At 33.6% G+C, this 72,089-nt stretch overlaps 2 protein-coding genes, 1 long non-coding RNA gene and 1 other non-coding gene across 6 annotated transcripts; 3 read left to right on the forward strand and 1 right to left on the reverse strand.

The window, feature by feature from the left end:
• Nucleotides 1–3,577: 3,577 nt before the first annotated feature.
• Nucleotides 3,578–20,129, forward strand: LOC145097907 (uncharacterized). 2 transcript variants are annotated; one of them, XR_013704525.1, is made up of 4 exons: nt 3,578–3,662; nt 3,751–3,810; nt 16,913–17,049; nt 19,918–20,129. It is a non-coding gene; the product is annotated as an uncharacterized LOC145097907 (long non-coding RNA). The 2 variants fall into 2 exon arrangements; XR_013704524.1 differs by lacking the exon at nt 3,578–3,662 and having other exon boundaries at nt 3,669–3,810.
• Nucleotides 4,364–20,882, reverse strand: LOC145097906 (A-kinase anchor-like protein). 2 transcript variants are annotated; one of them, XM_079035568.1, is made up of 25 exons: nt 20,728–20,882; nt 19,576–19,911; nt 19,003–19,389; nt 18,161–18,655; nt 17,338–18,018; nt 16,600–16,746; nt 15,541–16,275; nt 14,754–15,272; nt 13,466–14,242; nt 11,820–13,214; nt 9,906–11,219; nt 9,694–9,813; nt 9,488–9,607; nt 9,196–9,405; nt 8,876–9,067; nt 8,183–8,686; nt 7,943–8,086; nt 7,730–7,855; nt 7,576–7,644; nt 7,415–7,483; nt 7,055–7,297; nt 6,826–6,951; nt 6,486–6,740; nt 5,498–6,175; nt 4,364–5,385 (listed from the first exon to the last, which is right to left on the reverse strand). In XM_079035568.1, exons 1-25 carry the CDS (start codon nt 20,770–20,772, stop codon nt 4,678–4,680), a joined length of 10,395 nt encoding a protein of 3,464 aa, XP_078891694.1. In that variant the 5' UTR covers nt 20,773–20,882; the 3' UTR covers nt 4,364–4,677. The 2 variants fall into 2 exon arrangements, with proteins under 2 accessions (XP_078891694.1, XP_078891693.1); XM_079035567.1 differs by having other exon boundaries at nt 9,488–9,616.
• Nucleotides 20,883–65,309: 44,427 nt separating this feature from the next.
• Nucleotides 65,310–65,992, forward strand: LOC145100828 (cyclin-dependent protein kinase inhibitor SMR6-like). The gene has a single exon (XM_079037956.1). It carries the CDS (start codon nt 65,503–65,505, stop codon nt 65,824–65,826), a length of 324 nt encoding a protein of 107 aa, XP_078894082.1. The 5' UTR covers nt 65,310–65,502; the 3' UTR covers nt 65,827–65,992.
• A 2,584-nt stretch (nt 65,993–68,576) lies between these two features.
• Nucleotides 68,577–68,648, forward strand: TRNAQ-CUG (transfer RNA glutamine (anticodon CUG)). The gene has a single exon. It is a non-coding gene; the product is annotated as a tRNA-Gln (tRNA).
• The last annotated feature ends 3,441 nt before the right edge of the window (nt 68,649–72,089 follow it).

A 72,089-nucleotide genomic window follows, 5' to 3' on the forward strand; every position in this document is an offset into this window, starting at 1 on the left:
TGGGTCCGATTCGGGCCGGTTCCAGCCGGGTCGGTTCCTTTGCTCATCCCTATTGTCTGGGAAAGTGTATTCTGGAAAGATACTGTTTGGGAAATAAACCATGTTGTTTGATTGTACATCTGATTGATTGTGCCGAATGATGAAAAATGACTATATTACAATGTTGTTTTGTACCGTGATTGATGAAATTGCTAAATAATTATAAAAACATAAAAATTGTCACAAAAATCAAAATTGCACAATAATCATTTAAAAATCTAAATACAAATTGTCATACGAAATCAAAATTACACAAAACATATGTTAAAATCAAAATTTCAGATTGAATCTGTATATATGAAATGGTCCTCCTAAATCCTATGCTAAAAAATCAGAAGAAAAAAAATAAGATAAAACATATGAAGGTTCGAATTTGGTACTCTCCAACCAAAAGAAACAAATCAGAAAAAAAAGAATGAGATGGTTAGTTGTGGGGCGAAGCTAGTGGCTGCAACGATGCTCCGATAGGAGGAGACTGCACGACGATGAAGTAGGGAGCTTGGTGAGGAGGCGATAATGTCTGATAAAGAGCACCAAATAGAAGAAAGAAGAGGTGAGGTTTGGGGCGTAATTGTTTTTTCCGCCCATTCAGCCAGAAAGATATGGTTTTGAGGCTTTGTGGGAAAGACGCTGATATGTGCATTTTATGCACCTATTTTGCATGTTTATTTCCATCATTTCATAACATTTTACTTCATAATTCTTGTATTTAGTTAATTATTTGGGCAATTGCATATTTTTATTAAGAATGCCTGGTACTTCACTATTTTTGATTTATTTTGTAGGCATTATGGAACATGGAGCTTGGAGCATGGAGCCTGGAGCATGGAACTTGGAGCATGGAGCATGGAACTTGAAACATGGAGGATAAAGCTTTGGATCATGAAGAGAAGATGGACACGCCATGGCAGGAAGAAAATATGAAGACTTAACCTGAGTTCTTGTTGCATTATCATCATAGCAAAGGACTACGTTTGAAACACGATCGTGTCACACCGAGACAGGTCGTGTTTGTCCTTTCTCATCTTATACTCGAGCAACATCACTCGTGGCGAAGCTAGACCGTATAAGGACCCAACATTAAAGACTTTAGCAAAAAGCATGGGCCATGCTAAAAACACATGGTCAAGACACATGACCATGCCAAAAACATATGGGCAAAGGCATGGCCATGCAAAAAAAAAAAAAACGAATGGTCTTGTGGCAAGCACGTGAGCAGTTAATAAAACAAGGGAGGTCGCCACACCTTTCAGGGGGATGATTTTTGGAGCTTTATCTGGCGATTTTGGGAGATTTTTGGGAATTCTTGAAGGCTACTAATCAATGCAAACACTTTTAATTTCATTTTGTAAGCATTAAGCATTAAACATTTCATTGATTTGTTCTTAGCCATGTGTGGCTAAGAAACCTTAATTTCTAGTTCTTGTTCAAAACATGTTGATTGCTTGACTTGAAGTATATGATTTGATGTTTGATTTGTGACTCTGTTTTAGTGATTATGTATTTGATTAAACTAGAATCATTGAATTTGATTTGTGTTTGATTGGCCATTTTCATGAATTGAATTTTTGTGTAGTCAATTAACTTTTAGGGCACCTAATCGTTATATTAAGTTAATAAATGGTAACAAACAATAAGTTTTCTTATTGTAAAACATATATCACATGTTTTCACACTTCCGAGCGTATGAGAAAAAATAAACATTGTTGGGAAGCTTGTACAAAACTTAATGCAATTTTTCAATACAATATAAGAACGTGTTTAGGTTGAATTAGTAAAGCGAGGTCTAGTTAAAGAGCGTGTTTTGGTTAGATAATTTGGCAAGCGAGAGGTATTAGAGCGTTTTAATATTTTTCAGTACCAACTTAGAATAACAATCACAAATTACATCAATTCATAATCAAGTTTAACAACAACATTGAGAACTAGAACTAGAACCATTCAATCAAATTGTTTACAAGTTTATTTCATTTTCTGCATGTTTTTACAGTAGACTGTTATTTTATTATTTTACTCTTGCAAACAATACCCCCTTTTATGATTAAAGTATTTTGCGCAAAGAGCTATAGACTTTTATTCCATGTCTCCGTGGTTCAACCCTGCTTGCCTTGAACTACTTTTTGGTGCATTAAAGCAGTGTATTTGGAGTCCATTGTACCCTTATTATTTGTTGGGTTTGACATGCTTAACAAACGCATCTTACCAAGAAAGACTCATTTCTTAATGCAAATCAAATAGTCTTTCCGACCCCTTTAACTAAAAAAAATTATTTGGACCAGGAAAGATGACCATCAAACGGTGCTTGAGTATCCTTTGTTCTTTGCCTGTCCATCCTAACTTTTGCTCTTCCACCATACTTAGTCTTCTTACGAGTGTCATTACTCTTACTTTGAGCTTCACTTTCACTTTTCTCTTGCCACTTTGGTCCCCCTCTTTTTCCTTATCGCTTTCGCCTAAGGTCTCCTTAATCTATCTTGCATTTCTCATTGCAAGATCCAAATTAGTCGAAATACCATAGTTTAACTTGAAAGCCCATGTTAGTCCATGTTTGTAGCAATCAACTTTTGATTAATCATTTGGTGCCAATCTTCTTGCAAAACTCGATTGGTTTTAACTAAATATGTTTTCTAAATTTTATATTTGAAATTAAAAATGATAACTAATCTTTTTTTTGAAAACTGAAAGCGAAAAACAATCATCATAGATTGTTGAAGATGTAGTTGCTTCAAAATTTAATGAATTAATAAAATAATGTCATTGAAACAGAGAAACATTAGATGTATATGTAAAAAATAAAATATGAGAAATGCTAATATAAGTGACACTGAGTTACCGAGAGATGTTGAAAACTTAAAGTGTTAAATAATAAAATCGAATCAAAAGACTTATAGTCTAGCGGTATCAGAAGTTGGAAAATAAATTATTTCCCTTTCAAATCTTATTTGAAATACTGATGTAGTTTAAGATTATATAAGAATCCGTTAAAAATTGAAAAAGAACGTGGACATCCCATGATTTTATTGCAACGAAGTGTAGGCAACATGAGTGGTTATTCGCGACCAACCACAAATAAAAGGATGCAAAGCCGAATGGAAGGGACTTGCACACATCAACATTTATCCGCAAACATCTCAACAATTTTGAAAAAAATAGAGAAATGCACGCATGAGCATTTTCGCAAACACCTCTAAGATATTTTGTCAAAATTAATGAATTGAAAGGATTACAATTCTTTTTATTTTCTACCCATTTAGTCACTGTTTTTTTAATACATTGAATTAATAATCCTATAAATTTGTTAAAAATTATCATTTTAACTGGTATTTATGAGTTCATGCGGTTACCACTTGACGTAGCATATCATGGCGTTGCTCACTTGGATTTTTGGTTGACATGACTTGTAAACATTTAACCACTAATTTTTATTGTTCTTACACATTGACCAATAATCTTACAAATTAATTCAAAAGAATATCATTATACCAATATGTATTTATATGAGAAGATACGAAAATACATATTGGGAGTTACATTATATAAAAAAGTGGTGAAATGATATTTTTTGAAAAATAGAAATACGCCTTGGCTCGGAGGTAGAGGGGGAAACCAAACAAATTTTAGAGGTATACGATTTTTGGCGCTGAGATGATTCTTAAAAGTCCACACCAGGTTTCTCATACATAATTCTTGCGGATTTGGTTTCTGATGTAGGGCTGTCGGTCGTATTGAATTCGGTAGACAGAAATCTGGCATTCCCCTACCAATCTCTCTGTAAGTTTCCCCCGTACCTTCAGATTAAATACAGTCATTTCCATGTTCTAATGTTGATCTACTACATACCTACATAACTACATTTGATGAATCGAAATATTCGCACCAGAGCTTATGTATATGTGGAGTTAATATCTTAATTATCACGATTGTGTGTTTCGTGTGTGAATCCTCAAATCCAAATAGGAAATGATCCGTGAAAGTTTGAAAGGATATGATTCGTTGAGTTTCAGTTGGTTTCTCTAAATAATCAGCACTAGTCACTGAAATTTTTGCAATAGCAGTGTTAGATCATCATTCTACTGTCTGCTTTTATGTGCGTTATTATGTCTGTACTGAATTCCTGGAATCAAGTTTGAAAGGAATGTATGCTATTCAGCACGTTTGAAAGGGCATGCTGTACCCCTGACTGAATTCTTCTACCTCCATTGCACTTTTAGAGTCCGGTCTCGACCTTAAGTTTCAAAAATACTTCGAAGTAGATTTAAATTATTTGGCTAGGGAGAAAAATGTATGAGTATATTAATCTATACACAATAGTAAGATGGAATACTTTTTGTGAAAGAGAGATAGACTGTCATCACATAAGTTTTAAGGAAAATTCAATTTACAAAACACTAGTTTCACACATTTCACTCAAGCACACAATGTATATGCAAATTAATACTGCATTCATCTCACTCTTCTACATCTACTTAAAAAAAGGGACACGTCTAACAACTGCTTCCTCCTAGGCTTGATCCTTAATCGAAATCAAAGGCTTTTTCCCCACATTCATCAAGCATGTAATGCGCTGAGTTCCATTTGAACCATTTATCACGGTTGCTTTTTTTCTTTCTTGGAAAATTTACATACTGATATGTCTTGCTAGGTACTCACTTGATCTTTCTCTTTTGGTGATGGTGGTTTTGAAGGAGAAGACTTACCAGTTATTGCTTTCTTCACCTTGGCGATTGAATGCTTAACTTTTGACCCAACACCTGACAATATATTATGAGATTTCTTAGGAGTCTTGACTTCAATGTCTTTCGATGCTTCTACCATAACCGGAGCATCAATCATTTGGTTATCGTCTTCATCTTCTTCTTCATTCTCTTCATCTGTTTTTGTTCCCTTCTCACCAGTTTCTTCTTTGTCTACTTGCTGATCTTTTGTCAGAGCTGTCTCTCTCTCTTCAATCAAGTTTTCAGCCACGGCTGTTTGAGACTTTTCTTTTTCATTTCCCATTTTCTTCTCTTCTCCGAAAGCTTCACTGCTGCATTGTGATTCGGTTCCTGAAGATTTAGTGGCTTTTAAATCATCTGCCTCAGCAATCAATGGCTTTGTAGTTGGCTCCCCTAGCTCATTTGCCACATCTTTGTTTCCAGTTAAGAGCTTTCTCTCTATACTCTCATCTAGATGTGGTTTATTTGAGGACTGGTTATCCACAGTGCAAGCTGAACCTTCATATGTTTGTATTTCCGGCTGAATTTTACTTATTTTTATAAGGTCATCTGTTACATGTTTCTGTGAAATCTCCAAGTCCTCTGTAGTTGTAGTACCAGGAGTCACAGGTGCATCAAGTTCCAAGGGTTCCTGCAAAATGATTACCAGTTTATTAGTTGTGGGAATGGAAATATGGGAACAAAGGTTAACTGGGTTACAAAAGTGAATAAGGTGCATGAGAAGATTTTTAATTCTATCAAACCTTTTCAGTTGGAATTTCTCTCTCTATGTTTTCATCTACTTCTTTTTTCTGCACACTTTGAATATCAGAGCATTCTGCATTGTTCACGGCGTCAACAGTTATTGCTTCTGGTGTATAATCAAAGTCCTTCTCACGCTTTTGAACATCTATTACAGCAACTTCAGGTGTAATTTTCTCAATGGTAGTAGTAGTTTCTGGGTTATTTTTCTCTAGAAGCATCATGGGGGAAGCTTCCTGAACATTTCCTGGTAAACTTTCAGAAACTTTGCTACCCTCAGGGACTATTTCAGCAACATCGGATGCAATTTCAAAAACTTCAGTTGGCTTTTCTTCAGACTTGTGTATATCATCATAGCCTCTGCTGATGCTCTCCTCAGATCTAACTTCTATACCTTGCTCTGTAGGACTTGATATCGAATCAGAAGTGGTTTTCGTGAGGTCATCTGCTTGTGATTCGCTTAGTGTTTCTTTCTCCTTGTTTGCATCTTCTTCCAATGTCTTTTCTTCTGTCACCAAAATCTTTGGAAACTCTTCCTCTGTGAATTCTAGATTCCGATCCTTGTTGCTTATGTTGCTGTGGTCAACCTGTGTCTTATCTGTTTCTAGTACTAGTTCTTTTGTTTGGTCTTCAACAGTTGAAGATGCAAGTTCTTCAAGTGGTACAATGGACACAAGTTTCTGTTACATGAAAAAAACCACAAAAATCTACATGATCAGTAGGTGAAGGTTAAATTTCCATTTGCATGTAATAATCTAAATGCCATTTATAATGATAAAACTACATGAAATCAGGCTATGTTAACAATGTCTTATTAGCATAGGATCAGTATAGGGAGGCTTTAACCATGGGATAATCACAGTAATATTTTGTCAAGGGCTCATGGCCTAGTTTCTTTCAAGCTGGTTGTCATCCAGTGGTCTCAAATCGAATTAATAGAAGACAAAGTTAGGGTTATTTTTTTTTATCATCAGGGCTTAATCTTTTTACCTTCTCACTTAATGACCCATCCACAGGTGTTTGACACGTGTCATTTGTTACTTCTGGATGTTCTTCCTCCATCTCCATCTTGAGAGTTGTTTCAGGAGTTTGTATTTCAGATATAAGTTCATCATCCTTTTCTTTCTTCTCAAACTCAAGATCAGGGGCTTCTGCAGACTGTATATTTTCTAGTTCTGTTGGGCTTTCTGCTTTCACTTCTTTGACTTCATTGTTTCCAGCTGGTATCGGCTTTGAATATTCTATCTGTTAAAAGATATTTATCATTTTAATATCTGAATAAATGAAATCAATCTGATATTTTAGTATCCTTCTTGCTGTCTTTACTGACCTCATCATCTAGGTCCTTTTGATTTGATGTCGATGTCTTATCGAGTTCTGGAGGACATATATCTTCCTCAGAAACATGTTCATTGACTTCATTTTTTTCCTCTTCTTTTTCAGTCTCCACTACAACCTGCTCAATACATACAATGTTGTTATCATGTAAGCAGAAGTTTTGGAGTACCTGGTGAACAGTGAACAAAAAAAAACATAATCGAGTGCTACTTTTGACTTACCTCGTCAGTCAAGATGATATTCTTGATTGTCTCACTTTGATTTTTTGTGTTGTCAATCTGATTTTCAGGTGCAAGTGTAACATCCTCTTTTATATCTCTTTTCTCATCTGCTAAATCCTTTTCACTCGTATACTTAATGATGTTTTCAGAGGTGATGTCTGATTTTTTTGGTTCAGGATTTGTTTCCTTAACCTCGTCTTCTTCTATCACTGATTCAGATGTGGGTTTGATTACTTCAAGATCCTATTTTGCAACAAAAGAAGAAAAAATAAAATTTAGATAGTATGATTGATAAGGCCTCTTTCTTAGGATAACAGCTGCATAAAAGGAATGGTGATAGTTCTTTATTTGTGCACTAACCTCTTTAATGAAAACTGCATCACGAGATGATATTGAAAGGTGTTCTGCAACTTGCTTGCTTTCTGTTGTCTGTTTTCATTAGCGTAAAGTATATCAAGTTCATTATAAGAGAAATGCAAGAAAAAGAATGTGTTATTCAAAACTCTTGAAAATCTTCTAACCTCTTCACTTGAAATTTCATCAGTTCTAACCTCAGAGACCCCAACAGGTATTGGATCTGAATATGGTATCTACGTGAAAAAATGTCATGTTAAAACGTATACTCATACAGATATGAACATAATACAAATCTCATCTTTCTGTTAATAGACTCACCACATGTGCCGTTTCCTTTTGATCTTCTGAAGATTTCTCCTGAAGTTCTGTGGAATGACTATCTTCCTCAACAATCTGTTCTTTGAGGTCATCTGTTTCCTTTTCCTTTGGTATATTTAAAGGCACCTGTTCAATTTATATAACATTCCTGTAAGCAGATCCCTTTGATGACTTGATAGATAAGAAAGTCTGGTGGTATTATTTCTTGCTCACCTCTTCATTCAAGATAACATCCTTTGACATCTCACTGCAGTCTTCTGTGCTATTAAGCTGATTTTCTTGTGTAACATCCTCTTTCATATCTTCTTTTTCATACAATGAATCATCTGCACCAATTTTTGTTGTCTGTTCTGTTTTCTGCATCCATTAGTGTCAAAAGTATGTTAAGAAAACACAAAAAGAAATGCAATAAAAGGATGTGTGAACTGTAAAGACATTGTAATTCTATCTGACCTCATCACTTGAAATTTCTTTTGTTACAGTTTGTTTCTCTTCATCCACATATGTTGTTGTTGCTGATGTAAGACGATCTTCTTTCGGGTTTGAATCTTCTGACTTGGGCACCAATTCAGGGATTTTTACATCATAGACAGATTCAAGATCTAGTGGCAAAGTTTTAGGGGTTTCTTCTGTTAAAGTTACTAATGAACTTGAGGGTACAATATCTTCTTGAGGTTCAACTTCTGTTGTTTCATTTGAATCCGTAGATTTTTCATTTGATACTTCATCCAGACCATCATTCTGTTGAGCAACAGGTTCAATCTCCCTTGTTATTGCATCTTGAAAGCACTTTTCTTCTTTAGTTGTAGTGTCATTTGGATTCTGTATACTGTCATGGGATAAATATTCATCCTTTTTTGTGATTTCCTCTTCTATAGTTTCACTTATGATTTCAGTTGGGCCTGCCTGTATCTCCTCAACAATTTGTCCTTTAGGTTGACCAAGCTCCGACGACACCTGTTTAAAATATATATTTTTTAAACAATTTAATATAACAAACAATTGAATATCCAAGAAGGTTGAGCTATATCTGTTATAAAAGGAATTCTTTTGAATATTCTATCCGTTAAAAGATGATTTCCAACTTTGAATGAACAAATGAAAACATTTTGATGTTATAGTTCCCTTCTTCCCATGTCCACTGACCTCATCGGTTAATTCCTTTTCATCTGATGTTGTCTTTTCATCTGCTAAATCCTTTTCAGGCAAGATGACATTCTCCATGATGTTTTCAGCGGTGATGTCTGATTGTTCTGGTTGAGGCTTTGTTTCCTTAACCTGGTATTCTTCTATCACCATCTCAGACATGGGTTTGAGTTCTCCATGTAGTTCTAGATTCTATTTTGCAAAAAATAAACCAAAAGAATGCAGATAGTTTTACTTTCCATATGACAACATAAATGTTCATGATAGAGTGATTATATGTCAAGATGCATTAACATCAAAAATCTTGAAAATTTTCTAACCTCTGTACTTGAAGTTTCATTAGCTATAACTTCATGTTCTTTCTCTCCATTGTTTTCATCTGTATACTCGGTTGTTGCTGAGACAATGCTCTCTTCTTTCACTTTTGAGTCTTCTGAATCAGCAACTACTTCAGGGGTTTGTACATCACAAACAGATTCAAGAGCATGTTTGGGTGACTCATCAATTTCTGATGGATCTGAATACAATATCTGCTTAAAAAAAATTCATGTTAACACATATTCATACAGCATGAACAAAATACTATTCTCATCTTTCTTTTAATAGACTAACCACAGGTGCCTTTTGATCTTCTGTTGATTTCTCTTGTAGCTCTGTGGAATTACTATATTCCTCAACAATCTGTTCTTCGAGGTCATCTGTTCCCTTTTCCTTTTGTGTCTCTAAAGGTACCTGTTCAATCTATATAATATTCATGTAAGCAGACCCCTTTGATGACTTGATAGATAAGTAAGTGGTTATATATTTATCGTATTCACCTCTTTAGTCAAGATGACATCCTTTGATATCTCACTGCAGTCTTCGGTGCTATTAAGCTGATTTTCTTGTGTAACATCCTCTTTTTCATACAGTGATTTGTTTTCACCAATTTCTGTTGTCTGCATCCATTAGTGTCAAAGTATGTCAATAAAGCACATAAGAAATGCAAGAAAAAGATGATGTGAATTGTAGGGACGTTTTTCTGTCTGACCTCTGCACTTGAAACTTCTTTTGTTTCTGTTTCTTTTTCTTCATCCACATGCGTTGCTGTTGTAAGACACTCTTCTTTCATGTTTGAATCTTCTGACTCGAGCCCCACTCCAGGGATTTGTACCTCAGAAACAGTTTCAAGATCTTCAAGGAAGATCTCTTTAGTCATTTCTGTCTGCTCCTGCCTTTCATCAGTATTGACCACTGTGGTAGCATGTTGTCCGATTGTTGTTTCTTTTATATCCTCACTGGATGCATTTTGTGAGCTTGTAACATCATCTTCACCATCTTGGACTTCTTCTGACATTTTGAGGTCTTTTTCTTTTGCTTGATTTTCCTCTTTGCTCACTGTTTCATCCTCATTCAATTCAGATTCAACCTTCTCTAATCCTGTCACTTCATGGACTTCCTTAACCAGGGAGCTTTCAGACTTTTCTGTTTGACCATCATCATTGACTACATCCTCCTTTTTTTCTATGGTTTCGACACTAGATTTGATTTCTTCAGTGTCTTCCTCTATACTTTCTCTAGTTTCAAAAAACTCAGGTTCTTTACCTTCTTCTTGGTAGTTCTTTTTTTGCAAGTCTTCTTCTAATGCTGCAACCTGTGAGGTTGTTACATTGTCCTCACCTTGACCTTCTGCCGACATGTTGACCTGATCCTTTTCTTGATCTTCATCTTTAAAAGTTTCTATTGCTGTTATCCCTTCTTCAGATTCAACCTTTTCCGAACTAGTCTCATCACATACCTCTTTGACAGAGTGGATAGGAGGCGTTTCCATTTGACCATCATCATGCTCAATAGGCTCTTTGTTTTTTTCTTCAGTTTCTGTTTTCTCTTCTTGAGATTCCACTTGTGCTGATGTGAAAACATCAGTTGTGATGGCATGTGGCAACTCTCCTTGCTCCACTTTTTCTTTTGTTTTAACATTTGTGCTTATAAGTTCATTATCTTCCTCCATGCTTTCTCTAGTTTCAAAAAATACATCCTCAGAGGCTGCAACTGTATCCTGTGAGCATATAACTTCATCCTCACTTTGGTCTTTTTCTGGTATGTTGAGCTCTTGTTCCTTTTCTTGATATTCATCTTTGCTTAAAATTTCTATTTCTTTCTCATTCTGATACATATCGGAATTTATCCCTTCTTCAGATACAGTCTTCTTTAAGTCAGTCTCTTCACATACTTCCTGTTGCTCCTTTTCATCTGTTTCAACACTTGGTTTGATTTCTTCAGTATACATCTCTTGCTCAAAAATTATGCTGGCACTTTCTTCTATTTTATCTTTTGCTCCATTATCATCATACTGCTCGCTTGCCTATATGAAGAGTGTATTTTGAGTACATGGGCAGAATGGACAATACAGAACTTGGTAAGTCTAATGTATAGTCAAAGTTTGTAAAACAATCTGTGTAACAGCTTAGTTTATTGGTCTCTTTTTCAAAAGAAAATTATGAGCAGCATTTGCTCTAAAGTCTAAACTACTTTATAAAACGGGTTTCCCTTAGAATTTATCATTTTCATAAATATCCACAACTTGCTTTTCTTCTAGTTCTATACCCCTCCCCAATTGTACTGTTCAATTGAATAAATCAAGTTCTGTATTTGAAGTTACACTTAATATGCTCTATAAAATATGTATTTTATCTTGTTTAGGGCCCTTAAAATGGTCTAATATATATATATATATATATATATATATATATATATATATATATATATATATTTGTAAGAGATACTTGAACTACCGAGTTGAACAACTTATGCATTTGTTACTTTCTCAAACACATGAGATGAGAAATTTTGTAGCAGACAACATAATGTCTTGATAATTTTAGCATTGCAAGTTTAGTTGGAATGATGTACAAGTAAAACCTTTTGAAATAATTAGAGATTACTTAAGATGAACATAAATTACCTCTTGAGCATGAATTGATTTGTCTTCTATTTCTTCCTTGAGGATCTCTTTGGTCAATGCACTATCATCTTTGCTCTCCTCAAAATCAACCACTGTGGTAACATGTTGACCAATTGTTGACTCTTGTATATCCTCACACGTTGCATCTTCTGAACTTGTTACGGCATCCCCACCACCTTGGACTTCTTCTGGCATTTTGAGTTCATGTTCCTTTTCTTGATTTTCCTCTTTGCTCACTATCTCATTCTCATTCAATTCAGGTTCAGCCTTCTCTGATCCTGTCACTTCACACACCTCCTTAACCAATGGGCTTTCAAACTCATCATTGACTATAGCATCTTCCTCAATCTTTTCTTCATTTTCCATAGTTTCTTTTTTAGGTTCTATTTCTGTTGAGCTGCAAACATCAGTAGTAATGACATGCAGCAACCCTTGTTGCTCCATATTTTCTTTTGTTTCTATACTAGATTCGATTTCTTCAATGTTTTCCTCTACACTTTCTCTCGTTTCAACAACTTCAGGTTCTTTACCTTCTTCTTGGTAGTTCTTTTCTTGCAAGTCTTCTTCTAAGGCTGCAACCTGTGAGCTTGTTACATTATCCTCGCCTTGACCTTCTGTTGACATGTCAACCTGATCCTTTTCTTGTTCTTCATCCTTGAAAGTTTCAATAGCTTTTACCTCTTGTTCAGATTCAACCTTTTTTGAGCTAGTCTCATCGCATACCTCCTTGGTAGTCTCTTCATAAACCTCCTTAATAGACTCTTCATTCTTTTGTTCAGTTTCCGTGGTCTCTTCTTGAGATTCTGTTTGTGCTGATATGCAAGCTACCTCTTGAGCATCACTTGGTTTTTCCTCTGTTTCTTCCATAAGGATCTCTTTAGGCATTAAACCTATCGCTTGTCCCTCCTCTAAATAGGCCACTGTAGTGTCATGTTGACCAACTGTTGTTTCTTTTATATCCTCACACGTTGCATCTTTTGAACTTTTAGTTGTAACATCATCCCCTAAACCTTTTCCTGACACATAAACCTCTTGTTCCTTTTCTTCATCTTCAACTTTGTTCACTATTTCTTTCTCATTTGTTGTTTCTTTTACCTCTTCACTATATTCAACTTTCTCTGAACTGGTCTCTTCACATACTTCATTGACTGGGGAGCTGTCAACATTTTCCTTTTGACCATTATCACTCTGAATAGGCTCGTCACTTTTTACTTCATGTTCTTCACTTTCTACCTGAGATTTTGTTTGTGATGTGATGCAATTATCATGCAACAGTTCTTGCTGCTTGGTTTCAACACTTGGTTTGCTTTCTTTAGTATCTTCCTCTTGCTCAATCTCTGAACAACATTGAACAGTTTTGTTGTCGCTTTCATCAGGCTTTTGTTCTGTTTTGTCCTATTAGAGAAAAAGTATTCAGTTAGATATGATGATTTATATAAATAGGCTCAAAGTTTTTAAAAACAATCTCTGTGGTAGGTTTTTTTCATTGTTCTTTTTTAAGATAATTGTGAGTGACAGTTGTTCTTTATAACATTAACATGATTCTACATTGCTTAGTAATAAAACATTAAAAGTTTTAGTAGGAAAGATATACAAGTAAAACCTTTTGGATTGTTCAGAGTTAACATGGGATGAACACGAATTACCTCTTGAGCATCAATTGCACTCTGATTCGGCTCCTCGAACTCGATATCAGCCACTGGGGTAGCCTTTTGACCAATTATTGTTTCTTTTATATCCTCGCTGGATGCATTCTGTGAGCTTGTAACATCATCTCCACCACCTTGGACTTCTTTTGACATTTTAATCTCTTGTTCCTTTTCTTGATTTTCCTCATTGTTCACTATTTCATTCTCATTCAATTCAGATTCAGCCTTCTCTGAGCTTGTTGCTTCACATACTTCCTTCACCAAGGGGCTTTCAGACTTATCTGTTTGACCATCATCATTCACCAATGCCTCTTCATCAATCTTTATATCATCTTTTGTTTCGGCACTAGATTTGATTTCTTCAGTATCTTCCTCTAAATACTCTCTAGGTTTGACAAATTCGGGTTCCTTACCTTCATCATCATATTTTGTTTCTGGTAAGTCCTGTATAGAAGTTGCATCTTGTGAGAAAGTGACATCATCTTTTCCTTGGTCTTCTTCTGAAATGATGGACTCTTGTTCTTGTTCTTGTTCTTTTTCTTTTTCTTGATGTTCATCTTTGTCAGAAGGTTCTACCCCTTCAAATTTACCCTTCTCTAAGTGAGTTTCTTCACATACTTCAATCACATCTTCATCGTCTGTAATCTTTACCTGCTCCTTTTCATCTGTTTCCACACTTGGCTTGATTTCTTCAGCATTTTCATTTTTGTTGACACTTTCCTCGGGCTTTTGTTCTATTTTTTCATTTGCTCCACTCTCATCCTGCTCACTTGCCTATATGAACACAAGTATTTTGAGTACATGTGGAGAATAAAAGTAACACATCATGATAAGTCTAATGCATAGTCAAACTTTTAAAACAATCTTTGTGGCAGCTTCAAAAAAATTTGTGAGCCAAATTTGCTATAAACTACTTTATAGAATGGTTTTCTCTAAACATTTATCGTTTTATGAACTCTAACTCTTCTCAACAAATGAAACTAAACGTTTGGATGAGACAAGCATTTGACATTAAAATTATGTATGAAAATCATAATATTGTCTTATACTTTTATAAATTAAACATAAAACTAGTAAGAATTAGCCTTAACATTTAACAATACATTAGTATAATATGTGATTTTTAGTTCTCTTACACATGAGATAAGAAAATATGTAGCAGACAACAACATTTCCATATGTCATAATGATTATAGCATTTCAAATTCTAGTAAGACTGATCTACAATTAAAACTGTAAAACCTTTTAGGAATAGTTAGGTTTACTTAGAATGAACATGAATTACCTCTTGCACATCAGTTGATTTGTCCTCTGCTTCTTCCTTAAGGATCTCCTTAGGCGTTGAGTTTAGAGCCTGTTCCTCCTCTAAATAGGCCACTGTAGTAACATGCTCACCAGTTGTTGTTTCTTTTATATCCTCAAATGTTGCATCTTGTGAACTTGTAACATCATCCCCTAAACCTTTTCCTGACACATAAACCTCTTGTTCCTTTTCTTCATCTTCAACTTTGCTTGCTATTTCGTTTTCATTCAGATCGATATTAACACTGTCAGAAAGTTTTAACCCTTCTTCAGATTCAACCTTCTCCGAGACAGACTCTTCACATACTTCCTTCACCATGGTCTCTGTATTAGAACTATCAGAGTAGTTCACCTCTTCTTTATATTCGATTTTCTCTGAACTAGCCTCTTCAAATACTTCAACACTTGGTTTGGTTTCTTCAGTATCTTTCTCTTGCTCAATTTCTGAACCAGACTGTACAATTTTGTTGTCACTTTCCTCAGACTTTTGCTCTTTTTTGTCCTATTAGAGAAGAAATATTCAGTATATTATACGACAGAAAGAAAAGAAATGATGATTTATATAAATAGGCTTAAAGTTTTTAAAACAATCTTTGTGGTAGGTTTTTTTCATTGTTATTCTATAAAATAATGTGAGCGACAGTTGTACTTTATAACATGATTCTACATTGGTTAGTGATAAAAAAAACATTTCAAGTTTTAGTTGGAATGATGTACAAGTAAAACCTTTTGGATTGTTTAGGAGTTAACATGGGATGAACACGATTTACCTCTTGAGCATCAATCACACTCTGATTCTGCTCCTCGAACTCAATATTAGCCACTGGGTTAGCCTGTTGACCAATTATTGCTTCTTTTATATCCTCATTGGATGCATTCTGTGAGCTTGTAACATCATATCCACCACCTTGGACTTCTTCTGACATTTTAAGCTCTTGTTCCTTTTCTTGATTTTCCTCTTTGCTCACTATTTCGTTCTCATTCAATTCAGATTCAGCCTTCTCTGAGCTTGTCACTTCACATACTTCCTTCACCAAGGGGCTTTCAGACTTCTTTGTTTGATCATCATCATTCACTAATGCCTCTTCATCAATCTTTATATCATCTTTTGTATCAGCACTAGATTTGATTTCTTGAGTATCTTCCTCTATATTCTCTTTAGGTTTAACAAATACGGGTAAGACCTCTATAGAGGTTGCATCTTGTGAGCATGTGATATCATCTTTTCCTTGGTCTTCTTCTGAAATGATGGACTCTTGTTCTTTTTCTTTTTCTTGATCTTTATCATTGTCAGAAGGTTCTACCCCTTCAAATTTACCCTTCTCTAAGTGAGTTTCTTCACATACTTCAATCACATCTTCTTCATAGTCTGTAATCTTCACTTGCTCCTTTTCATCTATTTCCACACTTGGCTTGATTTCTTTGGTATCTTCAATTTTGTTGACAATTTCCTCGGGCTTTTGTTCTATTTTTTCGTTTGCTCCACTCTCATACTGCTCGCTTGCCTACATGAAAACAAGTATTTTGAGTACATGTGGAGAATGAAAGTAACATATCATGATAAGTCTAATGCATAGTCAAACTTTTAAAACAGTCTTTGTGGCAGCTTCAAAAAAAATTGTGAGCCAAAGTTGCTATCAACTACTTTATAGAATGGTTTTCTCTAAACATTTATCGTTTTATGAACACTTACTCTTCTCAACAAATGAAATTAAACCTTTGGAGGAGACAAACATATGACATTAAAACTATGTATGAAAATCATAATATTGTCTTATACTTTTATAGAATAAACATAGAAATAGTAAGAACTCTAACTCTTCACTTACTTGTTGCTCCGTTTCAACACTTGGTTTGATATCTTCAGTATCTTCCCCTTGCTCTGTTTCTGAAGAAGACTTTACACTTTTGTTGACAATTTCCTCAGGCTGTTGCTCACTTTTGTCCTCTGCCTCATTATCGCACTTCTCGCTTGCCTATTTGAGAAAATATTTTCAGCATACAGGAAGAATGAAAGAAAAGAAATGATGTTCTATACGAATAGGCTCAAAGTATTTGAAAACAATCTGTGTGATGTTTCATTGTTCTTTCTTTAAACAAATTGTTAATGGAAGTTCTTCTTTATAATGTGGTTTTTTCTAGGCATTATCATTTTCTGGAACATCATGTTAGATTGGTATGGCATGTGCTTCGGGCTCAACAATGGTGGAGGAGAAGAATATTTGACATTAAAACAGTGCATGAGGTTCATAAGATGAGTCTTATGGTTTAAGCATAGAGTAAGTAAGAAAAAGCAACAACATTTCCATATTTGTACATACTCTACAACTTAATATAAACTATGTCCAGAATTTGTGTATGTTATCTTGTTTAGGGCCTTTATAGGGCATAATGCATGCTTCTTAGTTTTTCTTTTTCATAAACATGAGATAAGAAATTATGTAGCAGACAACATTTCCATATTTCTTAAGAATATGGCATTTCAAATTTTAGTTGGATTGATTTACAAGTAAAACCTTTTTGGAATAGTTAGGGTTTCCTTATAACGACTAATGAACATGAGTTACCTCTTGAGCATCACTCGGTTTGTCCTCTGCTTCTTCCTTGAGGATCTCTTCAGGCATTGGACTTAGACTCTGTGCCTCCTCTAAATAAGCCACTTCGGTACTAGCATGTTCATCAATTGTTGTTTCTTTTATATCCTCACATGTTGCATCTTGTGGACTTGTAACATCATCCCCATCACCTTGTCCTTTTCCTGAAACGTAAACCTCTTGTTCCTTTTCTTCATATGCTATTTCATTCTCATTCAAAGCGATATTGGAACTGTCATAAAATTGTAACCCTTCTTCAAATTCAACCTTCTCTAAGATAGTCTCTTCACTAGTTCTGATTTCTTCAGTATCTTCCCCTATACTTTCTTTAGTTTTAACAACTTCAGGTTCGTTAACTTCACTGTGGTGTTCTCTTTCTTTTAAGCCTCCTTCATAAGTTGCATCATGTGAGCTTGTAACAGTATCATCACCTTGGTCTTTTTCTAATGTGTTGCCCTCTTGTTTCCTTTCTAGATCTTCATCTTTGCTTAAAATCGGTAGTGTTTTCTCGTTGATCTCTACATTAGAACTATCAGAATGTTTGACCTCTTCTTCATATTCAACTTTCTCCGAACTGGTCTCTTCATCTACAATTTTGTTGACATTTTCCTCAGACTTTTGTTCTCTTTCTTCCTTCACACACTCCTTGCTTGCCTATTCGGGAAGTTGGTTTTGTTTTTTCAGTATACAAGAATTATGAAAAAAAAAATAAATGATGATTTATAGGAATAGGCTCAAAGTTTATGAAGTTAAACCTTTTGGAATAGTTAGATTACTTAAAATGAACATGAATTACCTCTTGAGCATCACTTGATTTGTCCTCCTGTTCCTTTTCTTCATCTTCAACTTTGCTTGCCATTTCATTCTCTTTCAGGGCAATATTGTAACTGTCCGAAAGCTGTAACCCTTCTTCATATCCAGTTTTCTCTGAAACAGTCTCTTCACTTGCTTCTTTTACAATGGGGCTTTCAGACTTGATCTCTGTTAAAGAACTATCAGAATGCTTTACCTCTTCTTTATATTCAACTTTTTGTAAACCAGTTTCTTCACTCTGAATTGCTTCATCATTTTTTATTTCATGTTCTGCACTTATTACATGAGGCTCTGTTTGTGATGTGATGCAATCTTTAGGTATGACTTCTGTTTTCTCCTCTGTTTCAACACTTGGTTTGATTTCTTCAGTATCTTCCTTTTGCTCAATCTCTGAAGAAGTCTGTACAAATTTGTCGACACTTTCCTCATGCTCTTGTTCTCTTTCTTCCTTTGCTCCATTCTCACACTTCTCAATTGCCTATTCGGGAAAAAACTATTTTCAGTATACTGGAATGATGAAAGAAAAAGAAATGATTACGTATGTGAATAGTATTTGATTATATGGTTACATGAGAATCATAGTATGGTCTTATGGGATTAAGCATACAGGTAAAAATTCACAGCTTCGTAGATCTCTACATGTTCAATGTCAAAAAATCGAGCTGTATCTCTTCTTGTAGATGCTTTTATTATGCCTAGATTTTCCAACTATTATGGAGTTCAACAACTTATACACTTACTAATTTCCCATACACATACACATTATGATGTACAATTAAAACCTTTTGGAATGCTTAGAGATTACTTAGATTGGAGATGAATTACCTCTTGAGGATCAATTCTTTTGTCCTCTACTTCTTCTTCCTTGGAGATATCTTTAGGTGCTGCATTCAAAGTCTGCCCCTCTTCGACATAAGCCACTGTGGTAGCATGTTGAAAGGTCGTTTCTTCAACATCATCTTCTATATGCTCTTTAGTTTTAACAGCTTCAGCTTCATTACCTTCACCATGGTAGGTTTTTTCTTGTAAGCCTCCTTCAAATGTTGTGTCCTTTATACCATCATCACTTTCTATCTGAGGTTCTGTTTTCACTGTGATGCTATCCTTTTTCTCATCTGGTTCAACATTTGGCTTGATTTCTTCAGTATCTTCCTCTTTCTTAATTTCTGAACAAGACTCTACACTTCCCTCAGTTTTTTGCTCTCTTTGGTCCTATTCAAGAAAAATGTTTTCAGTATATGAATAGGCTTACTCAATGTTTGCATAAGTTGGGAAATTGTTGCATGATAATAAGCATTTATGGAACGAAACATGGTTTGAAACCATTTTATTGCATATATGCACAATTAACCCTAGTTAGAAATTTACTTAGGTAGAAGTAGAACATCAATTACTAACCTCTTGAGAATTAATAGATTTGTCCTCCTCTGTTTCTTCTTTAGAGGCAACAATCTGGACACTTTGATCATGAAATGGTTTGGCTTCTTCAATCTTTGTAGACTTTCTTTCTTCCTGATCTTCTGTAGTGACAGCCTTGCAACTTTCTGTTGTGCCTTCATCAGCACTGACAATGGGTACTGAGAGTGCTTGGAAAAAAGTTTCACTCTCAGTTTCCATTTGTTCTGTATTTACACTTTCTGCCACTTCAAGTTGCTTCACTTTGTTACCAGAAAATTCTGCAATTTTTTCTTCCAAAATTTCACTTGACAAACCGTAATCTTCCCTTTCATCTTTCTGCAGGAAAATCAATCGTTAAATACAGAGGTGTGTGCCTAATGGACTGAATCCGATGGAATTGGAACTCTAGATTCCATTCCATGGCATGTTGGACTGAATTCAGTTCCATCATTCCTTCAAATTTCATGTTTGACAGATTTTTTTTAGAGGAGGGTGGAAGGAATTCAATTTCGTTTTTCTTTTTTATAATAAAAGACCAAAATACCCTTGTATAATATTAATATGTTGTAATAATTAAGAGTAAGAAATCCAATTATATATTTTTACAATAAACAAAAAAGATTTAAAATTACTTAATTTTTATGATCGAATTACATTTCATTTCCTTCAAACAAAAAACACGAATGATTATGATTCCTTTAGATTCCTATTCCTTTGACTGATTCCATTCCTTCCAAAAACATTCTCGGAACCAATATTGTTGTTTTCGAAAACTTAGTTCTAATTTGTTAGTCCAACTTTTCAGTTTTCTTTTCCTTAACTCTTTTTTTTTTACTGGATTGCTTTATGAAATGCATACATGGTGATCTTACTATTGAAGCAATCAACACTTATGCGTACTTTGGTATCAGTCTTATGATGCCAAAAATAATTAAAACTTTAAAGTTTATTACTAAACGAATCTCTGATCTTTCTATGCAATTGATTCATACTCATGCAGACTTTTCAACTATGATCAGACTCCAACAGCATCAGGTAAATCAAATCCACAAATTATACCTCATAATACTAAAACTAAATCACAAATATTACTAGTGATTCACACATCATATAAAGCAAAAAGAAATAAGATATAAAGTTATGATCACTAACCTTTGAGGATAAAAAATCTGGAATATCAATTTCGGTTGCTGCCATTGATCATATACAGTCAAAGCAAAATCTCACAGTTTAATTCTGTGAGATAATGACTGAAATGTTTTGGTATGTTTTTATTTTGAGATATGCCTACAGCTTTCAAAACTTCATACTATATATATCTAAACCATATGGTCCCTTTGATTAAACCTCTTGAGAAAGTGGGTAGTAAATGACAAAAATGCCACTTGGACATTGCTTTTAGTACATTTTGTAGTAGGCCTGGTATCCCATGGTACTGAATGATATATCATAATTTATAATATCACATGCTCATCCAGCCTAATACACAGATTTTAATCCAAGCTGTTATATGCTTCTTGGAAATAATCACTAGTAGTACAAGGGTATTTTTGTCAATCTACACACGATACAAGTTAATGAAAACATAGACGTAGAAATAGAGTCGCTTTAGTGGTCCATGGTTGTTATCTTATCGGCTAGAAAGAATATTCATAGAATTATTGCGGGTGGAATTGGTATTGATCAGCTTTTTCATTGGTCAAAACAATTAAAGGTGTATATTTATGATAATATTTACGACTTTATTAACACCAATACAACTTATATTTTGATTGATTAAAATATTCAGGACTTTATTAACAACAAAAAACAGTTATTACATTATATTTTTCTACCGCTGTGAAAAACTTAAGAAAAGCGGTAGGGTGATGATGATTATGGTAGACATGAGTAAGGTGTGGTAATGGCCTTTAAAAAAAAGTCCATTTTCATGCTTTTTTATTATTATTTTTTTCATTATTATGTTGGTATATGGTATCATGAATTTGAAGAATACACAGGTGGTAGGTAATTGATTGGCATTTGATATTCATTATCAGACGTGGCAGATGCTTTTTCTGAGTCACGAAATTGAGATGTGAATTGGAAAATTAATTCGCTTTTAATAAATTTTTAACACAAAAGTACAACAATTTATTTTGATTTAATAAAAACAGTTAAATATCAATTAATATTTTATTCTTTCCCTTCTCACGTGCACATTTTTATCTTCAAAATCCTATTAGAAATCATGTAGATGAAACTAAAAACGTCATTATGGCTAATTAAGGTTTTTTCATACTGAGTATATATTACCGACCAGTTTATAACCCGTGATAACCACGGTTATAAAATTAATTAAACTTTCATATTAAAAAATCAAAATTATTAATCAATTATTTTAAATAAATTTTTACTTAAGAGATATTTTTTTATTATATAAAATTATAATCGTTGATTTAAATAAATACGTGAAGTTATATCATTTTATAATTTATATTAATTTTATTTTATTTTTTAATCTAATGTTATTAATTTAATATAATTAAAGGAAGAAATTTTAAAATTTGAAATTTAAAATGAAGAATCAATTATTAATTTAATAAAATTAGAGTGAGAAATTTAAAATTTGAAATTTAAAATGAATAATTAATAGGTTGACGAGTGGCATGATAAATGATATATAACATTAATGAAGGGTTCTAATTGCACGACACTTGTCAATATGAGATTAAACCTATTCTTTTATTAGAATAGAGAGATTTATCATAACAAAAAGTCAAAGTTATAATAATGTTTTTTTTTAATCCCAAAACTGGATTCAGTTAACATCCTCATTAGGCTTATATAAAAATCTACATAGAATTTCAAGGTATGAACTAGGAAATCCCAAAATTATTCTCTTGAAAGAGGACGACTAATTCACATAAATGATAAAACCCGTTATGTTTATATAATATTTTAAGCCAAATTGTTATCATCTGTAAGTGTTTTAGATGAGTGAATTTTTGAAATAGAAAAGAAAGTGACAATGGCCACTTGCAGTTTTGATCAAAATGAGAATAATGAGATCATAAGACTCAATAATGTAAGGCATGTAGCAACACATGGTTGCATACGTAGACATGGCCTAAAGTTGAATTGTCTTTATTTGCCGTCCCTTATGTGAGTTGGACGGTCCACATGGCCCCACACATCGATGACATGTCCGCCACCATATCCTTTCAACGATTGTGACACGTTACTTAACAGTGTCAAACATTCTATTGTGCCATGTTATCCCCTTAAAATATAGATTTGAATGGGTAAAAGTTATATTTTTTAACAGCAAAATGAGCAAATATGTCTTCCTTTGAGAGGGTGTTTGGATAGGAAAAAAAATGGTGTTTATTGTTTATTGTTTATTCTCATCACAATAAGCTAAGCTTAAGTGTTTGAATAAAATCCTTAAAAATCAGCTTATTGTGTTTGGAATAAGCTAAATAAACTAATTTTGATAAGCATCTTTTCTCTTGCTTATTGCTTATTCCAATTACAAATAAGCTAATAAGCTAATCCAAACACCCTTAAATATGAATTGTTAACAAGTCTTATTGGTCCTGCCCATAGTAGGAGGATAAATGTTTAGACTTTTTAGTGTAGGTTAAGAGCATTCATAACGTTAAGCTTTTTGGTTACACTTATAACTTTTTTTTTCCTTGTTATCATCTCAACATTGACTTGACAATCTAAAACTTTACAATAAAATTTCATTATAACAAAAGGTTTTAACAATTTATTTATGAATCTCATCGGTTTTAATTTATATTATTTATTTCTTTTAGTCGATATGTTTAGAAAATAATTTGATTTAAATATATTCTCTTCTATAGATTTATATTCTTCTTATAGTAACTTTATGGTTTTAATTTTATCCTGTTTAAAATTATATTATAATTCATATTTTAGATGTGAAATTTAACTTATTTAAATATTTTATATTAGATTTCATAGTTTAGAGTATTGTTTTAAAGAGCTTGATTTAGGATCTTGCAAGAAATTCCGTTTTGAAAAAGCTCTTACAATATTGTTTTTTTTGTCAAAATGCATAAAAACACTAAGTTTACATGAAATTTCGATTTGACATTTTGTTATTTTTTTACAATTAAGACACTAAGTTTTTACAAAAAAAGGAGTTTTGACATTGTATTTTCCAATTTGTTTAAATATTGACCATTTGACCTCGAGTTGTCGATTGATGTGACATGATGATGTGTTAGTTTTTGATGACATGGTACTGACATGTGTCACATTTAATGCTCATTTAATGATATTTTAGTATACTAAAATGACACATGTCATCATTTAATCGAGTAGGAGGATTTGTAGGAATAAAAGTATGATATTTAATTTCTCTTTTTGGTGGAAAAATTATATATTCTTCTACTTTTTGTTCCTACAAATCTTCCTACCCAATTAAATGATGACATGTGTTACATTTAATGATATTTTAGTATACTAAAATGACACATGTTATCATTTAATTGGGTAGAAGGATTTGTAGGAACAAACGTAGGAGGATTTTTAATTTCTCTTTTTGGTGGAGAAATTAAATATTCTCCTACTTTGTTGTTCCTACAAATCTTCTTATCCAATTAAATGTTGACATGTGTCACATTTAATGCTCATGCTTATTTAATGATATTTTAGTATACTAATAAGCATGAGCATTAAATGTGACACATGTCATCATTTAATTGGGTAGGAGGATTTGTAGGAACAAAAATAGGATGATATTTAATTTCTCTTTTTGGTGGCATCAGTTTATTGGTGTCGATTGAAAAATAAAATAAAATGTAATGACTTAATTGAAAAAAAAAACACAGTGTCAAAATCAAAATTTTTTAAAAACTTAATGTCTTGTGCACTTTGTCCTTGTTATAACATAATAATCATATGACTTATTAGAGGTTTGAGACCCTTTGTGGGCAAACTTTTAGAGCAAAACACCATAACAAAATTTGTGTCTACACTAGTTTACATTCCAATCTCCCACATCGTTGATGCTAATGTAGGATGCCTTAAAATTAGTGGGCAAAATGAATTCAATGCATTATAAAAATATTTTTGTGCGTCTACCATTAAACTTCTAAGAACTCGGTGTGTTGTGGATGCCTTAAATTTAGTGGACGAAATGAAAGATTATATGGAAATAAGTGTTGTTTTGAGCTGTGGATTTTGTAAGAAGTCGGATACTAAGACAAATAGTTCTAGTGACCACCATTTAAGGCTACAAAGTCTATGCATTAATTATCATTATTTTGTAATGAACGAATAATCAGAATTTTTTATTTTGAAAAGAATGCAATTACCAAACCCTGACAATCGATGGATAACAAACTAGAAGAACTCATTTATAACTACAAGTGTGTCTATGGGGAAAGTCAGTCCAACCTTTTGTACACAACGACGAAAATTTGAAATAAAACACCATCAACATCAAATAGAACCATTTTGGCAAATTAAATGTTGTAGAAAAATTAATGCTACCCATATTTAACTTGAAGATTAAACCCTGACAAAGAGGGATATTAAAACATAAAACTGGGTGAATAGCTCATGAGCAATGACATAGTTAGGCTCTGTTGTGATTAGAGCAATCTGACTAGAGGCTTGGCAATTGCATCACCAAACATAGATGGAATAAGGTAGATAGAGTATTTACAGTAGGCCTGTCGAAAAAACCCTAAACCCTTTCTACCCACCCGACCCGTTCCGAATTCGGGTAGAACGGGTAATGAGTATGAACATTCGGGTAATAGGTTAACCCGATAATAATATAGGTCGGGTTTTAGGTATGAATATTTATTTTCGGGTATACCCGAATACCCGAATTTGTTTTTTAAATAATATCAAATATACAATGTAGTCACATACGCACACTTCAAATAAAACAAAACCCTTCGTTTCCTTCTTATGAACGACACCTCGACAGTCGACGCAAACTTGCAAAGGGAATACGACGCTGAAGCTGAAGTCCTGAACCGTCATCACAATTCTTAGTTTCTCACTATCGCACAGAATGGAATTAAAAAAGTACATAACATATTATAATGATTTGTATTGTTATTATATATATACTTGTTAATTGTATGGAGTATTTTCCTACCCGATTCTTTACTAAACCAACCAACATGTAAAAATAAAAAAATAAAGAAAAAAAATTATCAATAAGTGTCATTTAAGAAATTTTCGGGTATACATGATAATTACCCGACCCGATCTCAAACCCGAATACCCGAAAACCCGAATTACAATATAGGTCGGGTATCGGGTATTATTTTCTTAAGGAAATACCCGTTCTACCCGAAACCCGAAAATTTTACCTGTTCGACACCCCTAATTTACAGGCTTCACATGAGATCAAAGGGTCATAGCCAATTAAAATAAGGAATTTATTGAAAAAAATCCAGGAGATGCAGACTAGAATGCATACTAATAACAACAAGATTATGGCATTATGTGTAGACGTTGATTTTCTTATGTTGTGTTGCTCCAAAAGTTTGCCCACAGAGAGTCTTCAACCCTCTAACAAATTGCACAAAAGAAATTAAATTTTTATAAAAATTCAATATTAACAATGCTTTTTTCCAATTAAGTCGCTACATCTATTTTATTTTCAATGTTTGACCCCTAGAAAATAATGTCACCAAAGACCGACATGTCACGTTAGTTGGCAATTATATTGACTGGTCAAATGGTCAACATTGAAATTTTTTGGAAAGTGTAGTGTTAAAATTATTCTTTTGTAAAAACTTAATGTGTTAATTGTAAAAATAAATAATAATAATAACACAATGTCAAATTCAAAATTTTGTGTAGATTTGGTGTCTTTTATGCATTTTGCCATTTTGGTAGTGATTTTAGTGTTATCCACCATTTGGTGTAATTGAAATTAATATGAATGTCAAATTAATGACGATTTAATACAAATTAGGAGGTGCATAATACATACTTGTATATAAGTAGAGTTTGATCACAAACACAATTAAAAATAGGAGTCAAGGACCAACGCTCCTTGCGGGTTCAAAGGGATAGACAAAGCACTTGTCGGGGATCCCGATGGCTCAACTTAAGTTGCCTAACAACTTAGATTGGAGTTTAGTTGACGAAACATACAACTTTGTTGAAGTCCTATTGTGGACAAAGACATAGATTTATGAATAGGATTAGAAAGTGTGTCCAATAGTTCATAAGAAAAAAAGGTTATATATGATAGGGTTGTTCATAATTCAGATATAACCAAGTTGTCAAATTGGAAAATTTGGTTTGGATATTCGGATTGGTTTTCAACAAAACCGAATTATATTTTGGATTTCAAATTGGTTTTGGTTTATAAAATAAGAACAAAATAGTCCAAAAGAACTGAATAACAATCTGTTATTTATTTATTTTTAATATATTTTTATAATTATTTATTAATTTCATAATTTATTTGTAACGTCCCATTCCCAACATTTTTTTTTCATTTTTATTAAGGTAAAATTCCTAATTTATTAATCCATTATTTAAGAAAACCATTTATTAAAATCAGAGTATTGTAGGAAACACGAAATCTTCAAAGTTGTTGATGAGTGTGTACAGTCCCGTCTTTGCTTTCTTGCATACCTGAAATAATAAACAACCGGGTAAGCATAAAACTTAGTGAATTCCCCTCAAAATACCACCACATGACATAATAACAAACAACATGCATACAGAGACTTTAACCTGATTAGAACGTCACACCTGTCTACAACCCATCTGGACCGTTCTCTAGGCTTTCGGTCTGTTTGGTATGCCTCTCAGGCCTGTAGTCTATTTGGGACGCCTAGACTCTTTTGGCCTTTAATCTATACTGGTCCGCCTCAACCCAAACCGCTCCTCCCGATCCTTTGTGCCTTTGGCTTATAGCCGGCCCGCACAGGGTATCTTGGCCTACAACACAAAGCAGGACCGTCTCAACCCAAACCAAACACAACATGTTGACATATAACAATTAGGATCAAATAGGCACATAATACAGGCAAACAACAAGCATACAACTCACTACCTCCTACTAGTCCTTTCACCACATATAGTTCTGCTACCAGCTAACCTCTATAGAATGTGTAACCATAAGTAACCAGATGTAAGATAGCCACCCGAACAGGTAATCCTGCTCTAGAGCCACAACGAAACAAGGAACATGCAAAATAACCTAGACCAAGAGTTCTTAGACTCTCCTACATGACCACAGACAATCCTTAAGGGCACTCCATAGATGATAACTAGCAAATACATATAACATATAGTTCTACAGATTATTACAGCAAAACAACATACTCAAGAGACAAATCTAACAGATCACTACAGCACAACAGCATACTCGATACCAGAACACAATTCTAATAGACCGCTACAACATAACAACATACTCAATACCAGAACATAGATCTAATAGATCACTATAGCATACCCGCATACTAAATATCAACAATCCAAGGAATGCATGGTCGTATATACTCAGCGGTGAGATAGTCACCGAGACAGATGATCCTACTCCAGAACCACAACCAAACAAGGAACATGTAAGAGAGCTTAGATCAAGAGTTCTCGGTTTATCCTACATGACTATATACAATTCCTAAGGCATCCTTCTACTAACAGATAACCAAATCTATTGGGTCGGCATTGGTGCCTTCGACCCACGGGTACAGTGAGGCGAAACTCACCTCGATATGCGCATAAGTAACCACAATGGTAACGAAGAACTCTACAATCAACTCACTTCTAATCACCTACATGAAGATACTCAAGTCAATACCCGATCACAGGTCATAGTCACTTGCAACAGTGACTACCTCACATAAAATGACAATTAGGGTTAAGTAAGAACACTTAACCCATTAAGAACCTAATCACCTAAGGGTAGGACTGATTAACGTCCGGCTTAGTTATTCTCGGGCGAAATAATAACCCAATCAACGGCCCAATTACGCGCCCGATTATTGTCCAAAACAGAGCTCCCCGATTCTAGGGTTTTTCACATAAAATGATAACTAGGGTTAGTATTCCACACTTAACCCTATAAGGACTTAATCCATTAAGTTCAATATTGCATTAAGTTAATTGTAGGGGCATTATTAAGTATTACTTAAAGTTTAGTTAACAGGTTTAACGCGGGTCCCGACCAACTCCAAACTAGGGTTTTCTTGACATTAGGGTTTTCTAAACCCTAATTAGGGTTTCCAACTCCAAACTCATGCCACTCGGGTTAAAGTTAATTGTTTAGGTAATTAAATGTTTAAAATTTTGGCCACCGCCCAATGCCACCTTGGGCAATGGTGGTCGGCGGTGGTCCGAGGCGGCAACCACCCACACACAGCGGCGACGACGGTTTCAAGTGATAAATCCAAAAATCCAAGCACACATAAAAAATTCCTACATCACACACGCACACACACTAGCGCCAAAAAAACAAGGAAGATGCCCAATACAACCTCCAAGATGGTGGCAGACGGCGATAAAAGGTGCCAGGCACCACCTCACGGTGGTGGTGGCTGATTTTCTTTGATTTTCCGGCCAAGGACTATACATACAACATCACACCATAACATACACACACAGTCACCTCACACGGTGGTTGGTGCTGGCAGAAAAGGGCATCAAGGGCGGCAACCACCATGGTTGGCTGCCATGGTGGTCCTCCTCACTAATCCGGCCAACAAAACACCACACACACGTATCCATCATGTTACAACAACACACACACACACACCCAACTTGCGAAACACGAACACAACCACCATTCACGGTGGCATGTGGTAGACGGAGCAATCGGCAACAACACATGACAGTCGCTCGGAGCGGCGACAACAACGAGTGATAACAGAAAGAGACGAAGATGAGAAAAGGTGCACGACCCCTACCAGAAACAGCAGCAACGACAACCACGACTTTGTTTCTTCCGATCGTCCACTGCCACAACGTCCAAACGGCGGTATCGTAGATCTTCGAAATCGTCGGTAGCAGCATTGGCGACTTACCACGACGGCAAAGGAGTTGGCGGCGGTTATAGGTGAGCGGGTGATAAGGTGGCGGCTGAAGAAGTGAAGTAGGGTTAGGGTTTTGAGGCTTTGTTTCAAGTGAAGGAACAAGAGGAGGGTGGCGGGCCTTAACCCGTCTCCAATTCAAACTTCATACCATTTATGACACTTCCGGCCCCTCCCTTCTTTATTCTTTTCAATCAAAGTCCATATTTTACTCTTTAGTCCCTATTTCCAAAAATTTGTTCAATACAAGTCCATAAGTTGCAATTTGACCCTCAATAGCAGAAAATATAACTTTTAACACCCCAAGGTGTACACCTGCTAATTTAATACGACTTTAGGGTTAAAATATAATATAAAAACATCTCGGAGTTTTAGGGTTTATAATTTTATCTATTTTATTTATTTACTTATTTAATTTTATTTATTTTATTTAAAACTGAATGTTACATTAGTTTTTCAAATAACTTCAAAAAGGTCCACCTAATAAAAACCTTATTATTCATTTTCTTCTCAAAAAACTTATTTATAAAATATTAAACTATAATATAATTTTTAATAGTTGTTTATAAATTTTAAACCATAACTAAAAAATTTGTTTTAGTTTCTTCTATAATGTTTTCTAATATTTTAATTATATATGGTTTTAAAAACCAAATTATAAAAATCGATCCAATTGAATTGTAATTTGGTTGGATCGGATCGGATTTGAATTTAGTTTGGACTATTAAGATCCGTGTTTTAAAAACCGTAATCAATTTGGATTCACTTAATTGGATCAGATCAAACCAATCGATCTAAACGAACAACCCTAATATGATGCTTCCTAAAAGTAGCTTTAATTAACCTATTTTTAAAGTGAAGTGATCATGAATTACTTTGGTTTGGATTTTGGTCTAAAACCAAACCATACCACAATAATTATTTTTAGCCCTAAAAGACCATTTCAGTTTGTATTCTTTGGTTTTTGGATTTAAACAAATTAGTTTTGGGTTTTTGGTTTTATCGGTAACTAAGAGCATCTCTAACCCACTCTCATTTCATATTTTTCCACCATTTTTCCTATATTCTTTTCCAACCCTCCCCTATTTATTCCCTGTTTTGGGGGATATTATAACGCCCCGTTCCTAAGAGTACTTAATTGTGAGTCCCCGGGATTTAAGAGGAAGGGTATTTTGGTCATCTTGTGGGAAAAGTGGAAAAAGAGGGCCAAATATGAAATTTGGGGACACGCCGAGTACACCCAGCGTACTCTCAGAGTTCTAAAACCCTAAAATTAGGGTCAGCCACCATATAAGGAACATGTTGGTTCATACCCTAGCCTCCATAAGCTCTCTCTTAACCTCAGAAACCCTAGATAGCCGTTCCACCTCCATTGTTGGGTGTGTTTGGCCTTGGAAAGCTTATTTTGGCAAAGGAGAGGCTAGAAGAAGAAAGAGGAAGTTGTCAAAGAAGGAGTTGAGTGGCTGGAGCTTATAGATCTGGAAAGATATCATCCTTTGGAGCCTATTTGAGGTATAAAGCTTCTTGCTTGTCATGTATATTGCATAAATCTAAGTGTTGTGAAGTTTTGACATCATTCTTGTCCCAAAAGTCCTCATCTTGATGCATGTTTTGAGTTGGTCGAGATTATCTGTCCTTTCAGACCTTGGGAGAGGTCTTGAGTGAGAAAAATGAGGTCCCAAGGGTTGTGGTTGTTCCATGTGTGAGATATGTAGGTCTTAATGGATTAAGACCTTGGATTAAGAGCTTTATGGACGTCCCAAGTGATAAAGCTTGAGACTTTATGAATCCTAGGCATATTTGGCCTAAGGATCTGAAGTTTGGGTTTAAGAGCTTAAGCCATTAAGCAGTTATGTGGACTTAATGAGCAGCGAGGTTACGCCCCGCGTAGCGGGCCAGTGCCCCGATCCCCCAGTTGCGAGTCAGCGTGTACACCCCGTGTACCAAGGAGGGTACGCCTAGCATACTCCCTCTGTTGGGTTTTTCATTTTGGGCCTTAGGGATTGGGCTGTTATTGGGCTGCTGGTTTTTGGGCCGTGACTGGACATTATGGATAGAGTATTGTGGACCCATTAGTTGTTATGGACCATGAGTCTAGGCCCATTGGGTGAGGTGGGCCCAATTTAGTAAATTGGGCTAATAGTGGGATTTGCTTTGGACTTTTGGTCTTTGGGCCATTAGTGGGCTTGAGAGCTTATCCAGTGTTGGGCCGAAATGAGTTAAGGGTAAATTGGTCAATTTATCCTTGGAAGGGTATTGTGCTTAGCCTAATGATTATTTGTGCTATGTTGGCCAGTTCGAGATTTTCGGTGAGTCGGTGATTCGAGGATCTGCTTCTTCAATTCAGAGTTTCGGCAATGGCAATGTGAGTTATCCTCACTATATCAACAGGGTCTAAGGCACCAAGGCCGGCCCTTTATCGGATTGAGATCCGGGTATTTGTTGTTATGTTATTGCTTTGATATGGTTGCATCCTGTTATGTAGGATGGTATATGCTAGTGACCGGTTAGGTCGGTATCCTGGTTAGGATGATGATATGTTATGTGATCTGCTAGGTCGGCTTGTTGACTGTGAATTGTTATATGATTGTATGTTTATGTGCACATGGTTGTTGGACTGGGGTTAGGTTGAGGCGGGTCCTGCTTTGTGCTGTAGGCCAAGATACCCAGGGCGGACCGGTTGTCCCGAAGGCCCAACGAGCGGTCCGGATATGCTGTAGGCCCCAAGAGGGCAGACCAGACGTGCCGAGGCTCGGAGAGTGGACCAGGCCGACTGAAGGCCCGGTGCGGGCGGACCAGTCACACTGTAGACTCAGAGAGTGGACCAGGTGGATTGAAGGCTCGGAGGGGCGGACCAATCACACTGTAGACTCGATGTATATGGCTAGACTCGGAGGATGGACCAGGTGGACTGTTGGCCGGTGCGGCGGACCAGTCACACAGTAGACCCGAAGTGCATGGCTGTTCTGTGATCGGATATGATATGACATGTTATGCGTGTATGGTATATGTGGTTGGTATTTTGGGGATATCTCACCAAGCTTTCGGGCTTACAGTTTAATGTTTTTCAGGTTCTTCAGGAGACCGTGAGGGCGGACCAGGGCGGACCGGTTGTCCCGAAGGCCCAACGAGCGTTCCGGATATGCTGTAGGCCCCAAGAGGGCGGACCAGACGTGCCGAGGCTCGGAGAGTGGACCAGGCCGACTGAAGGCCCGGTGCGGGCAGACCAGTCACACTGTAGACTCAGAGAGTGGACTAGGTGGATTGAAGGCTCGGAGGGGCGGACCAATCACACTGTAGACTCGATGTATATGGCTAGACTCGGAGGGTGGACCAGGTGGACTGTTGGCCGGTGCGGCGGACCAGTCACACAGTAGACCCGAAGTGCATGGCTGTTCTGTGATCGGATATGATATGGCATGTTATGCGTGTATGGTATATGTGGTTGGTATTTTGGGGATATCTCACTAAGCTTTCGGGCTTACAGTTGTGGTTTAATGTTTTTCAGGTTCTTCAGGAGACCGTGGCAAGGCAAAGGCGTGATCGTACCGCTCCTCATGTTTATGTTGTGATGTGATTCTGGGAATACTCTAAATCATTTGTATTGAAAACCTTTTTGTAATAATTTAATGAAATCGGGTTGTTTTTGAAAAGTTTAAATTGGTTGGAATTTTATGGTCGTTACAGATATGCATAGTATTACACCAAATATGGTGTTATACTATTCATTTCTCCCAAAATGGAGATGAACTTTGTGTTGTCGGTTTTAGTCCCTCTGTTTATATATTTATACATTTCTAGTTTATTTTACCAATTAATTATAATTTAAATGTAATATTTAATACTTATAATATTTTGTTATATATTAAATTATATTAATTAATTATACATGTAAGCTTTGTTTTTTGTTTATCAAATTCATATAAAAAGTTAAATACATATTGAAATTTTAAAAAATGATAACGTATTTTACAAAATCTTATAAGTGTGTTGTAAATATAATCATATTTATTTAATATTATTGTAATGAAAAAAATATAGATTATACATTTGTTAAAATCAAATTAATAGAAAGAATGTGTTTGATAATCTATGTAAGTTGGAATAATGAAATATACTTTTTGGGATAAAAAATGAAATATGATTGAAAATGAAACATTATTACCTCATTTTTTACTTCATTTTTAAAGAAAAAATGAAAGTAAGTTGAAGATGATCTAAGTGAAAAATAACAACTATTAACAATATATCCAAAAGATGTGTTTATTAACAAAGGATTTGGTTGTCTTTTTGTTTCATACCGAACCAAACTGAAATTTTCGATTTAAGGAAAAATAACATCTTAACTATTGGTTTTTAAAAAATAATTCAAGGTTTTTGTTTATTTTTGAATTTTCAGTTTTTAACACACCTGAGTAAAATTATCACGTGCGATGAAAAAAGCTTTTAGCATAAATGCACCTTTGTACATCTTGAAAGGTTTTGTAACTTTAGGATTGATTATTTTATTAGTAGATTTGGATTTAAGTTAGATTAGATGTATAGAAATCCAAGTAATAGACACGTCCATTTTGTTTTATTGAGAAAATACAAATCAAAAGCACAATTGGGTGGACATTGGGCGGTTCATCTAGGTCCCATCTCATCAAGATTGTAGTTTGGATCTCATTGTCTCAATAAGTAATCATAAATATGTTAATATTATTATATGTTAAAAGAATATTTATCTTTTAGGTAGGGGCTACTCTAATATGTATGTGCTGAAAAGAAATTTGTAGACTATATAACATACAAAATAAATCATCAATACTGTAATGAATCTTTTAGGGAAAAAGTTATTATAATAGTGGTGCATAGCTTGATTATAAATGTGGCAAAAAAGAAGACAGAAAAAAGTATAATATTTAAAGGCATGTAGATAGGGTATTATCCTCATATTGGTTGAAACATGAAAGGGGGATATCCATGACAGATCGAGCTCATCGACCAACGATTTTTTTTTCTTTAAATTTTTATTATTAATCTTTTACTATGATTAAAAAATCATATTATTTATATAATAATCCACTATTTTTTTATATGAACTGATTTATAAGATTTCTGAGTATAGCAAGAAACTTTGTATGTCTTGGATCAATTTCGTTTGTAGTTAAGTTTTAAATATGCTAATTTATTAACTTGTTGGAGATAAAATATGAGATGTATCAATGTATTTTTAGATGAATTACTAGAAACTAACACATCTAATTTGTCTAAAATCACTGATTAATAAGCGTTGTAAGTATTTTTTTTTTTTGGCATATCCAATAAATGATGAGATTTTTTTATAGGTGTTCAACTTTTGTTTTTGGCATTGTAGGTGCATAAATGGGCAAGTGTTTTGAATACAAATTTTTTTAGGTTCCGTTTGATAGTTGCTGATTGAAAAAGTGCTGACAGGGAAAGTTCTGTCTTGGTAAGAAATACTGACCGGGTAAGAAGTCATGTTGTTTGATTGTACATCTGACTGAATGTGCTGACTCATGAAAAATGACCATTTTACCCTATTTCTCTGTACCGAAGATTTATAAAAACATACAAATTCTCATACAAAATGTTAATTACACAAAAATCATTTAAAAATCCAAATCCTCAATTACACCAAAGACCAAACACTAGCAAACCTATACAAAAAACTACTTATCTTAAATATAATGAATGCAAAAACAATAACTAAAATACTTTTCATCTACATTTTATACCATAAATTCACACTTCAAATACAAACCCCCACATCAATATACTTTGGAATCACCAATTCCGGAGATGTCTTTAATTTCAATGGGAGAACAACCTCGATCAAAATCATCAGAAAATGAATCCACACATTCTTCCACAGCTATAACCACTTCAAAATTGCATCCCTTTTAACTCTTCCTTTCTCATTATCATTCATCCTCTTATCATCTTTTTGACCTGATTTCATCTCCCTCCAACAAACAATCCATTTCCGCCTTCAGTCCCTATTTGATGCCACTGAAATCCCAATTTCATCTCAATTCTTCTCTACTTTCTACCTCAAACTCTCCTAAACCATAACCTCAGCAATACTACACCTCCCTTTATCAACAAAAATCAGCAAAAATATGAACTTATCAACAAAAATCAACAAAATCAGGCCTGAATAAATTCATGTGTTCAGGTATGTGTGATCAGATATGTATCTATGTGTTCATGTATGAATAAATTCAACAACAAAATCAGCAAATGAACATTCAATAGCAAAAATAACAAATCACTTGAAAATCGGAACTTTCAACAGGAAAATCAGCAAAGGAGCGTAACAACACCAAAAATTGAAACTTGTATCTCTCTCAACAACAAAAATCAAAACTTGTAAAGAAAGAGTGGATCCAAGATGGCAAAAATCGGAACTTTTAGAGATAAAATCGAAACATGAAAACAGAAACGTACCTGATGAGATGGGGAAGGAGCTTCAATCGGTGGCTTGAAGAAAAAGAATGGGGTCGGCTTTGCTTGGTGGGTGCTGGAGAAGAAAGCAGCCGCTGAAGGAGGAGAAGAAGGGGAGTCGCTGGAAGATACGTTAGGCAAGGGTACTGCTGGAAATCTTTCTCTTTTTTCTCAGTCAGCTGATTTTCAACTTCTTTCCCAATCAGCTTTTTCTTTCCGAGTTAGATGCACAAAAAATGTTTATCAAACAAATATAGCTGACCGAGTCAGCCAAAAAGGTCTGACCCAACTCGGTCAGACGAGTATCAAACAAGGCCTTAGTCTTTTATGGTTTTCGTAATCTTGTATAACGAAGTTGGTTTTTATAGTTATTGATATTGTAGCAGATTTTGACGACTTTGGAAAAAGTTCATAAATTGTTATGGACAGTTATATATATATATATATATATATATATATATATATATATATATATATATATATATATATATATATATATATATATATATATATATATATAGGGTTAGGTTCATGTGAGACGGTCTAATTTTGTGAGACCGTGAGACACATTTTTTTTATTTTTTTTAGTTAATTCAAGTTCTGAAAATAATAATTAAAAAAAGAAATTTTGGATTTTTCCATTTATTTTTCATTTTAAAATGATTTTTTAGAATATGTACAGTGTAATATTCTGTTAGAATATTTCACATATTTTTCAAAAAAAATGGAATTTTTTTAATTTTTTTAGTTAATTCAAGTTCCGAAAATAATATTTAAAAAAATAATTTTTAGATTTTTCCATTTATTTTGCATTTTAAAATTATTTTTTAGAATATGTACAGTGTAAGATTCTATTAGAATATTTCACGTATTTTTAAAAAAAAATGGAATTTTTTTAATTTTTGTTTAATTTTTTTTAGTTAATTCAAGTTCCGAAAATAATATTAAAAAAAAGAAATTTTAGATTTTCCATTTATTTTTCATTTTAAAATTATTTTTTTAGAATATGTCAGTGTAATATTCTAATAGAATATTTCACGTATTTAAAAAAAACGGGATTTTTTTTTATTTATTTTTAGTTAATTCAAGTTCCGAAAATAATATTAAATTTTTTTTTTTGGATTTTTCTATTTATTTTGCATTTTAAAATTATTTTTAGATTTGGTCTCACGGTCTCACAAAATTACAATGGTCTCAAATGAACCTGAACATATATATATATATATATATATATATATATATATATATATATATATATATATATATATATATATATATATAGGTTTAGGTTATTTTGTTTTTACTAACTATTGTGTGTCAGAATACACAGATCTGGACCACCGAATGAATAAAATCAATGATTATGATCTGAGGGTCTATGATATTACAATAGAGTAGCATGTACCATATAATCACACAAATTTCAGCAAAAGGGTATTTTGGTCAATTAACCTATTTTAAAAAAGGTAATTTTCGGATTTTAAGGGATCATTAACACTTCTAATTTTAAAATCTAAATTTTTTAAATTAATTCTAATTAATTCTAAACATAATTTGTAAACATAACTGATTTTATTCCGTAAGAATGAATTTTTGTTTGAATGATGTTCTTTCAGAGTTTTATTCTAGTAGAATATTAATGAAGAATAACAGAATTCTTGAACTCCTAGTTGAAGAATAACAACATTTTAATATTTTCATTTACATTCGAACTTAAATACAAATTTATACATATTCTTACATACTAATAGCCTTCTACGTTTTAATATATTTATACATATTCTAAAAGAATATCATAAAAAATCAACATTCTTGAATATACAGTTAATGAATAAATACAAGTGTAATTCTTAAAAAAATAAGAACATTCTTAAACTGTGAGTGCCATCAATCTTTGGCTCATCTTCGAGTCATTCTTATCAGGTCTTCAAGTCATTCTTCCGATCATTCCTATCACAAATGCAACAAAAACTAATAATGGTTAAAAACATGGGGCTTGCAATTCCTATTAATTTATACATTCTGGGAGAATACATATAATTCATTCCGGTAGAATATACAGAACACAATCTTGCATAATACATAGAATACAATCTCGCAGAATACATAGAATAAAATCAGCTAGTTATAACTTTACATGCCACTATAAAGAATTAAAAGCATGTGATTTTCCATTTGCAATCGTATTTCTCTATATATAAACATTCTAAAGCATAGAATGTATAAATGCATTCTGTTAGAATTACTAGAATGTTACTTGCAATTCCTAGCACTTTATATATTTTGGAAGAATACATAGAATATGATAGAATACATAGAATACATTCTGATAGAATACATAAAATTTGTTACTAAATCAAGATTATAAAATTGTGAACAGTGGAACATGTTAAGTTTAATAATTTTCAAATATTAGAAGGTTAGATTTTGATATTTTCCACATATTGTTTATTTAATCAGGTGATTACAAATGCTTTTGAGAAGAGTTTTCTCATTCATACAATGTTTAAGTTCTAAAATGTCTCAAATTTGTGAAAATCTCTTATAAACCCTTAATCAAATTTTCACCCTAAATTGATTAAAAAAATCAAACACCAATAACAAAGATTGATGCTACTCAGGTAATTAACAAATAAGGAGTTAATAACAAAAAAAAAACATATCAAAAGGTTTAATGAAGAAAATAAAAGAAATACTCTTTGAGGCATTTCTACAAACACCTGACGTGCAACATAGAAATCAAATTTTCTTTCAGGCCATTTCTACAACAAAGCTGCCAAATTCTCTTTGAGGCATTTCTACAAACATCCATCGATTCTTAATCAAACGAACACCTATGTAGTTCTGCCAAATCAAACAAGAACAAAAAGAAAAGAAGGAGCCTTTACCTATTGATTGAATCATTGTTGCCCAGCTTCCTCCATCACCGATTCCACCCACCTGGTGGATAATAGGCCGACAAACATGCAGCTGTGGAAGAAGAGCAGTTGAATAGAGAATCTAGAAGTTGCTGTCATGATGATGGATAATAGGCAGACGGTGGTGCTCGGATGTAAGGATCGATTTCTGGTGGAAAGGAGGAATTGAGGTATTAATGATTTAAGGAAGCCGATGTACTCTTTAAGGTTAAGGATGTGGGCTTTGTAGGGTTAAACTAATTAAGGAGATATTAATTGAATTATTGTTTACCATAATTAGATATAGGAAGTTTACCATTATACCCTTTTTTAATTTATTTAATGATTTATTATTCTTGAATTCTCATTGGTGCATTTAACCACACACTATTTGCTAAAAACATTTAAACCTAACTATATATATATATATATATATATATATATATATATATATATATATATATATATATATATATTATTTTTTTCTTACATCTATTGTGTGCCCGTAAGTACAATTTGGACCAATGGATGAATAAAATCAATGGTTATGATCTGAGGGTTTATGATATTATAATAGGGTAACATGTACCATATAATCACACAAATTTCAGCAGAAGGGTGTTTTGGTCAATTAACCTATGTTAAAAAAGGAAAGTTCTAGATTTTAAAGGATAATTAATTTCTCCTATTTATATCTGAATTTTTTAAATTAATTCAAATTTAATTATATTATAATTTCTAATACTAACCAATTTTATTCTGTTAGAATGACAGAGAGTCAAATAAACTAGTAAATATATTTTCAATTTTATTCTTTCAGAATATGGTTCATTCAATAAATTTTTTTAACTTAACTTGCATAAAGAATTATACAACATATTATCAAGAATAACATTTTCTAAATAATACATATTTTATTTTTTAAGAATCACTAATTACATTAATTCGTAAAGAATAAGACTAAACAGTTATTACGTTCATTTTGAAAAAAAAATGATTAATATTGGTTTAAGAATTATATTTATTCTTAAAGATTAAAACTAAGAATGGTTAAAAAATAAAAATAAAAACATCAAAATCTAACAAAAACACTTTATACATTTTGGCAAAATCTATTCTGCTAGAATACTCTCGTTCTCCATGTTTTCTTCTTTTTCCACATCAATGACAACCTCTTCAAAATCTATATCCAAAAAGAAAACATAATCAACTTTAAAATATTAAAACTTTTAGTATATTCTAAAAGAATAAAACTATAAATTCTAATAGAATGTGTTAGACATTAAAGACTTTTAATTTATTCTAGCAGATTACCAGTTAAACAAATATACTTGTTGTTCACATGCATTCTTAAAGACATTCTGTCAGAATGAATTAATGCAGTCTAAGCTTTAGAATGTTTATACATAAAATACATTCTGCTAGATTACACTATCGTTCGCTATGATTACTTTCTTTTCTATATCATAATACAAAAACCTGTTCATTCTATGAGAATGTAAATATAAAATAAAATGTGTTTCTAGAAATTCTGACATAATGCATACCACATGGTTAGATTAATTGAGTGGTAAAAATAAACAATAAACTACAGAGATATAAGATACAAAGAATGAAATTAAGCATGTAACCTTAATCATCTGTCAAAAGTTAAGCATAAAAAACATATCAAGACTTATGCATATGTACTCGTATAGAATGCATGTATATACTTTGTTTGTTTCAGAAAATTCAATATAATAAAGACTAAAATAGCACAATTCGTTCAGGGTTTTGACCAAAAAACAGATGAAGCCTCAAGATGTCAATGTTTGGGATGATAGTCCCCAGTTACATCATAATTCTAAAATAACCCAATTGTTTAACTTCTAGGGGATTAATTAGCATTATTTCATCACATTTGTTTCTTGCCTATTTTACAGAAACTAAAATTTAAAGAAAAGATTAATAATACTCAAAATTGAACTTTTGGCGCTACTAATAGTTAACCTTCTAGAGTAAAGCCTCAAGATTTCATTAAAACATTCATCAATGATCAAGAAACAAGTAAAAGATCAAAAATGCATAGTAAAATTGAGTATAAACTAACATAGAAAGAAGCGATCATTGTTACTTGCACAAGAATGCACATAAACGAGTGAATATAATAGCGAACTGATACTGTAAAACAATTGGAACTTACATGTCAATGACTCATATCCATTTGAGAGTGGAGTAAATAGATTTTGGATAACCCATAGTGTACGATTCTTTCACGACGACACAAAGCTTTTTAGTCGGGTCTTGATCGGATTTAATGGTGCCGATGTAGACACACCTGAAACCACCTTCGCCAATCTTTGCTGACCGGCTGAAGCCATTGGTGGCCGATTTGAGTTCTGGGAGAGTGAAGACTCGAAGATTACTTGGTCTCTGTGAAAAAGAATAAGCCTCGTTGATATAAGACAAGATATAAGAGAGAGAGACTAGGTCAAATATATTTATTTTATTTCCTTAATTGCATGATTTCAATTAAATGATCCCTTAATTAAAAGTACAAAAGGTCCGAAATATCCTTAAATGATTTATTTAATTATTTATTATTTCTTGAATTCTCATTGGTGCATTTTGAAACACAATAATTGCTAGAAATATTTGAACCTCTCTCTCTCTCTCTTTCTCTCTCTCTCTCTCTCTCTCTCTCTATATATATATATATATATATATATATATATATATATATATATATATATATATATATATATATACTCCCTCCGTCTCAAAATTATTGTCTACGTTTGACCTAAGTCTTTCCATTTCAACTTTAACCATAAATAACTTTATTTGTGTTATATAAATTTTGATGAAACTTATAACAATGAAAATACATTTAAAAAACAATCTATTCATATATTTTGCATAAATTTTTATATAAAAAAAAGTAAATTATTTGACGTCAAAATTGAACAAAAAATATTTAAAAAGTAAAACGTAGACAATAATTTTGGGACGAAGAGATTATATATATATATATATATATATATATATATATATATATATATATATATATATATATATATATATATATATATATATATATATATATAACGATAAAAACATTTTTTTTGGTTCGTCCTTGACAATTTAAATGATATTTGAAGATCATTTAAATTGTTCGTCCCTTGTCTTTTCTTCTTTATAAGTCGATTCCAATGATTACATGCACAACCAATAATACAATAAGATATTCCGAAGTTATGACTTTAAATCCTAACTTGATGAGTTGATGTTGTTAATGTTATCCTTACTAAATTATGATTGAACGTGTGACATTTGAATTTTACAATGGAGAATTAGTAACATATATGTTATTATTTTCATTGGTGTTTTAGTTTTTATCAGATTGATTTTAAAAAAAATAATAATAATATATTTGGGATTTGATAATTTTTGTTTTTTCCCTGAAATATATGAAATCTTGATTTTAAATAGCAAAGAGGTTAAGAAATTATGTTTTAATTTTTTGGTTAAAGTTATAATCGTCAACGACTTTTGAAAATAGACGTGTCCGAAATAATTACATTCTATTTAACTATTTTTAACTATAGAAATTGATATTAAACCTAAAGTAACTATTGTGTAATATATGTTTTGTATTTTATAATTAGTGTAATATGTGTAAGGTTAAACGAAATAAATGTGTAAAAATAAGATTAAAAAAAAGTTAAATGGATAAACGGAGGATTTCAAGCAAAAATGGTTATCTGGGATTCAAGGAAAACAGATGAGGGAACGGTGGCAGTGGCTAGGAAAGGATGAAATTTTGGTCGGGATCGAAGAAACAAGGGAATTTGGGGTGTGGGAGCGAGGAATGTTACTTCTTGCCCTTGACATCTCTATTTGAAAACTTTAAATTTTTAGGTTTTAAATTTTAAGAAAAATTTTAGTTTGGATGTAAGAGCTTAAAACTCAAAAAAATTAAATCGAAAAGCTATTTTACATTTTTTAAAGTCTTTGGGAGTTTTTACCTTTTAATTTTTATATTTTGTTATTTTACACATTATAATGTTTACACGACTAATTCTACAGAACATTTTATACAAATAAAAGTTATAGTTTTCGGTTGGTTTTGTGAAACATATCCATAATATATTTCCGTTCAAAAGATAGAAAATAACTATTTGTTATTAGTTGTCCTTTATAAAAATCTTTATTTTGATAAAATAAAAAATTTGTTGATCAAAAACAACATTAAGCTGAACAAAAAAACAAGATTTTATAGCTTGTATCATGCCGGGTGGTTTTGGTCCACATCGTCGTTTGAACTTTCTTATAATTATGGTTTCTTTTAATTAATTAATTAATTGATTGATTTAATCTCGCTGAGTTAATAATATATGTTAGTAAACGAACAAATCTAACTTGGATTTAATATTTACTTTATAATGTTTTCAACGAGATGATATTATTATTTTTATTTGTTATAACGTTTAACACAAAATAAACATTTATTTGGCAAGAGAAATGTTGTCTATTTGTACGAAAGTATAAACTCATAATTTCCCAACATCAACATTTCATTTATATAAGAAAGAGTTGGTTTACATCAAACGGATTACACATGAAACCTCACTACAATAACACTCTGCTCTCTAATGATCAACAAGAACTCACTGAAACAAGATCAAAAGAATACGAACAGAAACCCTAATACAAATCCTAAACTGGAGAGAACAATATGAGTGAGAGAGTAAAACTTGTCATCTGATATACGCAAATGAGAAGAAAACCAACATTAAATACACTGGGGCGAAACCGGATCCGGGTTAAACAACCCGCGTACAAATCATACCTGCAACACCAAAAGATACCACAACACCCCTCTACAATTGAATAAATAACATCTTAAGACCATTCTTCTATAAATGACAAGTTTGCATTATATTACCTTTTAACACCCCCTCTCAAACTTGTCATTTTATACAAATTTATTTACCGAAAACAAATTTACAAGTCCAAGTCTTTTTGACACATACTCATGTTGAAAAGAACTTAATGACTTAGTTAAAATATCTGCATTTTGATTAGAAGAATCTATCTTAACTAATTTTAACACATTATTTTTAATTTTTTCCCTTACAAAATGCACATCAATTTCAAAATGTTTTGTTTTTTCATGAAAAACTGGATTTAAGGCTAACTTAATAGCAAATTCATTATCACAAAACAATTTAACAGGAGTTAAATTTTTAAAACCAAGATCACTTAAAACCTTTAAAACCCACAACACTTCACATATTACTGATCCCAAAGCACGGTATTCAGACTCTGTTAAGGATCTGGACACTGTGCTTTGCTTCTTACTCTTCCAAGAAATAAGGGTGTTACCTAAATATACCAAATACCCAGAAACAGACCTCCTAGTTGTCAAACACTTGGCCCAATCAGCATCCACATAACCAACAATATCAAAAATACTAGATTTAGAAAATAAAACACCTTTACCATGACATTCTTTCAAGTATCTTAGTAATCTGAAAGCAACATTTAAATGTGATTTCCTTGGCTTGTGTATAAACTGACTTAATACTTGAACAACATAACTAATATCAGGCCTAGTAACAGTGAGATAAATCAGTTTTCCTATGAGTTTCTGGAACTCTGTTATATTATTTATAAGATCAGTATTATCATCACAGTCTCTGTTAAACACAAAATTAACTTCCAAAGGAGTTTTAACAGACTTACTTCCCAGCATACCAAATTCATGTAATAATTCCAAACAATACTTCCTTTGATTTAGACACACACCATTACCAGTAGAAAGAACTTCAATACCCAGAAAATATTTCAACAACCCTAGATCCTTAATTCTAAACTGTGACTTAAGAAAAGATTTTACATTTTCAATTTCCACACAACTGTTACCAGTTAGAATTATATCATCTACATTTACTAATAAAATGACAATGGTGTTATTTTTTGAACGAACAAATAAAGAATAATAATTTATACTTTGAACAAAACCAAAAACTAACAAAGATGAACAAAGTTTCTTATTCCACTTTCGTGGAGCCTGCTTTAAACCATACAAAGAGTTAACCAGTTTCCAAACTCTACTATCATTTTTAGTATGATAACCTTCTGGCAAAGTCATATACACATCTTCAACCAAGTCACCATATAAAAAGGCATTATTAACATCCAATTGATAAAGAGGCCATGAATTACTAACAGCCACACAAATAACAATCCTAACAGTAACAATCTTAGCAATAGGAGAAAAAGTTTCTTCATAATCTATTCCTTATCTTTGATTATATCCTTTAGCAACTAGTCTAGCTTTATATCTCTCAACCTAACCATTAAATTTGTATTTAATTTTATAGATCCAACGATAACCAATAGGACTTCTGTTTTTTGGAAGATCAACAATATCCCAAGTATGATTCCTATATAAAGCTTCCATTTCCTCATTCATAGCTTTGATCCAATTTGGATCAGTAGAAGCTTCAGAATAAGTACTAGGTTCAAATGTTTTATTAAGATCAGACACAAAGCATTTACTATCATTGACTAACAAAGAATAATTCATAGACTTTTCTAACCCATACTTGTGAGAACTTTCCCCAACAAAGTCATTAAATCTTGTTGGTAAACGAACATTTCTACCAGATCGAGTAGTACCTAATAAGTGATCATCAGAAGGATTATTTTGTTCTAAGATACTATCCTCAAACATAATAGATGAACTAGGAACATCCACAACATTCGGTTGCACATGTGCCTTGTCACTTTGGTTGCTGACCTCATCATTAGAGGTCTCATCCAGGTTATGATCTGCTCCAGTACCTTCAGAATGAAGGGTTGTCCCTAAATGACCTAAATTATTATTTTCTTGAAGAGAACTAGACAATTGAGGGTCATCATAGGAAAATGGGTCACTTGGATTATTAAAACTAGTAGTTTTATCACCAAAAAAAGAATTAAGCCTGAATGGAAAAACTGATTCATAAAATTTGACATCCCTGGAAACAAAAACAAAATTTGAACTCAAAATCTTATAACCTTTTTGTTCCAAAGAATACCCAAGTAAAACACATTTTTCAGCACGTTCAGAAAATTTGTCAAGGTTATTCAGTTTAGTTGCAAAACAAAGACACCCAAAAACACGAAGTTTATCAAAGCTAGGAATAGACTTATAAACGAGTTCATAAGGAGAGGCTCCATTTAATACAGAAGTGGGAGTTCTATTTATAAAAAAAACAGCAGTTAAAATAGAATCACCCCAATAAGTCAACGGCAAACCTGACTGAAATATTAATGACCTAGCTACATTTAGAATATGTCTATGTTTTCTTTCAACCACCCCATTTTGTTGAGGTGTATGAACACAAGATGTTTGATGAATAACACCTCTATTCTCAAAAAAAGTTTTCATGTTATGATTTAAAAACTCTGTCCCATTATTAGACCTAACCTTTTTAATTTTAACTTCAAATTGATTAAACAAACGATTAAAGAAAGTAGTAACACAAGAAAAAACTTCACTTTTAGACTTAAGCAAGTAAATCCAAGTTGCCCTAGTGAAATCATCCACTATAGTAAGAAAGAACTTAAATCCTTCTGAAGTGATCACTCTATAAGGACCCCACACATCTAAGTGAACAAGTTCACCTAAACAAGAAGTGACATGTTGACTAATAGGAAAATAATTCCTTGTTTGTTTAGCCGTATGACAAACATCACAAGGAGGTAAGGACTCATTTCCAAATTTAAGATGTGTTTTTAAAGAATTCAGAGCTTGGTCAGAAGGATGACCAAGTCTACTATGCCATGTTAATTTAGAAACATAACACATAACAGAATTAAAAGTAAAGGAATTACCAGAAGGTACACTATCAACATAATAGAGACCTCCAGTTTCACTACCATTCCCCACCATCTCCTTTGAGTGTAAATCCTGAATTTTGCAACTATGTTCATTAAAAATAACTTCACACTTATTATCTTTACAAATTTTGTGAACTGACATCAGATTGACATTGAACTCAGGAACATCAAACACATAAAAAGAGTTAAAGAGTTTGAAATATTTAAGTTTCCAATTTTTTCTAATTTAGCACAAGTTCCATTAGGGTGACTAACAAGAAGATTGAGCTTAGATACATCCACAATATCATGCATAAGAGATTCTGATGCTATCATATGTTGACTAGCACCAGAATCAACTATCCATTTATTACCATTATAAGATGAATTACAAACATTAAACAAGCAAATACCTGCCATATTGGAGCTGACAGATGCTTCCTCGTTGCACTTTCTTTCTCCTATTAGACTAAGAAACTTGGCATATTGATCCTTAGTAAGTTGAGGAAATTCAGATTCTCCAGGATCAGTTGATCCAGGAGTAACTACAGATGAGTTTGCATTAAAATATTTAACTTGATTATTTTGATTAACATCACTCCTAGGTTTATAATCCTTTGGGTATCCAATTAGTTTATAACATTTCTCAATAGTATGTCTTTTTTTACCACAATTTTTACATTGAAGAGTTTAACCTTTGTTTTTATTATTAGAAAATTTATTGTTGAATTTACTATTAAAAGCACTAGGTTGACTCTTGGAACCAGATTGAGAGTCATTAGAAAGAGATCCATTCCTTTGAAGAGACTCTTCACGATATATAATTGAAAAAGCAGTTTTCACATTAGGAAGTGGATCCATAAGCAATATATGACTCTTAACCTAGTTATAAGAATCATCTAATCCACTAAGAAATTGCATGAGTTTCATTAGTTTAGAGTGATCATTTACTTTAACTGTAGCCTCACATGTACATTCTGTAAGACTAGTTAAACCACCAAACTCCTTCCATAAGGCATCAAGTTTATTAAAGAAATTAGACACAGATATACCATTTTGTTTTAAAGAATTAATTCTTTGATGAACATTGAACACCACAGATCCATCAACTTTATTATATGTTTCAAATAAGTTTTCCCAAATTTCTTGAGCATTATCTGAATAAGCATGACTAGCATAGATTGAATCACTAATAGAAGATAATAACCAAGAACACACAACAACATTAGCTTTTTCCCATTTTGATTCTTTATTTGTTTCAACTTTATTCTTTTTAAAAGTGTCATCTACAAACCCTAGTTTGTTTCTAGCCTTAAGAGCCCTAGACATAGAACTTTTCCAAATACGAAAATTTTCATTTCCAGATAATTTCACAATAACAATAGTTGTAGTAGCATTATCAGAAGGATAGACATAGAGAGGATCATCAAAAATATTTGAGTCATCCTTTCCACTTCCTCCTGGAGAATCAGCTGAACCAGCCATTTAAAACGAAGAACAATCAATAACCAAGTAATTAGGCAAACACAATCCAAGACTGACACAACAACAATCAGCCAATTAAACATCAAAAATATTTGAGTCATCCTTTCCACTTCCTCCTGGAGAATCAGCTGAACCAGCCATTTAAAACGAAGAACAATCAATAACCAAGTAATTAGGCAAACACAATCCAAGACTGACACAACAACAACCAGCCAATTAATCAGACAAATAGGAAACACAAAATCACACAGAAATCAGACTCATGTATTGACTTAAAGTCCAGATGGTCACCACGTTTGTCGGGGCCCAAGACAATCAATACAGAGTCAAGAAAACCAAACTAAAAAGCAAGAAAAATAATTGGTGTATACAAAACAACCAGGATCTCCCAGTCACAAGATATAAAATATAGAAAATAGGGAACAAGAAAACTCTCGTAATGCTTGATATTGCCATATTTTTACCTATTTTTAGGCAATACTTAAGTACATTTTTATTAATAAGTTGGTAATTTGTTTAGAATAATGGTACTTATGGGATTAAATGTTATTTGTAGCCAAAAAGAAGACATTTTGAAGAAAAAGGACTAAAAACGTTAAAGGAAGAAACTTTAGGAGTTAAAAGATTAAAGGACAAGAAAATCAGGAAAAAGCGTCTTCACGTCGTGAGAACCGGAAGATTCACGACGTGAGAATAAGTTCTAGAAGATATGTACGCGGGTGAAGGAATCTTTGCCGGGCACGGTTATCTGGAACTCACGACGTGAATATCTTATTATTCACGACGTGAATTATAAAAATCAGCAACTATATATATATATATATATATATATATATATATATATATATATATATATATATATATATGTATCCTTAACCATTACGAATAAAGGAGACTTTTGGCTAGAGAAAGGGTTTCCAAAAGGCGATTTTGAGCAGAAGAAAAGTCCTGGAAAGAGGTTTTCAACACCAAAAGAGTGAAGGTCCATAATTTAGTTTACTTATTTGTTACTTAGGAACATGTTTCATTATACTTTGATTTGTGTTAGTGTGTTAGTTGCTATTATGAGCAGCTGAATCTAGCTACTCTTGCTTAGCTAGATGAAGCTTCCAACTTATGAATAGCTTATTTTTTATGGATTTATTTAGTTGGTGAATTGCTTCTGTTGGATTTATAGTTACCTAGCATGCTTGTGTTTGTTTCTCTAGTTGCTTGATTTTATGGTTTGTGTAGCTTAGTGACCATTAACTACATGAACTTGTTTACCTAATGATTTAGTGAACGTTAAATTGTTAGAGCTAGGATTGACCAATCTTAGTTAGTAATTAGAGTACATAAACTTAGTTGTGTTAGAGAACGTGGATTGTGACTATAATTGCGTTTACATAATAAATCTTACATAGCATATTCATATTCATAATTAGTTCTGTGTTTAATTGTGTGTGACCATACATAGTTTGACATGAATTAATTAATTATTGGTAAAGTTAGAATTAAATTACTAATACAATTAAAACCAAATTGATAATCCATAATTATTAGCTAGCCATAAGGACGAAGTGGATTCGAACTAAACAAGAGTGTGTTTTTACTTATTGATTAAATTTGAGTTAAGTTCGTATAATCTTGTAAAATCAGATAAAACCCTTTCTAAACTTGTTAATAATTAGGTTAATTTGATAGCAAGTAGATTAATTAGTAACACCGTTCCCTGTGATCGACACCCGACTTACCCAAGCTATACTGTAATCTGACTAGGTACACTGCCTGTAAGTGCATAGTTAGTTTAAGTTTGTTAGGTTATAAATATTAAAATTAGTGGGTACTTTCGTGCACATCAGTGCTTTATAAGATGAGATGAAAATAAATCGACTCAGTTTGTCCGTTCCTAACGTAGGGTTTATCGGTGATGAAATCCAACCCCTAGTGAGTTATTTCAGACAACAGATTAATCGATTGAAGAAGGTCCGTTTATAAGATGATCGATGTTCAACTATCACGCGACCAGAACACGAACACCTGCAATGAACCAAGAAAAACTCTCACAGTACCACGATAAAAAAAACAGTAAAGAAGGAAATGATAAAACCCTAAATCGGAAAAAACTAAATCGATCGATCAACCAGAACAAATCAGATTTAGTAACAGATCTAAAAGAGTTATAAAACCTTTTAGATCTACGTAAGAAGATGAGATGAAAATAAATCGACTCAGTTTGTCCGTTCCTAACGTAGGGTTTATCGGTGATGAAATCCAACCCCTAGTGAGTTATTTCAGACAACAGATTAATCGATTGAAGAAGGTCCGTTTATAAGATGATCGATGTTCAACTATCACGCGACCAGAACACGAACACCTGCAATGAACCAAGAAAAACTCTCACAGTACCACGATAAAAAAAAACAGTAAAGAAGGAAATGATAAAACCCTAAATCGGAAAAAACTAAATCGATCGATCAACCAAAACAAATCAGATTTAGTAACATATCTAAAAGAGTTATAAAACCTTTTAGATCTACGTAAGAAGATAAAGGAGAAAAAAAATAAAGGAGTAGAAACAACCTTTTATGACGTCTTCAGACGATATACACCTCCGATGAACACCAACGAAGAAGATGACAAACCCTAAAGCTCTGATACCATGTACGAAAGTATAAACTCATAATTTCCCAACATCAACATTTCATTTATATATGAAACAGTTGGTTTACATCAAACAGATTACACAGGAAACCTCACTACAATAACACTCTGCTCTCTAATGATCAACAAGAACTCACTGAAACAAGATCAAAAGAATACGAACAGAAACCCAAATACAAATCCTAAAATGGAGAGAACAATATGAGTGAGAGAGTAAAACTTATCATCTGATATACACAAATGAGAAGAAAACCAACATTAAATACACCGGGGCGAAACCGGATCCGGGTTAAACAACCCGCGTACAAATCATACCTGCAACACCAAAAGATACCACAACACCCCTCTACAATTGAATAAATAACATATTAAGACCATTCTTCTATAAATGACAAGTTTGCATTATATTACCTTTTAACACTATTTGTTATTTTTTCCAACATCATATTTCATAGGTATATGCATGGGTCGATTGGTGTTGGTTTTGACCTAAAATCGAAACTGAAACAGATATAATCGGTTTTTAAAGAATTGGAACAAAACCCAAGCTCATGTTTTTTTTTCTTCAGGTTTGCCCTATTGGTTTAGGTTTGTTGATACCAAGTACCTTAACCAAACTCTTGAGATGAGAAATAGTTATATAATGGATTAAAACTCCGGATGTTTCTTGTAAACTATTAAGATGAGAAATAATTATGTTGCAGGTTTCGAACATGAGGCTTTTTTTTTTCATAATTTCAAAAGTGTTAACCATTATACAAAAATGCTAGTTGTGCTTTTGATGCTCAAAGTTAATGATGAGAAATAGTTATATAATGGATTAAAAGTCCGGATGTTTCTTGTAAATTGTTGAGATAAGAAACAGTTATGTTGCAGGTTTCGAATATGAGGCTTCTTTTTCATAATTTCAAAGCGTTAACTATTAGACAAAGATGCTAGTTGTGCTTTTGATGCTCAAAGTTAATTTATAATATATGTATAAAAGTATGGTCTGATTCGGCTTTTATCAGTTTTAATAATTTCTAAAACCGATACTGACCCACTATTTTGGTTTTTAAAAAATTCGAACCCATACAATCGATTTGTGTTTTGACTTCGGTTTTTCAGTTTTTGGGTTCGGTTTCAATCACCCCTAAATTATTCATAAAAACAATTTATAACTCTTTCGCAAATATGACATTTTCTACTCATGAAAATAATGTATTTTTAAGAAAATAATCATGGAATTGGGTCATCTAAGTGTCTCTTTGGAATATAAATAAAAGTAGATAGTAAAATTTATTAAAGTTTTTGGTTTCTCAAGCAAAACATATGTGTTTGGAATCTTGACTATATCCAGTTTTCTAAAAGATACGTCATGGCTCGCGTCAAGGCGTGAGACGCAACTCCGCCGTTTTTAAAAGTCTCATACAGTGTTCTTAAGCATGACGTGTGACAAGGCGTGCCATGATGCGACCGAGACACGTTTTTTATGCACTTTCTGATCGGGCATACAACCATTAAGTTTTTGTTAACTATTTACTACTAGTTATTGATATAACATTTATAAACACTCAATATATTTGATATAAATCTATATTTATGTGATCATATAGTTATAAAGTAATACAAAATTATATAAAATTATGTCTTGAAAACGACATGATCTCGCCATTCTCGTAAAGTTTGTTGCATGTCCTTAGGGCCTCATGTTTTTTACAACCTTAACTATAGCACACCTCTCGTTAAGTTTGGAAAAAAATGGACCTCATGATAGCCCAAACACTTTAGTTAACTCTAGTTAAGTTTGGAAAAAAAACAATGGAGCTCTTGAGAGGCAAAACACTTTAATTAATTTTTCTTAATCTATTTTATTTATATTTGAAAGAAATATTTGTGTTAGTCAATTTTACTTTTTTATTTTTTTCAATAATAATTTTTTGAGGCAAAATACTAATTTCAAGAAAAAAAATCACAAACAAAAGTGGTGGTGGCCAATGAAAAAACGATTTCTAAAAAATATATTTTATGATATTTTTTTCAAAATATATGACTATTTTGTGATACGTGTAAAATTTTTAAAGGGTGGTATTTTTTGTGATATGATATGACTCCTAATTTTGACATTTTTGTGATTAACTCTAATGAACATTCCTCGATGAACCAATGACAATGATTCCATATCCAATTTACCGGATTGCTATATACTAAACGACAAAACAATGCATGTGATAGGCACATTCAAGTACAGGCTAAATACATGTTTTTGACCCACGAGGTATCATGCATGTTGGTTTAAGCAATTGAACCAATTCACATGTTATATGTCCCTAGATTGGGAACCAAATCCAATTTTACTTGAAATATAGACACCAAGATTCTTCACCAAGGTACATACATTTAAGATATGTGAAATATGATTAGACTTTTCAATTCAAAATTTTGCAACATACATGAAATATAAGAGACCATTGGAAATATTATAGGACAATTCTTTCAAAATTAGCCATTGATAATCTAGATAAGGAAATAATGAACTCTTCCTCTTTTGGGGAGAGCCTAACATATAGTCAAAACCAAAAAAAGGAAAAAAAAAGTCTTTGAAGTATATTCTACTTTTTCTAAAGTTTTAAAATTTTCAAAAAACAATCTTGTATTTATTAACATTTTACAAATTTGACTTGTATTTTTATTACAACATTTTTATAATAAAATTATTAAAAAGTGAATATATTTTAGCTGTATGTTTTTAACACAGGTTATGTGTCTTATTTAAATATAGATTATTTTTATAATATGTGTATAATATATGTTTTATTTAGGCCATTAAGTATACTATGCATTCCTTTAGTGTAGGTTTTCTTCAAGATAAGCAAGAGGAAAGCACTACACCAATTTTGGTTTACTCACAATGCATCCATAACTCGTTGAAAAAGATATGATGAGAGATGAAATGAGTGAGAATCAATAGAGAGATAGAAAATGAAATGAGTGAGAATCAAGAGAGAGAGATAGAAAATGAACGACCGTTGCCTCATGTGATGCAGACCACAACCCACAATGGTTGTGGTGCCATGTAAGCACAACGCCACCTCCAAGGTAGTGTGCATGATCATGGGTTGGATGCCACCTGACCACGACAAGCTCGTATGCTCGGTATACCCTAAGGCCTTATATGTTAATTGGGTTTGGAGACATGTAATAATAATAATAATATAGTATGAGAGGAATAGTCATTTAAGATTAACATTTATGTGTACTTGTAGTATTTTTCGGGTGAGCTTTTGTTTGTGTTGAATAAGTATGACATTTGTTCCTTTTTACTATATATTTGTATTTGCTAGTATCTGCTCCAGCTTTGTAGCTAGTATATGTTCCAAAATTTATGCTTTAAGGTGGGATAGTATTTGTTCCACACTTTATGTTTCATGGTGGATTGACATTTAATATACATAAGATCTTATCTGACGAGCATATATTTTGTCCTTTGCTTTGTTCTTTAATGTTTTTTGGGGGTCTTATTTGTAAACAGTTTTAGCTGCTGACCATCTTATCTTCCCTTTACCTTATTCCTATAGTACTTAGGGTTTTATTATTGTTGTTGTTTTATATTATTTAAAAAAAATAAAAAATAAACCAAGAATGCATATGCATTTGAGTTGAAGAATGATTTTACAATTGTAAAACTTTAGCAGCTTATATGGTGCTAATAAATAATATAACACTATTAGGGTTGGGAGGAAAAGGCGGTTTCTAAAATCAATAATGTAACGTTCCAAATTTTAAATTAATTTTTTCATTTTTTGAAAGAAAAATAATATCAAACTTTGTTCCCAAAGGTAATATAAAAACCAATTTGTTCAACATTGTAAAAACATAGTTTCCAAATCAGAGTAATAACATATAATCAACGGAAGTCTAAATCATAAAAACCCATTGATATGACTGTACAGTCACGCCTCGTCCTTGCCTCAATCACTAGAACAACCTGTAACATCCCAAAACCCATGATAAAAAAAAATTGTTTTCATTTAGAATAAACCATTGTTTTCATAAAACCCAAGTCACAAAACATAAGTGTTAAATACACAGCATCCCAAAATCAGAGTATCCAAAACATGCGGGAATCAAAAACTATACGAAATGTATACGATCAAGCCTTCGCCTTTCCTCGGTCATCTAAAGTACCCGAAACAAGGAAATCCACAACTATAAGCCCAAACTTAGTGAGTTTACCCCAAATACTCAACACATCATAAATACAATTACAGTGCATGCAAATTGGGTTTGTTATCCCATGGCCTCAACCCAAGCATCCCGGGTTTGTTGACATACAGTCTCAACCCAACCATCTGGGTTTGTTGGTCCACCACACAGAGCAATAACTCAACCCAACCATCCGGGTTTGTTAGCTTCCCGCATCAACCCAACCCCCAAGTATGTCGACATATGCAATTAACAATTAATCATATGATGATCCTACATCAAGTACATAACGCAACGAATGGATCGATCTTGGTGCCTCTGACCCATAGGCATAGTGAGAAAACTCACCTCAAAAGAAAGAAGATAGTTGAAATGAACACAGCTTCAAATATTGACTCTACAAATCACATACACAATAAACATGGATCCAATATCAATCTATAATTCAAATTACCCCAAATGACCTAAAGACTGACTTGGTCAAAGTCAACGGTCAAAAGTCAAAAGTCCACATCAGACTGAGTACGCCCTATGTACCCCATCTCTACGCATGGCATAGAGTCTCATCCCCAAATTACAGGGCTCAAATATGTTACGCGTTGCGTACCCTTAGATACACTGTAACACCCTAAACCAGGTTTGACTTGAAACCCTCAAAGAAGTTACACTTTTATATAAATAGTCCTTTGAGTACGTTGGGTGTACTTATGAGTACGTTTAGCGTAATCTGTATGGTTGGTCGCGGAGGAGCTGGACATACGCTGGGCGTACTCCAACTTTCTTGAAGTTGACAATTATGCCCCCTAGGGACCAATTCTACAAAACATTACACCCCAAGGGTCTAAACTGAAAATTAAAATGAGTCAAGTGTTACAAATCTCCCCTACTTAAATTAGATTTCATCCTCGAAATCATTCCTTACAATCCGAGGAACACCAGACAGTCTGAGCAACACAACCACAACCCCGAGCATACAACAACATTCCCAAAGGCAACCGAACCCAACCCTAGTAGGGATCTCCAAACTTGATGATGAAGGAATCCTTTCTCATCCTAAATTAATCCCCTATAGAATAACCACTTCTACTCCACCTGAAATCTCAAATCTCAAATTGGTTTGACTCCCCACCACTGCCAATTCCATTCCACTTGTCTTCCAAACTGACTACTAAACTTCTGATTACTTGAGGTTCCCACTTGAAAACAGAATCACAGACCACTTTCTGATTCCAGAAAATTTTCACTTGACGAAAAGGATTAGAGATTCCTTCAAGAAAAAGGCTCATCCTGCTGATAACGATTACATGAATATAAAGAACAACAAGAGCCAATCTGGGAGTTAAACCTTCTAGTGATGAACAAGTCACTGCTTCCTTAACCGCTGAACCGATACACTTCTAATATAATTCTGATGTCCCATAACTTGTCCAACCCACACACAGGTAAAATCATTCCAAAACACGATCACAAAGGCTTTTTCTACCACCAGAACCAAAAATATCCCTTTTCCTGAACCCTTCAGCTGATGCCCTTGGCATACAAATTCCTTAATTCATATGTTACTGAGATAAAGACCTTGTACAAATACACTCACAATTCTCAATGCAAGTTACCACCGAAAGCTAACCCGATACATAATTCGCAACCGGAGATCCGAGGATTTACACTTGCATTTCATACGACATTTTTTGATTCACGACAACCCTTTACTAAAGCTGGATATAAAGATCCCCAACCACCACTGAGACTGTCAGTCTCACACCTGGTCCAGCCACCAGGTTTCTAAGAGTCCCACTAGCAAGGCTACCCTAGCCTATGCATCATTGTACGTCACTCATTGACCACATAACCATTCCTAAAAAAACCACGATCCAATACCTCGACCCAAACGGTCCCTACCAGGTCCCACCTGCATTGCGATAATCATACAAGCCTCACCCATGGGTCCCACTAAGTCTATACCAACGAATGAGTCACGCCCACGGGTCCCACCCCAACTAGAGCTACACAGGCCCAACCTCGCCTCCGACCCCAATTGTCCTCCTCCTAAAATGGAGAAATGCTCTCTGAAAATCCTGTCCATCTTGCCCAAGGCACGAAATAATCCTTTTTTATACTCATGACCACCTCAATAATAGTCTACCTCAAACTGGTGAATGCTACAATCCCATCGCAATCTTACAACACTTCTATCCTATCTGCCAATCTAGTGAATGCTACAGCCATCCCACGATCTTACAGCATGTCTAACCAACCATGGTTACCACCCATGGTCTTACCACACCTATACCATCTCATCCCCCTCATCCTGAGTCGATCCCACATTCGACTGAATTCCAATAAGGTGTTCAGGTCATGCTTCAAACCCTAAGGCCTTCATTAAAGAAGAGCAGACAATGAGGCTCTAACACAACCCTCAACCTGGATCCATCCACAAGCCTTCTATACATCACAAAAAAGAAGTCGACCAACTATTGGAAGTTTCTTGAACTCCCAAATTACACAACTTCAGTCCAGACGACCACTTAATTCGTCTTTCCTCCTGAATGGGATGTGAAACTTACCCTAGTTGCATACCCGATCCAACTCCCGAAATTCTGAATGATTATCCCTTGCTTAGATTCATCGAAGCTCTCCCATCCCACACAATTTTATGGATTCCAGCCCATCTTACCTTCATATAACATGAACATACGATGACATGCGCTTACCAATACTAGCATTCCATTACTGGCCAATCTCGATGACTGCCCAACTCTTCAAATCTAGATGAATACTCCGCGAACTCTTAGCAAGTCTGATAACTCCAATCACTTCCCATGATATCGCACCAAATCCTTAAGTCCTTTATGTTGGTGACAAAGACCATAACCCTTGCTTGAACTATCTTCACCCCAACTCCCATCCTTCACAAAATCTCTGAATTCTAACCATCGCCAACCCTTGCGATAATAAAATTCCCCTGGAACTTCCAATAACCAAACAAGCTCATGTGTTTTTCACCTTCATTTTCTTTATATATTTCCTTCCCTAGCAACGGTAGGGATTGGATCCAAAGGTCCTACCCTGGACGACTGCCAATCCTACCTGAATAATGCTATCACGCATGTACTCCGAATTTGCTGAAGAACTAATCATGTTGATTCGACTAAAGATCTCTCAATCAAAATTCCTGAATTGAACCTAACAAAGAACCAAAACAATCAACCGAACAATAGAATTCCACTTAGCAAGATACAACCCACAAATGACTCTTGTCATGCAAAATGGAATATAACAATTCTTGATGATATAACCCAATCAAAAAGAGAGAACTAACCCGAAGATAATACTTACCTATACCCAACAAGATATCAAAGCAATATAGATACAAATAATAATCAAGAGAAAAGCAAAAGATAATATACCCACGATAGCATCTGAAGAATTTTTGACATCCTTTTCTGCCGAAGTACCTGCGATGAAACCTGAGCTTCCCCAACCACTAAGCATGGGCAATTCTCCCTGATATGACCAGACTAATGACAACGATGACACAGTTCTACCTCTAGGGTGCATTCTTGGCGGAGGTAGCCCTTCCATCCATGCTTGCCACACTTATACTTTCAACACACATGCTCATGTGCCCCTTCATCCTTTGTGGAAAAATTACGTCCCCTCGGGTATCTAACATTAGTCATGGCGATGTCCAACTGCTCAGATCGTCGAGTCGGACCATGAGGCCACTTCCATTTCCCCAGTTGCCAATTTGAACCATCTCTTGCTCCTGGGTTACACCGACCATCCCATCAACCGTCTAAATAACCATGGTATGACCCTCGAACTTGGCGACAAATCTATTAGTGACACACCCAATGATGTCGAGTAACTCCTCGCGTAAAGCTCGCGAAAACTCTGTGGCAATCTAATCATGGGATCGATACCTGTGAAAACATGGTGCATAACCCACCTTCGATCCCATATGACAAGAACTAGTAATAGGATCCTCCTTCTTGAAGGATTCTAGGGTTCCACAAGCTTTGGGCTGCAGATGAGTTGTAACGCATGAAGATTTGGGCCAGTCAATTTACAGACAATAAACGTTAGAAATGATTTTTTTGATAAATGATTATTTAGAGTAAATAATCTTAACCAAAATTATAGTATATTTAACAAGGATTCCGTACATATAAAGAATGTTGAAATCTAACTTATAACGAAGAAGTTATGACCCAGTAAAGTTTTTGCGATTAAACCGGCACGGCTCCGCGTAACGTAAAAAGTGAATTTTTGACGAAATACTTTTTAGCCTTAGAAATCTAAAAAAAAGTCGTATTATACGTTAAAATGAGAGTGTGCATATAGAGAACGTCCAGATTTGACTTCATTCGATGAAGATATGAATTTTCTAAGATTTAACGTAGGAGTACACAACCTGAAAAATGAATTTTAGATCGATCAGCTTTTAGCCGAAAAAACCTAAATGAGAATTGAAGATCTTGTTAATAGGAACTCAGCGATATAAAGACAGTCGAAAACGGACGTTAGATGACAAAGTTATGATTTTTTAACGGACATTAACTGTCTAAGTCTGTTAAAATATAATTTTAAAAATAAAGTCAAAATTAGTCGATGGAGTCTAAACGAAAGTTATAGATCACGTTGCTACCTACATGTGAATATAAAGAACGTCAAAAACGAAGCTTGCATGCGAAAGTTACGGATTTTAGAAGATAATTAATTTTTGGACTAAACCAACGAGTAACTCATGGCACGATCCGAGCCGCTACTTCTTCCCCACGACTTTTCACGAGAGGCAACACGTGGCATGAGTATGACCAATGTATCCTTCGCATACGCACTGCGTACTCGGTTCTGACTACTTATAAATATAAGGTGTTTTTCACTATTTTCTCACATCTCTTCACCCATTTCTCTCCCAAACACCCTCAAAGCCTCTACTCTTTTCCCTGGAACCTCCTAGGTGTTAGTAGTGAGTCTCGAAGTGACAGAAGGCCTCAAGAAGAAGAGCTTTCAACTCAGAAGTTTTGTTCGCGCAGAGCCCGGTTCCTCGCTAAACCTTCTTGTAAGTGAGTTATGCTTACCATACTTTAAGTATAACTTATGTTTAAGTTCACTATCGTTATTATGAACCTATAAAAATATATTTATAAGTGATTCCAAGTTGTTATAATGATTGATCTACTTACGGTAATGATGTCTAGGATGTGATTTGGTGAGGTGTTTAAAGTGGGGTTTCCAAACAGTATACTTCATATACCAAACGGACCCTACCTCCGATATAATCCTACTTGGTTGTACCTTACTTGATAGATCTTGAAGTAGTGTAACGCCTGGTTCCTGGTACGCATTTAATTATAATTTATGCACTTTTGTAGAGCAACTCGACAAGTTGGTAGCCCCAAATGCGTCGAGTAGAAACCAGAATGGACGCAGAATTTTAAGTCACCTAATCGACGAGTTGAGAGCCCCAACTCGACGAGTAAGGTTGCCCGGATGAAACCCTAATTTCGGGGTTTTGCACCCTATTTAAGCATCTTAATCCCCACTAGTTGGCCTCATTTACAGCCTCCAAGTCACAAACCCTAGTTCCAGATAGAGCATTTGTGAGCTTGTGAGCCATTTTTTAGTGAACTTAGTGTGTTTTGAAGCTTGTGGAAGAAGAAGAAGCTAAAGGATTCAAGGAGAATATAGTAGATCCAGAGACTTCCTTTCATCCTCATCCTTTTCTGGTAATCAAGTCTCTAACTTGATTAGTAGTTCTTTAGATCTCCTTATATTCACCTTATTGGGTTTTGGTCCAAGAAGCTTGATCTTTGGGATATGGACGTCCCAAGTGAGTATACCTTCAGATCTGGGATGATAGAGGGCTTTCATGGCATAAAGGTGCAAAATTTATGGCCATTGAAGCCCCATGCAAGCCATATGATGTCATTTTGGCCTTTTAAGCTCCAAAAGACCATGCATGGAGTGAAAGGTGGAAGATTTACGCGTCCATGTAGTGTTTAGGGTCTGGATCTCTGTTTGTAGGATTTCGTTTGGAGTATGGATGGCTTGTGGACCAAAATCTAGATCCTAAGGAGTTAGGGTTTGAGCTAAACCCATTAAGGAAAGGTATTAATGGGTAAAGTTGGAAACTTTACCCTTAAAAGGACATTTTCAAGGTGTATGAGGAGTATGAAGCTTAGATATGAATAGTTGGGGCTTAATCTATTAAGATGGACCAAACAGATCGAGGAACTCAATGAGTTGAGTTGATTTGTCCCAATTCTGTAAAAGGTAGAACTTGACGAATCTGTGAAGGGACTCGACGAGTTGGCTCATGGTATCACGATTATGAGTAGCAAGAGAACTCGGTGAGTCAGGGGGATGACTCAACGAGTTGAGTCAACGGATTGTTGACTTTGACTTTGACTAAGCGTTGACTTTGGCTTGGACATTGACTTTGACCAAGGTTGACCGTGAAGGGGTATTGAAGTAAGGAATGGTATCTAAGGGGGTTGTTTTGTATAGGGCGTGAGTAGAGCCAGTTGTGGGAGCAGAGATGTTGAACTACTTCACTTGACACTTGAGGTGAGTTTTCCTCCAGTAGGAACGAGTCGAAGGCACCAAGGTTGACCCGTTTATATATGTTACTATGTTCCAGATTAAGGTCTGATGTCAGTCGGGGCCCGATTTAGGTTATGTGTTTTTCCGGATTTCGATCCGATGTCGGGGTGGTACCCGAAGAATGTTAGTATGCTTGATGTCTTTGTGATTCTTGCATGTGTTTGTATCTGTATGTTTCCGGACTACGATCTGATGCCGAGGCGGTTCCCGAGGAATGTTTTTATGCTTTCCGGATTTCGGTCTGATGTCGGGCGGGACTCGAGGAACATTTATATTTCTATGATTAAGTGGTTATGCTCATGTTATGTGTATTAGTAGTTATACCATTATGTATGTCGAGTTTTGCTCGATCTAGGGTGGGGCCCGATGCTGGATGCGGTCTGATGTCGGGTGGGGCCCGATGCCGGACAAAGGCTGATGTCGGGTAGTGCCCGATGTAGCAGGGCGGGGCCCAATGTATGTTATATGCAATTATGTGATTATGTGTATGGTATGTGGTAGTTTGGGGAGACTCACTAAGCTTCGTGCTTACAGTTTTCAGTTTTTGTTTCAGGTACTTCCGCTAGTAAGGGGAAGAGCTCGGGATGACTGCATTGCACACACGATAGCTTCTAGCCTAGGAGGATTCACTCTGATGTTTTGACTTATGATTTTGATATATTGACAGATGTTATGATATTTTTGAGATACACGATTTATGACTTTTATATGATGAACAATACTTATGGTTTTTATTAATGATTTTAAATGAAGTTTTTGGACCGTATTTTTGGGATGTTTCAAGTAGACTTTGAGTTAGTGATGGATCTAGACTAATAATTAATCACAATAAATAATAGACTAAGACTTAGTGATAATGACACTAGGTTTCGTCAAAGGAAAAGACAATTGTTAGAAGTGAAACGATGCCCGACTTATGAGTCGTCACTTTAACAAGTGAGTGCACATACGAAAAACAAGCATTACATATAAGTAACTTGGATCTTCTTGAAAGATTGTGTGAACACTTCCCGAATCTGATATATCGATCATATGCCAGTGTTACACGAAATCTAGATTATGAGATACTCTTTCAAAGAAAAATCTCAAAAATTAATAAAGAAATATATAAATGTAGTATAGTCTTTTCATGTTTGTCAGAGACGAAAAATACAACAAAAATCATGCAATAAGGACAGTCCGATTGCAAAATAAAACTTAGAAAATAAACGTGTAAGCTTGACTAAATCATATGGACGATTTAAATAATTTACTCTATTTAATATATAAATTGTCTCTATTCAAAAAAATAAACACAACATATTGTTGATGATACCAATCGGACCATGTATGTTTTAACCTAATTATCATATTCGGATAACCTACTTGTTTGACGCATGTAGAGTACGGGGTTCAAAGTCGTTTACCAATTATATTTCTTGACATGACAAATGACAATATTAGAAGTTAGTTATGGATTAGTGAAACTGTTTCTTTCTCTTTTATGAAGTTATATAACATACTTTTTTCATTTATCTTATTTTGTGTACACAAAATACATCAAAATAGTACATAGTCAATTAATGAAATGACAATATTTATCATTCATATTGTGCATCATGGATCTGTCATGTCTTCCATAATCCATATGTACGAAATAAATGGACAAATATTATATTAGCCCATCGAACTTATTTTGTTTTTTTAAAAGGTCACCCAACTTTTTTTTTGTACATTAAGAGGAATGAACTCTCGTTTAAACTGTTAAAAAAGTTACTTAATCCACTATATCAGGTTTTAATCTCGTTGTAGCCTCATTTCGGTTTTTTATACCCAAATCTTTCAATCATTCGGAACCGGTATCATTTAAAATAGGAATCTATGACCATTTATGACATGAATCAAGTGAAAAATGTTTTTATAAAATAGGAATTTGTGACAATGGAAACCAGTACCCTTTAACTAGTCCGGACCCCCATATTTCTATGCATTTCGGTTCTTGGGTATTCTGTTCGGTCCTAACCGATGCTCATCTCTCAACCAACTTCGATTGCATCTCCATTGTAGTCCGGAGGTCTACAACAACTCATCGTCAATACAAGCAGCTCAAATGTAATTATGCGCAAGGTAATTTTGTTTACGGCATGTTATTCTTGCGTTTAAATCTTGATTTCTCAAATGCTCTTTAAATCAAATAGTTATGCTACTCATTACCAAGATTCCATTGCAAAAAGAGTGTGTAGAAGAGCACTCGTTCACTCATGGCCGCCAAAAAAACCCAAACGAAAATGGGTATATTAGCGATGAAAAATTGGGGCCAAATAGCATTAGGGTTTCAAATCTTTTTGGTAGTGGTAGAGATTATAATTCACGTCAAGAATCAGGGGAGGAAGTCGATTCCAAATTTTCGAGAAATTACAATGCGAATATTCAAGAAATCGAGGGTTTCAGAAGGGTTGAAGATGATGGCGATGAAATTAGACTTACGCACAAATTGGACTCCGAACCTTGAAGGCGAATTAAAACAACTACTTTGAAGTTTGAAGCCTCAACAAGTTTCCTCCGTGCTTAGGAATCAAAATGATGCGCGGATTGCACTTCAGTTGTTTTATTGGGCCGATCGACAATGGCGATACCAGCACCACCCCATTGTCTACAACTCCATGCTCGAGATCCTTAACAAAACTAGTTTGTATCAGGGCGCTAAAAGGGTTAAGACATACATTTTATAGGCTTACCCGATATCAGGTCACATAAAGATGTTTTAAAACAGAAAAATAAGAGTTCATTAACTTAATGTACAAAAAATGTTGAGAGACCTTTTAGAACAAAGACGAGAAATTCGGTGGGCTAATATGACATTTTCCCGAAATCAATTAAGAGTAATCAATAGTAATCACTAGTTTTACCATCAAATTTATTATTATTCTTCTTATTATTTTTGGATATAAAATATAACTTTTAGAAGATATAATGTGCATTAGATTACATCATCTTTTCTTATTATATAAGATAAGTTTGATAATACCACACGTTTAAAATCAATAAGTATGAATTTAAAACATGTCAATGATATGACTTATGATAGCTTTTATCGCAGAAAAGGTAATGAATTTGTATGAAAATTTTAATTAATCACAGGATTTCAAAAACCACCAAAAAGAAATAACATGTCTTTAATTGATTATTATTCTTTTTAAATCAGTAATGACTGAATGTAAAAACAAAATGGCCAATTTACTTGTGTTACAAATAAATACGTTCATTTTTATAAACTTCGAATTTTTTTATAATAAAAATTTCAATAGCCAAAATAAAAATTAAATGAAACATAGTTGCTATTTATTTGTTAATGGGCCATAAGCCCACTATTTTTACTGGGCCAGCCAAACCAACTACGAACCATCATTAAATGGCTGACAGGCCAAGAAGAGCGGGTAAAACAGTAAAAAATAAAACCCGATAGCTTTAACGCGGGAAAAGGAGCCGTTAATAAAAATTGGCGCGAAAACTCTAAAATTTTACTCGAATGTCATGCTGCCCTCCTGCCCGACAAATTACGGGCAGCTGAAAATCCCTCCTCAATTATGCGCCCAGAAAGAATCCTAAGCAATTTGCTTACGTCTCTCATTTATATCCTCACCTTTCTCTCTCTGTCTCCATCTTTTTTTGCCGCCTCCATTCAAAGCATCAAATTGGGCGTATATTCTCATCAGTGTTTTTGGCTTCTAATCAAGTAATCATCTCCCAAAAGTGTGATTCCATCGCTTCAAAAGCTCATTTATTCGATTCTAGGTATGGGATTTTCGAAAAAGCATCAAGCAGATGGAGATTCTAAAGAAGGAAATAAATGGATGATTGCTGGAATCACCTTACGTGCTCCTTTGAAATCGATTTCTACGAAGATCTCCAACAAGGAAGACGATGAGAACTCCAAATCTGGTTCAACAACTCCGACCTCTAATCAATCGAGGATACCGGAGGTATTGCCCTGTCCGCCGCCGCCGAGGAAGCGCCGGCCGGTGTCTACGTGTCATAACAATGGAAACATGGAGTTTTTTACTTCACCAGATATTGATTCGTTTTTCAAAGTATTTCCAAATTCTGGAAGTTCCAATTGAGTTCGTAAGATCTTTTTATTTTGTTATGTTTCCATTAATTTTAGCTTATTTTATTCTGATTGTTTTATTTTGTTTTAGGATTTTTAATAGCTTAGATTAGACATGTACACATACATATATGATTGATTACTCATGAAATAGTTATCGCAGAAAGTTCTTTAGTTCATATTTTTTTCTTTACTTCAATAGTTTTCTTTCTTATTGGTGTCATAAGATGATAAGAAATTGATTATTTGATTAATGTGTGGATAAAGTTGTTTATTATCTTGGGATTAAATTATTTGTTTCGTAAGAAAGAACCAGAAAAGTAAAATAACTTTTTAAACCATATTCTTCATTGTTAATAATTTCTCGATGAAACAATAATTGTTGTAATGAATGATAATTTTTTTGAAACAAAATATTAGTAAATAATGTATAAAAGGAATATTATTATAATTGATGTAATAAATTGTTCTAACCCAACATTAAAACTTATCTTCTACATTATTTTTCAACCCAAGATTAAATTTTACTGCAAACTTATTAAATTTTAGTTTATAAGTTGATATTTTGACTTTAAACTTACTAGTTTTAGTTTATTATCTATATTTTGTTTTATTTTTAACGACATGTTTTTTTATTAACAACGATAATAAATATATAAAAATAACAATATATAAAAACAACAAAAGACACCAATATCAAGTCATTAGATATGGTGAAACAAACACTACAATGGCAAACTAAGATGACGAACTTTGGATGTATAGGATGAGTCTTGATTAGCCTTTTAAGGTTGAAAACTTGAAATTGAAACAACTTCAAGTTGATGCAACAATGTAGGCACTAATGTTGAGCAAAACATCGTCTTTGATCATAAACGGCCTTGTCACCTGAAGTGGTACAAAACAACAATTTTTTTCTTTTGGAAAAGGAACTTTCATAATGAGGGTAGCCGAGCCAATTTTTGTGTACGGACCAAGGTTCTAAATGATGTGAGACATGACTTGACGGCAATATCAAACCTTAAATTATGACGAGTCAGGCCATTTTTCAAGGCGTGACAATTTTATATATATTAAAAAAGACAATTCACATAATTATAGAATTATATTAAATAAATCAAGCTTTTAGAGGTGTTATATTAACACTTAATATTAAAAAGTTAACAAAAACTCAATTATTTTAGGCCCGATAAGAAAACAACAAAACAAAAATGAAAAACGCACGCCTTGAAAAAAAACTCACACCATAACGCGATAAGGTACCTTTTGACACATTATTTGAGCATCATGTTTAACAAACTTGTTTGAATGTTTTCCTAACAGCTACACCACGATTTGCGTCATGACACATTTTGACGCCTTTTAGAACCATGTTACCTACTAATCATCTGTTACGAACATGAGTCATTGTCATATATCCTGGAGTCATTGTAGTTGAACCTCCATTGTTATATGGACCGAATAGTATCAAGATTTGAATATGTATTAATGGGAACTCATTATATTTTTCACATATTTTAGCAAGTCATTACAACCCAAATGGTTAAGTGGGACAAAACGATATTAAAGCATCACCCAATTCTTAGAGACCACCATAGCCAACAACACCGGTAGAAAAGTTATAAAATCTACGACTATCATAAATTGCCATAAAAGAAGTTATTTTGAACCAAAGTGATGATTTATTGATTAGGATAAAAGGAGTTATTTTCCTGTTTATGCATTTTAGAAGGCATGTAAATATAATTAAGAAAAAGAACATATAGTTATTTAGAAAAAGTATCTTAAATAATACTTTGAATAAAAGTAATTAGACCCTTGACTTTCCTTCTTCACATTTTGTCTCTCGTTTTTGTCTGCATGTCCTACTTTAATAATATGAGGTTTATGGAATTACATATTAGGACAAAATCTCGTAAATCCCATCTTGTTCTTATGAATTATGATAAATATTTATGAATTATGCGATAAATACTTTATATCAGTGCTAATAACCAATAATCCAAGATCTTGATTATTAAAGTTAGTATTTATTATCTTAAACTTCTAAAATATATTTAATCTAAAAATGGTGGGTGTCATCAAGATCGGGATATCAACAGGTTACGATTACAAAAAAATTAGAACCAAAATCAGTCATATTAACCAACAGTTCTGATTCCATTTTTTTTTTTTTTTAAAAAAAAGGTATATAATTGCAATGATCACCTCTAAATACAAGTGGCTTAGAGCACCCACATCGGGTGCTTTCAATTACCTTGCAATGCCACCTGGACAGTCTTTGAAAGCCACGTTGGCTAAGTTATTGCAACGGCCGAAAGCCTTGCAACAATAAATAAGCGAGACCATCCTTTACTTTATCAATTATGACGTATAGTTTTAAATGTGTTATGTTATACCACACACATGCATATATAATACATAATAATTATAATATATTTTGAACATATTTAAAGTTATAAATTAATAAAGTGGTAATTATAAAAGATTATGTGACACCTTTGAAAGATTAGTAGTCTTGTACCGATGTAGATGGTTTTAATGAAATCTAAAATAGTCGCAACTTAGTCTAAAAGCATTTTACTTTACATAAAAAAAAATATAATATTTGATATGATATATGAATTATAAAAATATATTCATTTAATTGTGAAATGCATCTTTCGATACCTAAACTACTGTCCTATAAATGCTATTCATTAGAGGCGATGAAAAGGAAATTTTATTATTCTTAATGTTTGATTTCCGAATATTGTTCAACTTGGTCCTATGGTCTAGTGGTTAGGACATTGGACTCTGAATCCAGTAACCCGAGTTCAAATCTCGGTAGGACCTTATTTCTTTTTTTAAAAAAAAATCTTTTTTAGGGTTTCATAATCTATTCTTAGTTATTTTTAACATGAGTTAGTTTTGATTCTTTCTTTTTCGAACATTTTTTTAGTCTAGATATTAAGTTTATGGTTTCTTTTTTCTTTTACAATTTCATAGGTTAACATGCATTTTTTGTGGTTAAAATTTAAAAAGAAATAGAATGGTAGTTCTTTTTTTTTTTTTTTCTCAAAAAATGTGTCAAAATGTTAGTTTTCTCTTGTAATTAAACATTTTTATAATATAAGGTAGAAAAACTTATGTTGCATTTTATAAAAAACTTGAAAAATATTTATACTTAACGTATCCGCATTTAAATAATTTTCATTTAAGGCTACACATGCTAATCAACTCTTTTTTTTTCTAAGGGATATTGATACAAAAACCTTTGTTGATTATTAGCGATTATATCTTAAATTTGTTTTTATGTTCATTAATGTCTGAAAATTAAAAATATTTTATCATTAATGTCTTTTTAATAGGTTTTTTTGGAACCAGCCAATAAAATTATAATAAAAAATAAAAAACAAGAGAAAAAGTAAAAAGCCACAAGTCACTAGCGATACAAGAAACCAAATTTAATAGGAAAATAGAAACATAAATATAGATTACACATTAAGAAAATGGCATTAAGAATATTCTGCACATATCAACTCCATCTTGTTTTCCGTGTTCTTCACCCAAAGGAAAGTTACAAATTTGACAATATCAATGATTTTATTAGGTGGTAGCCGATTTTTTTTTGAAAACTCTGTCATTCATTGCTTTTCAATTGCTTCATAATGTACCATAGCATATTGGCAGAAATATCTTCCTCCTTATTAGGCATGATACCCACCTAGCAGCGAAATCCAGGACATTAATCACCGTATGAAAGTCTTCCATATTCACGTTCACTTTACACCACCTCATTATTCCTTCCATGATCATCGTTGCATAAGAGCACTTCACAATAACGTGATTAACACATTCTTTTGTTTCATCATACATCCTACATGTTAATATGTCTAAATTTACCCCTCTTTTTGAGAGCTCCAATGCGGCTGGGATTTTGCCTAATTTTTCTCTCCATATGAAGCATGAAACTTTCAGTGGGATTTCTTTGAGCCAATGGAAGTTATCATTGTAGAGGGGGTGGTAATCCCATCTTTTCCTGAGGGCATTCACTGTGAATGATCCATCTGGGGTTAGTCCACACCTCCAAGTAACCCCATTGGTGACTGATTGTTTGGATAACATTGTGGTGACACGATTTTATTTTATTTTATTTTATTTTTTTTTTTTTTTGAGATCATTACTTATTCCTATGATATCAATGACTTCATTAAGTAACACTCATCAGGTTTCGTCCGGAGATTATGCAAACTTGTGATGACTGCAACCCATAGATGATCAAGCTCGGTTCTTAACTTTCACCACCATTTCATTATTAGAGAGATGTTTAGGGTTTTGATTGTACCAACACTTAATCCACCCGATTCCTTGGAAGCGACCACCTTATCCCACGAGATCTAGTGTATCACTTTCTTTTCATCCGAACCACCCCAAAGGAACTCATTCCTTAGTTTTTTCTAATGTTTCAATAATGCCCTCGGGGGCCACAAATAATGAAAGGTAGTATGTTGGAAGGTTACCTAAGACTGATTTTATACGAGTCAATCTGCCACCATGGGAGAGGGTTTTAGACTTCCGCTTTGATAGTTTGGATTGGCATCTATCCATGACCGGTTTCTAATTCTTCTTGAAGTTCATGTTGGCTCCAACGGGACCCATAGGTAAGTGAAGGGGAGGAGGCGGGTTCACATCCAAGAGGTCAAACCAGTTTGAAACCTCTTGCATATCAGTTCCAAATCCAAAGACTCTTGATTTGTTAAAGGTAATTCCGAGTCCCGATGAGACATGGAAACAATGTAGGATTCGAGCTAGATTATTTATATTTTGTTTCAGCCATTTTCCAAGAAATAGAGTGTCATCTGCATATAGTAGATGAGAGGTCGATGGGCCCCCATTTGGCAGATTAATGCCATGAAAGATACTTATGTCACAAGCGGATCTCATCGTAACACTTAGGCCGTCCATAGCTACAATGAAAAGGAGTGGGGAGAGCGGTTCTCCTTGTTTGAATCCTTTGGATATCGTGAATTCTCCAATTAGGCTGCCATTAACAAGTGCTGATAATTTGATGATTCAAGGCATCCTTTTAACCATAGTCTCATATTATTTCTGAATCCCATGTGCATAAGATACGTATCGAGGAAATCCCAATTAATTTATTCGAATGCCTTATCAAAATCCAACTTAAGTAAAAGAATATTCTTTTTAGTATTTTTTTCCCATGAACAAATTTCATTCACCACAAGAGGTTTGCCAAGTATGTTCCTACCCTCAACATATGCTGATTGCACCTTGTCAATACAGTGCCCCATGACTTTCTTCATTTTGAGCGATAGGATCTTACATATGATTCCATAAATACACCCAATAAGACTAATCGAATTATAATCACTTATCATGTAACATCCCAAAAATCAAGGTAGAATTTTCATTTTTTTTGAAAACAACTAAAAACCATAAATGTTTACGAACATAGTTTCCAAAGTGTCAAATTCAAAAATCAGAGTATCCCAAAATCAAATCTCATAAAAACTGAAGGATGTGTCTGATCAAGCCTTCACCTTGCCCCGATCATCATAAGTACCTGAAATATAAAACTTAAATTGTAAGCCAAAGCTTAGTGAGTTCCTCCAAATTACCACATACAACCAAACAAATATACATATTGCATGATAGGTCTACAACCTCACAGTTGGATTACTCTGTGTAAGGTCACACCTTATGATCTGATGAGTCAAACACATGATATGCTGATCTATCAGCGTTAACGTCTACAAGTCATCAACGCCGACATCTCAAGTTTAAAAATGTCAACTTTAGTATAGTTGTCCGATTGTAATCTTTTGTATATTAGGTAGTTATTATAGATAAATATAGAATAGATATCATATCCGTAATCTTGGTGATAAGGATATGATCATTAGTATAGATTAGACGCAATCCCCTCAATCAAGGGATATACATGTATAGATTAGTATATATACAACATTAGGGAAAACCTAATGTAGTAGTCATAGATTAGTGATCGTGGCATTGTGTCAATCGTCTTTGTGATAAACTCGTCTTCTTGGTGAAGACAAAACCTCTTTTCTTGGTCAAAGGAACAATTTGAGAACTTTTGTGTTATTTACTTTATGTTGATTATTTTTCTTAGATTAGTTTTTCTTTTCTTGTTCATACTTGAAGTGTATCCAATCAAATACAAACCTTCAATTGGTATCAGAGCAGGTTTGTGATACACTCAAGCAATCATGTTGACTTCCTTCATTCCTAAGTCATCTGTTTGTAACAAGA

Source organism: Lactuca serriola, chromosome 4 (assembly GCF_051521515.1).
Source record: "Lactuca serriola cultivar US96UC23 chromosome 4, Lser_US96UC23_V15, whole genome shotgun sequence".
Lineage (NCBI taxonomy): Eukaryota > Viridiplantae > Streptophyta > Magnoliopsida > Asterales > Asteraceae > Lactuca > Lactuca serriola.

Coding starts and splice junctions, on each gene's coding strand:
- LOC145097906 (XM_079035567.1), bottom strand. CDS start 20,772: ATGGCAGCAACCGAAATTGATATTCCAGATTTTTTATCCTCAAAG. Junction 19,912..20,727: donor CAGATTTTTTATCCTCAAAG/GTTAGTGATCAT, acceptor ATTTTCCTGCAG/AAAGATGAAAGGGAAGATTA. Junction 19,390..19,575: donor AATCTATTAATTCTCAAGAG/GTTAGTAATTGA, acceptor TTTCTTGAATAG/GACCAAAGAGAGCAAAAAAC.
- LOC145100828 (XM_079037956.1), top strand. CDS start 65,503: ATGGGATTTTCGAAAAAGCATCAAGCAGATGGAGATTCTAAAGAAGGA.